Raw genomic sequence first — 72,089 nt, 5'->3', positions numbered from 1 at the left:
AGCACTGGTTACTTTACAGTAAAACACCTTTCGAAAGGTTTTTTAGGGACTAGTTTAAATTGTGGGTGAGCCTCAGTGCTCTATGGGCTTCTATAGTATGTTATGTTGCTGGGTCAGGGTCTTTTCACAATGGAGACCTCTGGTAGTCAGGTATAAAAAGAAAGGCTTCCATCAGGTAGGTAGTCAGTCCACCAACAGCAGCAGCAGCAGCTCACCAGCCAACATGACCTCCACCGACATGAACATGATGAATAAGGTCACCTTCTACGAGGAACAGAACTTCCAGGGCCGCTCCTATGAGTGCATGAGCGACTGCCCCGACATGTCCTCCTACCTGAGCAGGTGCCAGTCCTGCAGGGTGGAGAGGGGCTGTTTCATGGTCTACGACCGCACCAGCTTCATGGGAAACCAGTACTTCATGAAGAGGGGCGAGTACTCCGACTTCATGAGCATGATGAGCATGATGGGCATGAGTGGCAACATCAAGTCTTGCCGTATGATCCCTAATCACCGTGGCAACTACAGGATGAGGATCTATGAGAAGGAGAACTTCGGAGGTCAGATGATGGAGCTGATGGATGACTGTGACTCCATCATGGATCGTCACCGCATGTCCAACTGCATGTCCTGCAACGTGATGGACGGCCACTGGCTGATGTACGAGCAGCCCCAGTACAGAGGCAAGATGATGTACATGAGGCCTGGAGAGTACAGGAACTTCATGAACATGGGCATGAGCGGCATGAGGTTCATGAGCATGAAGCGCATCAATGATTCCTGCTACTAGATGGCTGTGGACTCAACAAACCAGTCAAATTCATGAATAAAACATAATTTTTCATTTAAACAACTAAACAAAACAAGGTTTCATGGCATTGTCATTATTAAGCAACACGTGTGCAACATTACAACAGTGCATGTATTTAAAATTGAACGTAGCCTCTGTTATGGGTCATTTAGGAATGTATCATTTTAACTGTGAAAAGATCCTCTGGGTTGATGGTGGGGTAATACATTTGATTTGAAGTTAATGTGATTACGGTACTTCAATGCAAGCAGTTGAACAGTAACTACAAAATGATGTCTATTAACAAGGACTATGTTGGAGCTAATAGACAAAATGCAGTGTTCCACAGTCAACCTTCACTCATACTGTAGAATCTATTATAATTATAACACAAAGAATAATAATTACTTAATAATTACTACCCTTTCCTGCCTGGATTGTTTCCATTTTTGAACATACCTGTACATCATTGAACTGAACTTTTGTGGAATTGAAGAAGATTTTTGGAATAAGTGGACTTTTTCCCGTGGAGACAATTTACATTGATTTAGCTCTAATTCCTTGTTTCATGATTATTGAAGGTGGGCTTCTATGAACATTGACTTCCCTTCCCTTCTTTATTGCTATTTCCGGTGTTTTTAAAATTGGTTGTCCCTACACGTACCCTTTAGTTTTAGTTCACTTGGACAAGAGTGAACTAGATCTGAGACACAAGAGCTAGGGATGGACTTCATGGCAGGTCCTTTTGTCACACGTAGAAATGCAATTGTTGATATTGTGGATTGTCTCAGGTCCCTGCATCTTGAAGATGTTCCAGAAACAAAACAATTCCTAATACTAATGTCACACATGAAACAGCAACAACAGAAAATAAAATGTATACTCTTACCCTTTGTTTACTTTGGACCCCAGCTGACCTTTTTTCTCCTCAACCAAATCCACTGACTGCCTTTCAATGTTTCTTCGAACATCTCATTTGCCAATATTCGCAAACTCCACCCACCGGACAAACCATAGCTTTCCATCCGCACTGTTCAGTTTCTGCTGCCAAGTCTGCATATCTAAGCTTTTTCCTTTCATAAGCCTCCTCCACTGAATCCTCCCAAGACACGGTCAATTCTATAAAATAAACAAACTGCTGACTAACGGACCATAATACTATGTCAGGCCTCAAGTTAGTGTCATGGGGTGGACTCTTGATAAATTGTGTGAATCACGTATTTTGATTGCTGTTACCTTGCTGTGACTTATTCTGTTTGTAGTGTATTTTGCTGTGATTGTGTAGTGTATTTGCTGTGACTTTGCTTTAACCTCACACTATTAATTTAATCGATTGAAAACACCTGTGCGACTACCTCCAGACAATTTCACAACTTGCTTGGAGAGCAACACGGCTGGTAGCCAATAGGAAGCAGGATCCTTGATCGGGGCAGCCTGTAAACAGGAACTGGGGACGGGCCTACGGGTGACCGCCGGGTATGAATGGGTTCAGCTGGCAGACTACGCCACCAACCTTTTAGAGTAGAGTAGACACTGGTATATATAAATATAAAAACAGGTATAGGTTCTTGTGGGAGGGAGGAGCAGTACAGCGGCAAAGGACAGAGGACTACTGAATTCAAATTGATACTTTATTATTAAAACTAAACACACATGTAAAACAACCACTCTCTTTGTACAGCCTGGAGTACCGGTCGTAACAGCCTGGAGTACCTGTTCGATACGTGTCATAGCAGCCTGGAGTACACGTTGTGACAGTGGATTGGAGAGACAGCGATCCACACGGAGCACACTCGCCGATGAACCAACACACGTCCTGGCCGGTAGATGAGCCTACCCCAGGGCGGATTGTGAGTAGCGGGTGTTCTTTGTGCGAATGCAACCTACACACTTCCTGAGCTGTGGATACGTCCACACTCGGGCTAAGGGTGAGTCGCTTCCAGGGTGTGTGTGCGGGTGTAGGCCTGTGAGAAGCAAAGCCATACTTTGTGTGCCCAGTGACTGACGCTCCTCTCTCGTTCATATTTTAACGACTCAGTCTGGAATTTAGTTGCTATATTTGAATCCTTTTACATTTTTAGCGGAATGGACATTGGTTGTTTTACATGTGTGTTTAGTTTTAATAATAAAGTATCATATTTGAATTCAGTAGTCCTTTGTCCTTTGACGCTGTACTGCTCCTCCCTCCCACTAGAACCTATACCTGTTTTTATATTTATATACCAGTGTCTTCCAGAGTTTTCGACTACTCTAAAAGGTTGGTGGCGTAGTCGCTACTTGGCCGGCCGCCTCACATTAGTGCTAACTATCTCTCGAGTTTTCCTCCCTGACTCATGCCTGCCCAAAAACCTACCTCCTCTACATTTATCTCCCTCATGGACAAATTGAATGGCTCCATCCGATTCTACTTTCAATTCCTGCCACTGTGTCCTGCTGAACACAGTAGACACACCAGGTCCCCATCTACCCACTGTTTTAGGTTCTGTGGTGATGGCAGCACATCATAAGTAGCTCCTATTAGGAATTGTATACGATTTTCCTCCATATAGGCCGTAAGGTGAAGGCTGTATCATTTCATCCCGTTCCCACCTCAGTGGACTACACAATTTTCACTCTGGGTGAAAGATATATTGGTGTAGATTTACGAACAAAAAGTTCTCCATTGACAAACTAGCCCGTTTTGCGCAATCATAATTTTAAAGTCTGGACTACAGTAGATCTTTCCTCGCGAACGGATACTTGGTCACCACAACGTTTTATTTGACGTAATTGGTGCGAGTTCTGTCACGTATCTTGCGCTCGACCAATAGCAGCTCTCTTTGTTGCCAAGTTACAGACCACAAGACATTGTGTAAACAGTAACATGATGTTATCATGTCATCTCGACGAAAATGGACAAAAAACACATTCTAACGTTCGCGAAATAGGCTTCTAAACAATGTTATATGCATATACGCTACTTGCTATAGGCAATTACGGGCCATAATGTACGTAAGTGTAATGAAAACAAAACTAAATTTATGGTATTTGGTGGTGTTCCTACCGACTGTGAAATTAAGCTGAATTTAAATGGGACCGAAATTGAAAGAGTATATGAAACAAAATTTTTAGGTGTGATTATAGATCACAAACTCTGTTGGAAGCCACATATACAATATATCAAAGGTAAATTAGCCAAATCTGTTGCTCATTCTGTACAAAACAAGGGAGCTGTTAAATCAGAAATGTTTGCATATATTGTATTTTTCACTTGTTGTGCCATACATGTCATATTGTGTTGAGGTCTGGGGGAATGTTTATAAAACAAATATAGATCCTATTATTAACACATTTGGGGCCAACCACGGACATGTCCGTGTTTCGGATCCAACGGTTGAGGGCCAACCACAGATATGTCCGTGGCAAGGTTGTTTTGGCTTTTATTCCATTGTAATATCCTACTCAATGTCACCCTGCGGCACTGCAGATTTACCCTACTCTTGGAATTCGGAAAAGTGCATTACCGGCCAGATCCTCATAGGGGCGCTGTCTCGATAATGCAGTGTTCCCTGTTAGAGACAGTTTTTTATTTATAATTTTTTTTAATCTTGAATGGGTTTTTCTGTTAGGCTAAAGCTATGCGTGTAGCCGATCGCCTGAAATAGTCTTTGGGACGCTGAATTCAGTGTGCAGTAAAGGAATATATCATCAGCCAATGGACATATGTATCTACCAGATGGCGATCGATAACTGGGAAATCCTTTTGGGGATCCAACCGGCCACAGGTAAGAGCTTTTTCACGTAAATTACATGATGATCAGGCCTTGTTATCATACTCAACCAGCCAGACCAGGCTGCAGAAACAAATTAGTGGGGCGGCATAAAATGTTCTCGGGGGGGCACAATGGTTTTTCAACACAGGTTTCCTTTTATACGTTTCAGCTGGGACAACGGCGCTGTGGCTTGCTTGGCGCTTCCCACGGTGCTGAACTAAACAGCAGAGAGGCAATTGAAAAATCAAATTTCTCTCTATCTTAACACATTGGGCCATGGGTTATACCCATCAATATACCCAGTCTGCCACCACTGTAAGCCTATGGAGATGTTTACCTTCTTTGCAGGGCTATAACTTTTTACATTTTATTGCTATATTGACATTACTATGGCCCATTCAACATCGATTATCTATCGTTCAGGATGTGGGAACGTTATATTTTTTCATTCATACATTGTTGTGTTAATACCGTCTAGAATATAAGTATGTTTTTAAACTTTTCTGCTGTAATTCCAAAAACAAGGGTTATAGGCCCTGACGCATATGATAGATTATCGATTGGCATTTCTTTCCTATACACGCTATATTAAAAAATTCAAATGTATATGATCGGTATACATTATGCTTCATCATGCGTGAAGGAAAGGGGGGGGGGTCGTTTATAATTCCTTGATCGTCAGTAACGGCTTTATTTAGTATGGGTTGATATATTGATCAGATGGTTTGAAGTGAAATGAATAAACAATCGGGCTGAAAATAACGTTACTGTCCTCTTACCGTTCGCCGATGAGACTGGAGGAAAAAGATCCCAATTATTTGACGCCGATCTCCTAGATCAATTTCCGGTTTGTATGGCGCAATAAACGCCGAAATCATATTGATTATTAAGTTTAGAAAGCGATCCAAATGCACTATAGTGTTTGTCTGGAGCCACGTAACAAGATATGACTGCTTGAGGGATTTCCTCGACGCACCGATCACCACTTCCGGTTTTGGCGAGAGTGTAACTCGCCCGACCATCCACCAGGCGGCGGTATTGAGGCGTTGCAATCTCATACAGGGTCCCGCTGCAGTCCGGAGGTTGGCTGGATGAATTATGAATGCCATGGCGAAAAAAAAATTATTGATCCCAAAAACGGCGTAAGTCGTTCTTGGCGTTCAACGCATGGCGGGCAAAAACGGCATAACTCGTTCTTGGCGACCAATGTGTTAAGAACATTCACTTATACAAAAACAGACTGAACGGATATATATATATATAACAGACCTGCTGGGGCAGCGGACTGAGAGCAGGGGACACAAACAGGCTGGATAAGATGGTCAGGAAGGCCAGTAGCGTGGTTGAGGTGGAGCTGGATTCTAGCGAGGGTGGCGGAGAGGAGGAACCTTGCTTAGCTCCAGGCCATCAGGGAAAACCCCTCCCACCCACTATACACAGACTTGGCTGACAGGAGGAGCATGTTATAGGCTCACACTACCTAAATGCAGCACTGAACGGCACAGGAAGTCCTTCATTCCGACAGCCATCAGACTATACAATGCATCACTGTGCCTCACTGCATCACTGAGCACAGAGTGACAGTTACCATCTTCCTGGACTCTTACTTTTTAAACAGCACTGTGCAATATTACACCTACTGTAGACTTCAGTATATTTTTACTGTATTTATTTACTGTATCTTTTATTCTATTTGTATTCTATTTCATTTTATTCTATTCTTAGGACATTTGTTTTGTTATTCTTATTCGTGACTTGTTCTGTCTAAATGTTTAATGTTGAGTGATTTGCAGTGTCAAATTTCCCTCAGGATAATACATTTCTATTCTATTCTATTCTATATCTTTGAAAAGTCTCCATTTATTCAACACTTCTGAATTCACTGACAAACTGAACTGAACTGACAAAAATAAGGTGCATAAAAAAGCAAACAAAATTCCTCCACAGGCTACTCACCATCATTAGTAGAGCGGCAAGTGGCGTTGGGGACAGAGTGAAATCTTCTTAAAACACTGTCCCTCCACTCATTCCTGAACTTTTTTGTTAAGTCCTTCTCAAATGCCAACTGAATTAAATTGGCCTTGCGTCGATGAAGCATATAGGCGATGTTCTGTAAAGACGTTCTTGAGGGTAGAAAACGAATTCTCACAGAGTGCCGTGCTAGCTTCAGTAGTGTTGTTGTTGACATCAGTGCCCACTAGGGCTGTCCCCGACTAAGGATTTGGATAGTCAATTTTTATTTATTTTTTTACCAGGGTGGGCACATCTGACTCAGTGGGCGGGCCCGGCCCCCTAATGCCCGCCCATGGCGCCGGGTCTGCAACCAGCTGATCAGCGAATAAGGCTACTGAGGCTAATGCCGTTATTGGTAATCAATAATCAGAAACGAAGTTCCCCCCCTTTCATGCATTCATGGTGGACCATGATACCGACAATATGCATTTTGAGTTTTAGCTCTAGCTGGTCTATAGCCAAAACCGATTTAACGTTATTAGCTTAGCGCCCTATAACTTCCGTTCCAGGAAATATACCAGAACATTCCGGTATATAGTTCATATTCACGACGCTATAAAATGGGAACGTATTGATGATTTTTTTTTGTATAAGACATATTGAAGGGACGGTTTATAGTGTCAATTGACAATGAGAATGGACAGATAGAAATAATATAAAGTATAGATTTAGCTCTACAAACAGTCTCACGCACAATGAACGTTTATTATGAAATGCTGGCCGTATAGAGTGGGATTAGACTGATCCCTATGGCCCCGAAAGTGTTAAACTACAGAAAAGAGCTATTAGAATAATAAACAAAGTTAGTTACCTTGAATCGACAAATCCATTATTCATAAAGTCCTGCACATTACAATTTGTAGATATGGTATATATAAAAACCTTGGAGATAATCATTTGTGCTAAGAGTAAGAACCTACCAGCTTGTATTCAATGTCTCTTTCAACCAAGAGAAGGAAAGTATAATTTAAGAGGGTTGTGTATTCTTAAAACATGTAAAAAGGTAAGAACTAATGTAAAAGCTAGATGTGTTTAAATGTTGGGAGTTAAATGGAATAGCCTTAGTGACGGGTTGATGTTGTGTACTTCTCAGGGGAGATTTAAAAAGGCCCTAAAGGATAAAATAATTCAGGAGTACAGTTTTGAGTAAAACATCAAACATAAAAAAAAAGAATTATATCTTGCAGCATAAGTTTTTCTTTCTTATATTAAAGTATATTTAATTTTTAAGAATTGTAAAGGATAGGCAAAAATAAGCATGTGTTTCAGCCTATTCCTTTTCTCGGTCATTGAGTTTGGATTTTGTGTGTGAGCTTACTTTGAATATGTACATTTGTGATTTTTCTTTATTTTCTTTCTTTATTTAATTTTTTTATTATTGCAAAACAAAATTGTTAAAAGTCAGTACTCAACACACAATGCATAATGAAACTAACAATTAAGATGGCTAAAATGACATGCAAGCACAGAAACAGAAAGCAAAAAAAGTATATAATAATACTTTACGGTATACAGTGTATATCCAACGAAATTACCAATTATACCAATGTCTTATACAGGATATACCCTGTATATTTTTTTCTTTTGAATGTCCACACAAGTGTCTTTTTGATTGATCTGTAAACAAAGACCGAAAATAAACGATTCATCATCATCATCATCATCATCATCATCATCATCATCATCATCATCATCATCATCATCATCATCATCATCATGTTATTAACCATACTGTACATTTAAATCATATCGCCTTCTATCTACACCAACAACACAGCATTGCACACACCGATGCATGACATCCTGTCGGGGAAATTATTCTATAAACCTCCATAAACACACAATCCGTGATGCATGCAGCACATTTGTATCAAAAACACTTTACCTTGTGATTCCCAACCTGCAATATTAAAGATGCTGGTACAATTTTCTAAAGATTGAGGTCATACACAAAACAGTTCAGTGGATAGTATAATGACAAAAATAATAGACCCACACACTTTTGATCAAGATAGTTAATCAATCAAAACACTACACCATCCCCTTAATTTGGAATAATGTCAAACAATTTACAAATCAATAAGTTACTCATTAACCGTTTTATTTTCAATTTAAAGACTAAATAGAATGCAGATACAAAAATAGATTCAAGAGGTTTATTCGTCACATACATACACAAGTTTCAAGTTTGTTAATTATTTATCACAATAAAATACAGGTTGTTTACGATGAAATGCTTGTTTCTGTATGAGCCCCTGAGAGTGTGCCTCATACAGTAAAAAAAAAAGTAAGTAAGTAAGTAAAAAGTAAAGTAAAGAGGAATATTCAATATACATATATACAATATACACTACAGAGTAAAATGAGTAAACAGTGAGGTGTGTGTAGAGATCCGTGTCGAACTGATCTCAACAAATACAAACAAATCACACTACTACTGTATAACCCTAATCCCCTCGCCAGGGCCGCCTCAGGGGGTGTGCGAGCAGTGCGGTCGCACAGGGCCTCGCGGGAAGGGGGGCCTCGCAAAAAAAAATATATATATATATTTTTAATTATTACTTTCTTTATAATTTTTTTTAATTTAAATTTTTTTTTTGCTAGGCCCCCCTTCCCGCAAGGCCCTTTTTCATCACAGACCTAAAATCTAGTTTTGCTTATATGCTTATATATTTCACATTAGACACGTTTGTAGAATGTGTCTGTCCTGGCTCTGCGGCTCTGCAGATACACTATTGGAGGCAGCTCTGAGGCTCTGCAGCAGAATTGGTTTCAATGAGGGGAGGGGTTACAGGTAAGGTAACGTCTGACTATTTCGCGTGTGCAGCAAAAAAAAATAGTCAACCAACGAACTCGATTCTTGTACCGGATCTCCTCTCTGGTAAACAAGAATACCCTGAAGACTCTGGCAGGAGCACTCATTCAGGGGTACTACGACTATGCTTGCACCTCATGGTACCAAAGCACCTCAAAGGCGCTAAAAACAAAATTACAAACATCTCAAAACAAACTGGTCAGACTACTGCTTGACCTTACTCCTAGAACCCACCTCACCCCTGCCCACTTTGACAACCTAGGATGGCTTAGAGTAGACGACAGAGTACAGCAACTTGCAATGGGCCTGGTCTACAAGATACACTACACGACCAAGGTACCCATGTACATGTCAAAATACTTCCCAAAGGTCAGTGAATACCACGATCACAACACCAGAGGGAGCTCCACCAAATCATGTTAAACCCAGATTCGGCTCAAATAAGGGACTAAACACGTTTCGCAATTATGCCACATCAATGTGGAACGCCCTACCCAAAGCTGTAAAGGAATGTGGATCACTACCCACTTTCAAAACCTCTCTCAAGGGACACCTACGGGAGACTGCAATTCAAAACTGGCCCCTGTAAATATCCTAACCCAACCCCCTCCAATGTACAGTCATTTACCTAGTATGGTTTTGTCAATAGTCCAATGTACAATTTTGTTTGTTTGTACAGTGTCTCCTCCCCCCCCCCCCTCAATGTACAGTTTTGCTTGTTTATACAGTGTGTCTCCCCCCCCCCCCCCCAACCACCTCCAATGTAAATTACCCAGTATGGTTGTCAATATCCCAATGTACCCAACCCCCCCCACCCAACCTCCTCCAATGTACAGTTTCTACGTCAAATGTATATACTCCCTTTTCTTGACTCCTTCTGTATCACAAACAGTACTGTATTTGCAAATCTGGTATGTCATAAATGTATAGATGTAGCAGTACTGACTATCTGTATGTCATGTATGTCATATATGTCCTGATGAATTGAAAATGGGGGACCCTGATGTAAACAAGACGAAAGTCTTTCTCTGGTCTGCATCCCCTTAACAATTGTGTGTATTGAGCTGTACTGTATTGTACCCATTCTGCAATCTGTTAAATAAAGTTTTCATTCATTCATTCAACATTAGCAGGACCAGTGGCACGCCAAACAGCCTGCAAACTACCTGCCGTTCTATCGCCATGCTCTAAGACAAACTCTAACCTTAACCAACTTAGAAAGAGTGCCTAAGCTTAAAGGGGAGATGAAGCATATAGCGATATAAACATAGTCATAGCATCAAATTAGTATTTAGATAAGCCACAGAAAAAAATCACGTTATAAAAATAAGCAGTTTCTAAGAAAAAACGATTTGTTATGTGAAGCGCTTTATCAACATGGGCGCCGCCATTTTGTTTGGTGACATCACCGTCGCGGTGCATTTAGCTAGCTGGCTACCTAGCCGCAGCCGGGATTCAAAGCCAACTAGCCGGCTAACCCAGCTCGCTAAATACTGCATGTAGCTAGCAGAACTGTAAAATTTGTTTGAACAGCCAGGAGCAATACAAAAAGAAACACGCGGTCCCGTTGTCTGGTAGGCAACGTTGCATTTACGGATCCACGTGTTTACTAGGCCAGCTAGCGCGTGCTTCCTTGACTACTTCCTGTTCACCCAATAAGCATGCTTTTGATTGGCTGAGTCGCACAACGTCATTCAGACAGGGACAACTTAAAAGTGGACACAGTCGTTATGATCATAGACCAGTCACTACCTCGAGCTGCGTGGCCGGCCGGCCGCGTAAGCAAAGTGATCACTGGTGCCGACGGAAAGGTCAGAGCGGCAGAAGTTATTGTCCAGGGGCGGACCTATACCCGACCCGTGGCGAGGCTGATAGAGTTGCCGAGGCTCCCTGACTCCCCTGATGACGATCATGACCCACTGACTTTGTAGATTGCCCTACTCCCCACAACAGACATTGAGTAGTTGACAGGACTATTAATCTGTCTTCGCTTTAACTAATTAGGTGCGGACTAATTAGGAGGCGGCTGTTACAAAGGGTCAGATTAAACCGAATATATATATTTATTGTTTGATATCCCTTGTATAATATTTGTATATCGCTTGATATCCCTGGTATATTATTTGTATATATACACGGAATATCCCTTTACCTGCGTACAAACCAGAGTAATATTCGCTCTCCTATTGGACAGCGCCCCCAGGCTCCAGGCAGTCTCGTACTCAGACAGGTGCAGTGGGCGAGTTTGGGGCATGTTAGAACATGCCTTTGGCAAGGTAGGGATTCAGGACCAAAGTGACCAGGTTGGGACTAGATATTCACCTTACGTATAAATACGGCGCAGGTGGAAACGGCAGCACTTCGTTCAAGTTCAGTGTCCAAGCCTTCACCACGCATACAACGTGCAGTGAAGTGAGCAACCTTGCGTCTAAATAGAGCACTTAGAACATGTGCGAATAGTATAGTAAAAGTGTCAGAGTTTAGTGAAGTAACGTCAAGTTCAACCTAGTTTAATGTGAAGTATAGTACACAGGAGAACCTACACCGGCGACTGCAGAACCATTTCTGGTTGGATTATATTGCTTTGGGACCGTGACCGTTGGAGAAGAGAACCGTCGATCCCACTGTCGTTTGGGATTTACCCCTGTGAGGATCATCACTCGGGCCCGCCTCTAGGAAGAGGCTGGCTAGCTGTCGTCAATGCTATTCGAGCATCTTGGATTACAACTGCTGCTTTGTCTGCTTATCAAGGGAGTACATGCACCGGCTCCTGTATCTGGAGCCTCGTTATTCCTCGTTGACCCAGACTTTGTACCCGAACATTCCTCTACCCCTACCGGCCTTACACCCGGAGGGAACCCCCCAGTGTCTCCAGCTGGTACCAGTGTGCCCTATGTAATTGCTATACCACAGGTGGCGTCAGCTTAGACCCATCCTAGTATTCATACTATTCTCATTGACTTATGCTCTTGACTGACTTTACGTGTGTTCTTCGCCATACAAGCGCAAGCCTAATTCTCAATCTGTAACCTAACGTTGCTTAATAATAATAAATACCCTCAAAATAGAACTTTATGTGTCAATGCCGTATTCTTGTGTGGGTGTTCACCATATATATTCATGTACTGTATGGCCAGTAATTAAAGTACATAACTAGTAGTGGTTTAATATATCACAATCTTTAATACAGTCAGGGAATTGTACCCCTCAGTTACAATAGTCGTAGTACCCTTGAATGAGTGCTCCTGCCAGAGTGAACTGGTAAGAGAGTATTTGGATTCACGCTGGATTTTGGATTTTGTTGGTTTTTCAAAATAGTGTTTGTTTTGGTGGACTTTTGCTTTGAGGATTCATTTTTGGAATAAGAAGAGAATTATATGGAATAAATGGAATTCCTGTCGACACAATTTACGTTGATTTGGCTCAAATTTCTTGTTTAATGATTATGGAGAGCCTTGTGGGGTGGAGCGACAGCAACCACCTCCAACTCAACACCAGTAAAACCAAGGAGCTGGTGGTGGACTTTCGGAGAGGCAAGACAATCCTAGAAGCATGAGCTTGGGACACTCCTCTACTATTGAGGGTAAAACATGAAAATGGACAAGCGTCCGAACACAGTCAACCAAAAAGGTAAAGGCACTACACAACTGACACCAATCAGGTGGCAATCAAGCCCACACACCTGCCATGTTAACTGCAGAGGCCAGTGATTGACAGCTGTCCCTCACAGAAAGACGAAATAAAGCCAAAGCACATTAGAATAAACAAAATAAAACCCACATAAACCGTGATCCATCACAACCAACAAACTGAATAAGCTAGTGAGGAAGGCTAGCTCCGTTGTCGGAGTTGAGCTGGTCAGACTAGAGGTGGTGGCAGAGAGGGGGATGAGAAGGAAGCTGGCTGCTATCCTAGAGAATCCCTCCCACCCCCTCTACGATGAGCTAGTCGAGATGAGAAGCACGTTCAGCCACAGGCTCATATCCCCCCAACACTCAACTAACTGCCTCGGCCAGTCCTTCATACCAGCGGCCATTAGGCTCCACAACAGTGGGCAGGGACTGCTGCCAGACATCCAACTACTTGGAACCTCTATCACTGAGTGTGTCTGACTCCCACCTAAAAGGACAATATATAACGTATGATGTATATCACGGCATACTTACCTCATGCATACCGCACCTTATGTGTACTGTATACTTCATCAGAGCATATATTTAGCATTTTTAGATCATATATTAGATTAGATTTGGAGGATTATTAGATTATATATGTTGTAACTATATTTATTGTAGGGCAAATATAACTGAGAGGGCATATATATGTACCCTCATCTTGCACCTTGTTGCCCATATGCTCATGTCCAGAGTTAATTATATTGTTATATTGTTTACACTGCCTTGTTTTATTCTATTTTTATTTTTACTTCTCCACTGCACTATAATTCTATGACTTGTACCATGTCTTCTACTACCTGTACCTTCCCTCCCCCCTGCTGCTATGATTACAAAATCCGGACATCTGTGCCCTAATTAGTTTGAAAAGAAATGAGGTTATAACTTTGAATATGGTGTATACAGACAGAGTATCACAAGGAAACAAACCATACCTTTTTATAGCATGCGTTTATCGTAATTTCCATGGACACAGTGAATAAACTGTGTCTAATCATTTCAATAATTAAATAAAATTATTAAAATGTTCAGTTCTTATTTATAAAAGAGACAAAACAACATGGGGGAGCAATAATATAATGTTTATTTTATATGTTAAGGGAAAACAATAGTATAGGTAGCACCAGTTTGTTTACAGTATGTACAGTATGAAAAAAAGATTCCTCTAAAGGTTTTTTGGCCTCAGTGCTCTATGGGCTTCTACAGTATGTTATATTGCTGGGTCAGGGTCTTTTCACAATGGGGATCTCTGGTAGTCAGGTATAAAAAGGAAGGCTTCCACCAGGTAGGTAGTCATTCCACCACCAGGAGCAGCTCACCAGCCAACATGACCACCCCCACCAACATGAACATGATGAATAAGGTCACCTTCTACGAGGAACAGAACTTCCAGGGCCGCTCCTATGAGTGCATGAGCGACTGCCCCGACATGTCCTCCTACCTGAGCAGGTGCCAGTCCTGCAGGGTGGAGAGGGGCTGCTTCATGGTCTACGACCGCACCAACTTCATGGGAAACCAGTACTTCATGAAGAGGGGCGAGTACTCCGACTTCATGAGCATGATGAGCATGATGGGCATGAGTGACAACATCAAGTCTTGCCGTATGATCCCTAATCACCGTGGCAACTACAGGATGAGGATCTATGAGAAGGAGAACTTCGGAGGTCAGATGATGGAGCTGATGGACGACTGTGACTCCATCATGGATCGTCACCGCATGTCCAACTGCATGTCCTGCAATGTGATGGACGGCCACTGGCTGATGTACGAGCAGCCCCAGTACAGAGGCAAGATGATGTACATGAGGCCTGGAGAGTACAGGAACTTCATGAACATGGGCATGAGCGGCATGAGGTTCATGAGCATGAAGCGCATCAATGATTCCTGCTACTAGATGGCTGTGGACTCAACAAACCAGTCAAATTCATGAATAAAACATAATTTTTCATTTAAACAACAAAGGTTTTCATGGCATTGTCTTTATTAAACAACACATGTGCAACACTATAACAGTGCATGCATTTAGATTGAACGTAGCATATGTTATAGGTAATTTAAGAATGTATCATTTTAACTGTGAAAAGATGCTCTGGGTTGATGGAGGGGTAATTATGAATTTGATAAGAGTTAGCATGATTACAGTACTTCAATACAAGCAGTCAAACAGTAACTACAAAATGAAGACTATATTTATTTGTTCATTGATTTATTTATGATGGAGCTAATTATGACACTAAGCAGTGCTCAGCAGTCACTTTTCCCTCATACTGTTGAATTTATTAGCAATAGGCTATAACTTTGTGAGTCGCTGAACCCCCCTGTGATGATAATTATAGCCATGAGTAATATAAATATGTAATTACAAAAATATGTGTACATATTACAAATAAGTACATATATTACATATTCAAAGATATTTTACCTTTTAACTTTTTCAAATAACAATTGAGTTACCCTCATGGGGAATGAACCCGGAGCGCTCACATGGGAGGCAAGCAGTGGTGAATATTCCTGGAAGCCAAGGGAAGCCAGGCTTCCCCAAAAATATGAACAGTAAAACATTTAAATTTAAATAAAAAATTTAAATTAAAATAATATTTTTTTTATATAGTTTACAATAATAATTTAACAAATCATTGTTTTTCATCTCTGTGTTATAATTTTTTTATTTTTTTTCTCCCTCTTCTTCTTCTCACTCTCTCTAACACTGTCAGACTCAGAGACAGGGCCTGGCAGTCACTGCAGCTCAGGCAGAATAGAGAACATTTGCAGAGGGGGGAGGTGTCTTTTTCTAGCGTCCACATTGTGGTTCATGGTTGTGGACTCCACAACCAATTATTAGCCAATAAGATTCAAGCTTAATAAAGGGGTTCCCACGCCTTAACACGGGGCCGCCTGACAGCCAAGTAGTCAAGCGTCTTCAAATTTGCCGCTCTGAACGTTTCCACCGATTTACCAATCAAATCACATTAAAAGCTAAACGTGACGACATCATCGCCTTTGCCTCGCGGCAGCGTAAACCGAACGCGGAAGTGAAACTGCGTTGGGGAAAATATACACGCCTCACGGCCACGTTCGAATCAAAACAACAATACGTTTAGTCTGGAGGGAACCCCGGAGATAGCTAGCTAACGTTATGTGAGTCTTAATGTCTAAACAAACAGCATTGTTTGACTGATTGAAATTCGGATTCCTCTCTCGGATTAATTAATTGAGGAGACCTGAAATTCGCTCAGCTGCAGAAAAGTTTAGGAGAATACCCACAGGACTTGGAGAACTTTGTGGACGAGTTGCTTTACTTTACTTAATTTAGACCAAGGCGCGTCAGCTGCAACAATGGTGAGTACCTAATAACCTAATAACTTTTCATAAGTGATGCCGCTGTGTGTGTGTGTGTGTGTGTGTGTGTGTGTGTGTGTGTGTGTGTGTGTGTGTGTGTGTGTGTGTGTGTGTGTGTGTGTGTGTGTGTGTGTGTGTGTGTGTGTGTGTGTGTGTGTGTGTGTGTGTGTGTGTGTGTGTGTGTGTGTGTGTGTGTGTGTGTGTGTGTGTGTGTGTGTGTGTGTGTGTGTGTGCGTGCGTGTGTGTGTGTGTGTGGAGCCATACTGTATAATTCTGCCATGACATATCATACTGTGTTATTGTTTGATGGGGCGGCGCCGACTCGCCGAGTCATACTGTACTGGTCTGCTTGTGTTTGATGGGCCGAGCCACAGGCTACTGTACATGTATGTTATGCCATGTCAGACATCAGGCCATTCATCAATTTCAACCTAGAACCTAAATGATCTCTCTCTCTCTCTCTCTCTCTCTCTCTCTCTCTCTCTCTCTCTCTCTCTCTCTCTCTCTCTCTCTCTCTCTCTCTCTCTCTCTCTCTCTCTCTCTCTCTCTGATTCATAATCAAACCAGACAACCACTGTGTGTGTGTGTGTGTGTATATATATTTGTGTTGTGTGTGTGTAATATTCAGAAAGAGAGGGAGAGAGAGAGCGAGGGAGGGAGAAATATATTATGTATATTATTTGGCTTAAATATGAAAAAAAAATATTAAAAAAAAATTACACTTTGGGTGCCGGGAACCGTCTTTAGACGTCATTCCCGGCCATGCTCAAGTTGCCGGAGGACGCTTTACGTCGTCCTTATATCAATTTTTCAAAAATCTGCGATCGGATTCATATGTCCCCTCCGCTGGCCTGAGATCCACCAGCAGGACCCACTGAGCTCTCTGGCGGTTCAGGAGCGCCATCTGGTGGCCGATCGGCGCAATCGCTTAAACAGGATGTGCCATAGAGGTTGTGCTAGACGTCCGTATTGCTTCCGGCCACTCGGTACATGTCCCGGGACTCTGGCTTGTCACGCTACATAGCGATCGATTGCCAATAACTCGATAAACAACATGATTTGGACGTATATACCATTATACAAGCTGGAGATGGACCGGATAAATCGCCATCCCATAATGATAGAATTTCTACTCTACGATGATCGCCCAACGGCGCGCGGAGACTGGGGTGAGTTTGAGCGTGTACCGTTACCGTCTTCGATACTAACTGCTATTATCAACATTTGACCCACATTAGATGATTGGTATAACGCTGTCCACGGAATTATAAACGCCCCCTCGCCCATCCGGTCAACATCAGATGACGTGTAGTAACTTCTAGAAGTACGTCTAGTTGGAATTTTTTATATTGCGCTGATTGCCATCAAACTGTATTTCATCATCAATATAATGCATTTGGGGCTATATATCACGTTCTGGAGAAAGCTGCAGAAAGAGATGAAAACATACTTATACATTAGACCATACTTTACTATGAATATGTGAATGAAAAAGTTTAACGTTGTTACACAATGAACAATACATATAGGACTTTGAATGGGCCCTAATAATGGCAATGTAGCAATAGAATTTAAAAAGTTATAGCCCTGCAAAGAAGGGGACTTTCTCCATAGACAAATAGCGCTGGCAATCTATGGTATATCATGAATTTAACCTTAGGCAGCCAAAATGTAAAGAAAATTTTCTAATTATTTTTTTGGCATCCTCTGTTTTTTTACCCACGCGACGCCACTGGAGGCAAGTGCCTTTACCTCAAGACTACTGTCTGAGACACTTTTCTGATGGCCTCGTCCAAACCATAACCATTCACCAAGGACTTACGACAAAAAGGGCTTTCTCTCAGGGCCATTTGAGACCTTTTCGGGCAGATTTTGGGATTCACCAACCGTCCCAATAAAACATATATAATTAATATTATATTATAATATATTGTCTATATTCATGTCTTGCCCGAGATGATCTAAAGCCAAACACCATTTTTAAAAGCCACAACCACCACGTTACCTATTTGTATATAATTTAAATCATATAACGTTAATTCGCTGCAGATTATATCATTGTAAATACTAATGTAAATCATTGTTTTGTTGTACATATTGTGTATATAGTTTATAACGTTATTGTTTTTTACGCAACGTTAGTAGCTAGCTAGCTTGCTAGCCGGCATGGTACAGTGCTTTGCCCCAGAATGTAACCACAGGTCTGAGAAGAGGACCTGCACATTTGACTCCTTCCCGAAACGTCATATGGAGCGACAGACAGTGCTGGGCCAAACTGATATGGTGAGCTAATCCCAAGCAGGCTATGATTGTCCTGATTGTCATTTCCCTGTATGAATCTTGATACAACTAACGTTAGGCTATAGTCTAATAATAATAAAAAATTTAAAAAACAGTTGTGCATTTTGTATTTCTTTCCTATTGAAATCCGGTCTAAATAGATCCTACCATTTACATTGATATAAACATATGCAAAACACAGCAAATCCTATTCTATATATATGGTTCATTATTCTATGGTTCAGTATTCTATATATGATTCATTATTCTATGGTTCAGTATTCTATATATATGATTCATTATTCTATATCTATGGTTCATTATTCTATATCTATGGTTCATTATTCTATATGTGGTTCAGTATTCTATATATATGAATCATTATTCTATATCTATGGTTCAGTATTCTATATATATGATTCATTATTCTATATCTGTGGTTCAGTATTCTATATATATGATTCAGTATTCTATATATGATTCATTATTCTATATCTATGGTTCAGTATTCTATATGTAACGGAGGTACCGCGTGTCTATCCACAGTCACGATGGACAATGTAGTTAAGTGGCTGTGGACGTTAAGCGGTACTGCAAGTAAACTCACTCCCCAGAGGCGTCCAGACACATTACCAAGAGGTATAGTGGTCTGCAATGCCGCCCGCGGCGTGGGAGACCAGGGTTCAACTCCCACTCAGGGCATGTCAAATAAGACCGGTTACATATATATGATTCATTATTCTATAGCATTTGTGAATTCCTATAATATTACATTAATACACCAGTTGACCCCGTTTGCCATGCATAAACAGTCCCAGCTCAACCGATTAACCCGTTAACGTTAACAAAAATAAACGGTACCCCATTTCAGATGAGCTGACAAAGCGCTGAGTGATCACTCGCGGATCTGCACCTGCCACTTTCCCGAAGGAAAAGTGAAGGGACCCATCCTCTTTAAGTGGAACGAGGCAGAGTACTCCAGGCGATGTGTTGGTCTTCTAACCCCTTCCAGAGACAGGTTCCCTTCCGGGACACCGAGCACACAGAACGAACCCAGCACATCCCGGGAAAACGGGATATGAAAGGCAACTTCGGAAGCATGTGTATCGGATTTATATAGTGCTTTTCCGAATGCTCAAAGACACTTTACAAACAAACAATACAATACAGTTTTAATAGAGATCAAATAAAAAAGGTGACTTATTGTACAATAAGTACATATATTACTTATTACTATAACATAACATACATAATGTACCTTTTGTCCTATAGTTGATTAGTACTTTATTTATGTTTTCTGATGAAACCGTGTTAACTCTGGACATCACAATCCAATGTACAGGCTGCCTCTACGCCTGTACATCACAGCCTGCAAAACACCTCTGCCAAAAGTGCCTTATAACTAACTGTACCAAATCCAGACATCTGCGACCAAATTAGTTTGAAAGAAAATGCGGTTAAAACTTTGAATTGGGTGTATAAATAATATCACAAATAATTGTACATTTATGAGTGATGATGTAGTTATAAAAAAAAGTATTTTCTGCATAAGAAAACAAACCATACATTTATAGCTGTGTTCATCATCGTTTCCATGGACACAGTGATTAAACAAGGCTACAGACACCATACAATTAAATGATTTAACTTTTTTCAACTGGTTCTAATTTATAAAAGAGACAAAATAATATGGAGGGAACAATAATGTAATATTATTTAATCAATATGTTACGGGTAAATAATATGAGTATAGGTAGCTCTGGTTAGTTTACAGTATGTACAGTATAACAGTAAAACACCTCTCTAAAGGTTTTTTAGTGGACTAGTTTAAATTGTGGATGAGCCTCAGTGCTCTATGGGTTTCTACAGTATGTTATGTTGCTGGGTCAGGGTCTTTTCACAATGGAGACCTCTGGTAGTCAGGTATAAAAAGGAAGGCTTCCATCAGATAGGTAGTCAGTCCACCAAAAGCAACAGCAGCAGCTCACCAGCCAACATGACCTCCACCGACATGAACATGATGAGTAAGGTCACCTTCTACGAGGAAAAGAACTTCCAGGGCCGCTCCTATGAGTGCATGAGCGACTGCCCCGACATGTCCTCCTACCTGAACAGGTGCCAGTCCTGCAGGGTGGAGAGGGGCTGCTTCATGGTCTACGACCGCACCAACTTCATGGGAAACCAGTACTTCACGAAGAGGGGCGAGTACTCTGACTACATGAGCATGATGGGCATGAGTGGCAACATCAAGTCTTGCCGTATGATCCCCTGTCACCGTGGCAACAACATGATGAGGATCTATGAGAAGGAGAACTTCGAAGGTCAGATGATGGAGCTGATGGACGACTGTGACTCTATCATGGATCGTTACCGCATGTCCAACTGCATGTCTTGCAACGTGATGGACGGCCACTGGCTGATGTACGAGCAGCCCAACTACAGAGGCAAGATGATGTACATGAGGCCTGGAGAGTACAGGAACTTCATGAACATGGGCATGAGCGGAATGAGGTTCATGAGCATGAAGCGCATCATGGATTCCTGCTACTAGATGGTGGTGGACTCAACAAACCAGTGAAATTCATGAATAAAACATACTTTTTCATTTAAACAACATAACAGAAAAGGTTTTCATGGCATTGTCATTATTAAGCAACACATGTGTAACACTATAACAGTGGCTGGATTTAAAGATTTTGTCTATGTTATGAGTTATTTAAGAATGTATCATTTTAACTGAAAAGATGCTCTGGGTTGATGGTGGGGTAATTATACATTTGATAACTGTTAACATGGTTAAGTTACTTCAATGCAAGCAGTCTAACAGTAACTACAAAATGAAGTCTACTTTTATTGGAGCTAATTACGACACTTCATTCATACCGTAGAATCGTTTAGCAATATAACACAAACAAACATTACTTTGTGAGTCACTGATCCCCCCCCCCCCCCCCCCCCCTTTCGAAATCACTATCCACACTCCTAAGCAGAACCTCTTCTAAGCCTGCTGTACATCATGTGTACAATGTTTTGTGTGTACTATGTTTTACAATAGGTTTGATACAGCGGCCCCGGCTAGTCTGTCCCCCCCCCCCCCCCGCGGCTCGAGGACCCGCTCCTCCCCCCAACACCTGAGACCCCCACAGTGTGGCTCTCTGCAGACCAGGTGAGTACACAGCTGAGCAAGTTACACGCAGGCAAGGCTGCGGGTCCTGATGGGGTGAGCCCAAAAGTACTCAAAACCTGCCTCTCAGCTGTGTGATGTGCTCCAGCTCATATTCAATATGAGCCTGAGGCTGCAGAGAGTCCCGACACTGTGGAAAACCTCCTGTGTGGTCCCTGTCGCTAAGTGCCCGCGTCCCAGCATGTCCAATGACTACAGGCCAGTGGCTCTAACCTCTCATATAATGAAGACCATGGAGAGGTTAGTCCTGGAGCAACTCCGCCCAGTGATCAAACCCCACCTAGACCCACTCCAGTTCGCCTACCAGCCCCGACTGGGGGTAGAGGATGCTGTCATCTACCTGCTGAACCGAGCCTACACTCACCTAGACAAGCCGGGGAGCACTGTGAGAGTCATGTTTTTTGACTTCTCCAGTGCTTTTGATACCATAAGGCCTGGGCTGCTGGGTGAGAAGTTGGAGGCGATGCAGGGAGAGGCCCCCCTGGTGTCCTGGGTTGTTGACTATCTGACGGGCAGACCACAGTACGTGCGCCTACGGAGCTGCGTGTCAGACAGACTGGTCAGCAACACCGGGGCCCCGCAGGGGACAGTCCTCTCTCCCTTCCTCTTCACCGTCTACATCTACACCAACGACTTCCACTATCGGTCAGAGTCCTGCCACCTTCATTTACATTTACATTTACATTTAGTCATTTAGCTGACGCTTTTATCCAAAACGACTTACAAGTTCTGTACGACAGGTCATCAGGAAGGATACAACTCTATCAGCTGAGTAACAATATTCATCAACGTGTTGCGTGTTACAGTGTAGGTTAGTTTATTAGGGCAAGTGCATGACAGTAAGGTTAGTTAGGGTTAGATTTTTATTTTTAATTTTTTTTAATTTTATTTCAGATAATGGTTGAAGAAGTGCGTCTTTAGTCGACGGCGAAAGATTGGATGGGATTCGGCTGTCCTAACTGGGGTGGGTAGTTTTCTGATGACTCTGCGATAGTGGGATGTATAAAGGACGGTGACGAGAGGGAATACCGGGAACTGGTAGTGGACTTCGTCACATGGTGTGATAAAAACCACCTGCAGCTAAATGTGGCGAAGACCAGGGAACTGGTGGTGGAGCTGGGGAGGAGGAGTGCACTTGTGACCCCCGTTTCCATCAGGGGAGTCGATGTGGACATGGTTGAGGAGTACAAATACCTCGGTGTGCACATCAACAACAAACTGAACGGGTCAAAACATGCAGAGGCACTGTACAAGAAGGGCCAGAGCCGACTCTACTTCCTCAGAAGGCTGAGATCCTTCAATGTCTGTACAAGGATGTTGAGGATGTTCTATGAGTCGGTGGTGGCGGGCGCCTTCTTGTACGCTGTGACCTGCTGGGGCAGCGGACTGAGAGCAGGGGACACAAACAGGCTGGATAAGCTGGTCAGGAAGGCCAGTAGCGTGGTTGGGGTGGAGCTGGACTCCCTAGCGAGGGTGGCAGAGAGGAGGAGCCTTGCTAAGCTCCAGGCCATCAGGGAAAACCCCTCCCACCCACTATACACAGACTTGGCTTACAGGAGGAGCATGTTCAGTGCTAGGCTCACACTTCCTAAATGCAGCACTGAACGGCACAGGAAGTCCTTCATTCCAACAGCCATCAGACTATACAATGCATCACTGTGCCTCACTGCATCACTGAGCACAGAGTGACAGTTACCATCTTCCTGGGCCCTCATTTATCAACAATGCGTAGAAAGTGTTCTACTTTCGTTCTTAACACATCAACCGCCGGAAACGGCTTACGACGTGTTTCAAGGTCATGCGAATTCCGCCATTCCACGGCGTACAACGTTATTGAGATCATATTTCATTTTTTCGCCATGGTATAATAAATAAATAATTCCCTCACCGAGCCTGGTCTGATACAGTGGGAGCCTGCACAACAGTGCAATGCTTCAATACCGCCTCCTGGTGGATGATCGGGCGAGTTACCAAACCGGAAATGGATCGAGTCGATCTCCGTGAATCTGGGAAATGCGTCCGGCAGTCACATATTGTTGCGGGACTCTAGACACACATCCGTGTATATGGATCGCTGCCATAACTCAATAATCGCTATGATTTGGGCATTTATTTCACCATACAAACCGGAAATGGATCTAGTCGATCCACATCAAATAAGTGGGATCTTTTTCCTCCAGTCTCATCGGCGAACGGTAAGAGGACAGTAACGTTACTTCCAGCGTGATTTTTTATTATTATTAATGCAAACTGCTCTGATCAATATATCACCCATACTACATAAAGCATTTACTGACGATCACGGAATTATAAATGACCCCCCCCCCCCCCCGTTCATCCGCGCATGATGAGTCATAACGTTTAGGATCATGTACAGTTGACATTTTTTATATAGCGTGTAGGGCTGACCCCTATTAATCGATTAGTCGACTAATCGGTCGAAAGGGGCCGTAGTCGACTGGCCAACCTCTTAGTCGAATATAATAAAAAAATAAAAAATAAAAAAGAATATTAATATTTTATTATTATTTATTTTTTATAATTTTTTTCAAAAGAAAAGAGGCATAGAAGCGTGGCTAACGCTAATGGCACGCATACCAGAGGCTAACTGCCTACGAAAACAGGCACAGAGGCACTGAAAGAGGATTTCACCCATCTAATGAACACACTATAGGCTACTAGACAAATATCAAGATGTATCCATCAGTGGACCAATTGCATGCTTTTGCAGAGGACAAGAAGCCTTCAGTCGACTCCTTCAGACATTAAGCACCCCCCACAGCCCAAATGGAATGATAAAAAAAATTTATTAAAAAAAATAAAAAAAATATATATATATATTTTTTTTACCAATAGTCGACTAACGGCAAATTTTGGCCAATCCTAGTCGACCATCCAAATCCTTAGTCGGGGACAGCCCTAATAGCGTGTATCGGCAACAAATGGCAGTTGATAATCTATATGCGTTATGCCTATAACTCACGTTCTAGGAATTACTGCAGAAAATGATAAAAACATATTTATATTCTAGACGGTATTTTTGTATGAATCTATGAATGAAAAAGTATAACGTTCCTACATCCTGAACGATAGATAATCGATGTTGAATGGGCCATAGTAATGTCAATTTAGCAATACAATTAAAAAAGTTATAGCCCTGCAAAGAAGGTGAACATCTCCATAGGTTTAGAGTGGTGGCAGAGAGTGGTATGAGACGGGCAAACTGCCCGGCGGGCAATGTGTAAAGCACAGAATTTAGAATGTGTGTACGCACAGACAAATCTGGATTTATCAAACGTGCGTACACAGGTTCTACGCACACTTGATAAATACCATTTGTTCTACGCTCCGCGCTCGTGCATGATTTTAAGTATTTGCATATAGAACCGCCCGTAATTAACCATATACGGTCATGAAACACCCCCATGAAATGTGGAAAAGTGGACTAAGCCGAGCGAAGCGTGTTATGGGAGAAATACGCGACAGGCTGACAGAGACGTGTACACGTACGGTGATGTCGGATATGATATCTATTAACCATTGCTGCCTGGGCAGCGCAAACACTAATAAAGACCGTGCTGGAATATGACTGCCTTTTCCCGTTTCGTTCGAATAATACCCAGGGATTAAAGTTCTCCTCAATTTTATTCCAAATCGCGATGGATTTTCCGTCAATTTTCTACCTGCATATGATTTGTAGAGGCATACAAGATATTTTGATGGCGGTATTAGGTAGCCTCTATAAACAATAATACGAGAGCATATACAAGAACAATGAATCTCACTGCCATGTATGATGTAGCCTACGCCATGTGTAGCCTGCCTATATGTGATCAATACAAACTTGAACTTGAATTCCATCATCATGTGTGTCTGTCCACTATGTTTGTTACTTAGTTATTCCCCCCCCCCCCCCTATCTATGTAAAGTGACCTTGGGTCTCTTGAAAGGCGCTATATAAAATTAAGCTATTATTATTATTATTATTATTATTATTATTATTATTATTATTATTATTATTATTATTATTATTATTATTATTATTATTATTATTATTATTATTATTATTATTATTATTATTATTATTATTATTATTATTATTATTATCACGTCTGTGCGGGAGCTCACAAATAGACTGTTAGTCTCAGTGAAGTTTCAACGGAGGTCATCTATTCTAACCAACAAATTGAAGTAGAAAGCATTTCGTTGTGACCAAGCTTATTTGGAAACATGACACACAAAATAATAGTATTTCGCTTTTTATTTGAAACAATATTTAATCGCGTTTGGAGGTGGGTGTGTGGAGCGTCTGCCCCCCCGTGCCAAACAAGCAGGCCAACCTCTTGTTCACGCGTGAGCATGTTATAATTACACTACTGTTGCTATTTTACAATGAACTATAATGAATTACGGTTCATACAGAACACGCGCCAGTGTTGAAACTAATGCATGGAAGCTTATTTCCGCGTTGCAATAATAATATTCTACCGCCGGGCGCCAGGTACGCATGGTCAGAGCTGTGCGTATATATACACACAAAGTCAAGCACACGTTCAAATTGTCACAGACTTTGCTTAGAAATTATCGTACTCACGGGTTACGCACATATCTGTGCGTACGCACCATTGATAAATGAGGGCCCTGGACTCTTACTTTGAAACAACACTGTGCAATATTACACGTACTGCAGACCTCAGTACTGTATATTTTTACTGTATTTATTTACTGTATATTTTATTCCATTTTTATTCTATTCTTATCTTAGGCAATTTGATTTGTTTTGTTATTCTTATTTGTGGCCTGTTCTGTCTTAATGTTTAATGTTGAGCGATTTGCAGTGTCAAATTTCCCTTGGGATAATAAAAGTATTTCTATTATATTTCTATCTATTCTATTCTATTCACAGCCTGCAAAATGGCTCTGCCCAAAGTGCCTTATAACTTTACCAAATCCAGACATCCGCAACCAAATATTTCTTTGAGAAAATGTGATTATAACATTGAATTGGGTGTATACAGAGTATCACAAATAACCAAACATTAAACTTATCTGAACATTTACAAGTTCTACGATCAGACGGGGTGAAATTAAATGATTACACTTTTTTCAACCCCTTTTTGTTTTTTTATTTATAAAAGAGACAAACCAATATGATGGGAACTGTCAGGATGGAGGTAGGTGAGTTCCAATTGTTGTAGGCAATCACAGAGACGGAGAAGGTATACTCTTGAACAGGTTCGACTTTAATAGTAAAGAACACAAAGAGTAATACTAGGATACTATGCCAAAGGCAAGGGAATGAGAGAATAGATAATGGAGCTTAGTCGTGGTCCAGAACTGGAACCGGCCGCATTATCTCCGAACGCCTATAGTGAAGACCTGACGAATGACAAGCAGAGGAAAGGAATGTTAAATAGCCACCAAATACCAACATTCCACACACACCCCCGTGACAGCCAATCAGAAGCCAACCCCTAAGTGACAGCACTAAATGACAGGGAAAAACAAGTGACAGCAATCAAGTGACAGATGACAGAGAAGGTGGGTGGTGCCCGACCGTAGTCAAGAACCAGAATCGTAACAGTATCGTAATTTAATCAATATGTTAAGGGAAAACAATACGAGTATATGTACATTCTACATTTACATTTTGTCATTTAGCTGATGCTTTTATCCAAAGCAACTTACAAAGTTTTGTATGACAAGTCAGTAGGAAGGGTACAACTCTACCAGCTGAGTATCAATGTTCATTCAACAGTGTTAAGACTTGAGTGCCATAGTGTTGAGTGTATGTTAGTATTTATTTTATTTCAGATAGTTCAAGTTCAACTGGTCGTCAAGGACAACACCAAGGTTCTTCGCGGTCGGTGACATGGCCACAGCTACATTCTCCACTGTGATGGAAAGGTCGCTCAGGGGGGAGGATTTGGCTAGCAGGTGAAGCAATTCTGTTTTGCTTAGGTTCAGTTTGAGGTGGTTGGTCGTCATCCAGGCGGAGATGTCGGACAGGCAGGCAGAGATCCGCTCAGAGATGTGGATATATGAGGGAGGAAAGGAGAGAAAGAGTTGAGTATCATCGGCATAGCAATGATATGAGAAGGCATGAGACATGAAAATGTTACCCAGAGATTTAGTGTAGAGGGAGAAGAGAAGGGGTCCAAGGACCAAGCCCTGGGGGACACCCATCCGCAGGGGGCGGGGGGCTGACAGGGTCCCTCTCTATAACACTTGGTAGGAGCGGTCATTGAGGTATGATGTCAGCCATGTTAGCACAGAGCCAGCCACTCCCATTCCTGCGAGGGACGCGAGAAGGATCTGATGGTTGACTATGTCAAAGGCTGCAGACAGGTCTAGGAGAATCAGGACAGAGGAGAGGCCTTTCGCTTTTGCTAAGTGAAGTGCCACTGTGACAGCAATGAGGGCCATCTCTGTGGAGTGACCAGTCCTGAAGCCTGACTGATTAGGGTCTAGGAGGTCATTATGTAAGAGATAATCAGTAAGTTGGTTGGATACAGCACGTTCAAGTGTTTTAGAAAGGAAGGAGAGAAGAGAGACAGGACGATAGTTGTCTATGACGGTGGGGTTCATGGTTGGTTTCTTTATGAGTGGTGTGACTCTGGCTTGTTTTAGGGAGGTGGGGACCACCCCCGAGTTGAGGGAGGAGTTGATGGTTGCAGTTAGGAATGGGAGAATGTCTGGTGCTATGGTCTGGAGGAGTGGGAAGGGTAACTGGTCCAGCTTGCATGTAGTGGGACGGTTCGGCGTTACCAGTGTCAGGGTCTCCGCGTCTGTAATGGGAGAGAAAGATGACGAGTGAAGGATGAGGTTCTCGATTCAGTATTTGGAATGGGTGAGGTTTGGGAGAAGAAGCTGCGGATGTTCTCCACTTTTTCTTCAAAGAAGATCGCAAAGTCTTCGGCAGAGAGAAATGGGGGGGGGGGGGGGAGTGAGGAGGGAGGACATGGTAGCATGCAGTTTGGAAAGGTTCTTGGCAGAGGCCTCGATCCTATGGTGAAAGAAAGAAGCTTTGGCAGTAGTAATGGTTGTGGAGAATGCTAACCAGAGGTTGTGTTATGTGGCGATGTCAGCAGTGAGGCATGACTTTCTATACTTCCTCTTGGCCGCTCTCAGGACCTGTCTTTCTTCTCTCACTGCATCCGTCAGCCATGACATGCATGCCAGGTTTCTCAGAGAGGGGACAGAGCTTGTCGAAGAAGGTTGAGATGGCTGAGAGGAGGGTGGAGGTTGCCGTCTCTGGGGGGAGAGCAGAGAAGGTGTCACTCAAAGGTAGAGCGGATAGTTTTTATTTTATCTTATTTTCTAAAGATTTTTTTTGTTTTTTTTAAAGATTTTTCACGTACAGTTACTTACATTACAAAAACACACATTGGGACAGGGGGGGGGGGGGGGGGGTTCCTCCAGTTCATCTATGCCATCATCCACACCATAAGCAAGCAAAAACAAAACAAAAAGAAAAACAAGCAAAAAGGAAAGCAAACCAAGACAGGCACTGTACAGTATTGCACTTGCCTCAAGCCCATTCACATGTAGATAATATACATATATAAAAAAAATTCTATCCTAGGTCTGTCCATACAATGCGGCATTGGGCCTTTAGCAGGATCCGAGAAATGTCAGCAGGAAAATAGTCTAATAGTGGGGCCCACACCTCCTGAAAGGAAGCGTTGTTGCCTCTATGCATTGCATTGTCTTTCATGGGGTAGCACACCGAAGATCTCTCTATACCACATTTGTATAGATGGAGGCTTATCCTTAATCTAGTTTATCAGAATTCATTTCCGGGCTGAAAGTAGAAGTTTATCAAATAGTTTGAATTGTAAGGGTGTCAAATGAATTTCCTTTGATGGGAGTCCCAGTAAGAAAGCTCCCGGATCCTTCTTTATTTTCACCTTGAAAATGTCGCTTAACTCACGTGCCACTTGGCCCCAGAACCTGGATAAACACTTACATTCCCAAAAGTAGTGATAGTAGGTACCCAGATCTGTTTGACATTTCGAACATAAAGGAGATATTGAACGGCCCATTTTGTTTAGTAACACAGGTGTGATGTGTAATCTGTGAAGAATTGTATATTGTGTTTCTCTTAGTCTGTTACAAGTATAAACCTTTTTAACTGAGTCAATGGCCTCTTGCCAGTCATCTTCAATATATTCACTGTTAAAATCTCTTTCCCATTTGCGGAGGGATGGTAACTCCTGGGAGTCCAGTGAGTACAGCAGTGAGTAAAACGATGAAATGAAATGTGATACCTTACTACAGTTGCATAAGAAAGTCTCTGTTTTACTGTAAAGGGAGCCCAGTGGCGTTGGCAGCTGTAGTGAGTTAATAAAATGTCGTATTTGCAGGAAACCAAAAAAGATTTCTCTTGGTAGGTTAAACTGTGTTTGCAATTGCTGAAACGACATCAACACACCATCCCTACACAGATCCCCCAATACACGAAGCCCTAGTGAGTGTCAGGTCTTAAAGATGGCCGAACTGCGCCCAGGTCCAAATTCATGGTTGCTAGAGATTGGTATTAGCAATGACCTTAGGTCTCCTCTCCCTGTGTAGATGGTAATCTGTCGCCACACTCTGATATAGTTATAGATAATTGGATTGCCTCGTATCTCCCTATGAATCTTATCTTTATTACCGGTTACCAGTGCCCATAGTAAATCTGGTGAGCAGCCCCACGAGTCCACACAGTTCTGATTGTGTAGATAGGCTTGTAGCCATTCCCAGATGTAATGAGCGTGACAAGTCCAGTTATAGAAGAGTATAGTTGGCATGGCAAGGCCCGCTTTACTAGTTGGTAGCTGCAAGTGACAGTAAAACACCTTGTAATAACACCGGATAATGTAATGACACCGGATAATGTAAGGACTTTTCCAAATGTAATGACTTTTTACTTTAGAAGGACTTTAAAATGTAAAAAAACTGATAATGTAATAACTTGACAGATAATGTAATAAGTATGCAGAATGGATAACGTAACAACATTTGCCAGATAATGTAACAACATTTGCCAGATAATGTAATGCAATTTTCCAGATAATGTAACACAATCTTCCAGATAATGTAACACAAACTTCCAGATAATGTAACAAAAATTTCCAGATAATGTAATAAATTCCTACATTATCCGGTGATTAAAACCTTTTGTATGTGTAATGTAATAACTTTACCGGATAATGTAATGACATATCAACATTTATTGAGAATAGTTGAGAAAAAAGTGTCACACTTTGCAACACATTTTGCACAGTACATGTACATGCACACATGAATGTATATTATGCACATGCACATGCTCCCTCTCTCTCTCTCTCTTATTCAGTTCAGTTCAATTCATTAATGCTTTATTGACATAACTGCATTTTCTTTACAATGTTGCCAAAGAAAAACATTTGATTAAAACATTATCAATGTCAATAATAATCAAGTTATATACTCGTACTGGCATCGCGTCCCGCTCTTAAGCCATACCGAGATATACCTCATCTCATGTACCTAGTGTACTCCATCAACGAATAAAAACCAATACACCCATCACCTGCCAGGCCCCGCCCTAGTGGCGTACTATATAGTACTAGGCGTGGTCACCACTCACTCTTCCTCTATTTTCGTTTCCATCATAGCGGATGCATGACACCCTATGCAACTAGTTGATATGAAAAGTTTAGAGAAATTGCGTAATATTGAATGCTTACTGGAGATTTGCTTACCCCTGGAATCTTCGGGGCATGTTCCAACGACACGTCGGGTCTATTCTGATGTTTCCTCATCTTGTGGCAGCAGATCGAGGGACAGCGTGCAAGGTTTGACTATCGAGCCGGCTCGCACACAGGTAGGCCCTGTGTCATCAGGCATTGATGCTAGTGTTAGTAATGCTGGTTGTTTTCTTACACAACCGAGTTGTGTGTCGGCGCCAGGGGCGGGATGGTTTGGTAAACGTTCCCCTGAAGTGGACGGTTTCCAGGCGATCCTGGAGCGTGCTGCTAACACTAATGCTAACGCTAATGCTAACGCTAATGCTGAAATGCTGGGTCACTGTTCTAATGTTCCCCGCCGTGGGATGTTGCCGCTTTTCCCTCCTCTTAACCGGTTCATTGATGAAGGTCAGTCGGTAGCTAATGTGGGGGGTTTTGCTGAGTCCTATTTACCCTTTTTACGGGGGTAAATGGGTTGACAACAGGGTGCAGGGCGGGTGTGCCGTGGCTAAGTAGCCAGGTAGCATCAATCCTGTGCCCCGGCGGGGTTGGACGGTGTCCCACCTGGAAGCCGATGCTTGAGAGCGAGTCGGCCCGGCGGGTGGCAGTATGGACGGATGAGAGCTATACTGCTGCAGGATGGAATTTAGCGGCGGCCAGTGTTGTGGCTCAGCTGACTGTTTTCCTGTCCACATTAGCGTCGGGTAGTGGGGCTACAGGACCAGCCGACGCTGAAAACATTTTGCATGTTTGTGGTGTTATAGAGATCTTGACTCAGTCGCAAGCTATAACTGCGGGGAGGATTAGGATGCTATCAACGCTTGTTAATAGGCATTTCTGGTTGGAGCAATCTCCTCTTGGGGAAGAAGAAAGGTTTTCTTTCCTCACGGCTCCTTTTTCCACAGAGGGACTCTTTGGTCGTTCTGCGGAGGCGCAGGCAGTTGTTGATCTGGATCCCACACCGCCTCACGCTATGCAGCCAGAGGTTGGAGCACGGCCTCGTCAGCGACTGTGGCGAGGCCCTCGACAGGCGGCCATGTTTCCCCCGCCAGTGGTACCCTGGGCGGAGAGTCAACAGGTGTCCACAAGGCCGACAGCCTTGGCGGCAGAGGGATCGGCCATGTTGGGTGTACTCGGCTTGGGAAATACAAGCCGTCGTCATTCTGCCGCAAACAGCCCGTTCCCCGATCACTCCTCTCTCCGTTACCAACGGATGAGGGGCTCTGATCGTTTTCCTTTGGCTGCGGGCCGCGAACCTTCTTTGAAGCGCATGCGGCCCCACTTTTCGCTTCTCATGGGGACAGGGGCTGACACGTTGTGTGATGGGTGAGCCTGGTGTTACGGCTGCCACTATTTACAGTGGTCAGCAGGGGGACTCGAGGCCTCTTCGTTTGAATGCTCAGCACGGGTTACCCCGGCCTCGCCTTCGCCCGTGAGAGCAGCAGTGGTCTGCAAAGAAGAAGCGCGCGTGATTTGGGTGGTAGCAATATCACTGCAGGGCTACGGCGTGTAGAAACCCATGGGGTCCTCACGCCTTGCATGTCTAACTGTAGAACAACTCCTCAGCATGCGCTAGAGGGGTGTTCAGGGGGAGAGCGTGTGTCAACCAGTTTGATGGCAGCTTCTCCCGTATCAAACCAGCCCTTTCTGTCGGGGTCCCCCCTTGGGTGCGACCGCCCTGTCCGCTTTGGCGGGTTCAGAGGCTACGCACAGCGGGAGGGACCGGGCCACCTATCTACTGTTCCTTGCGGCCCAGCGTCAGTTGACGGCGGGTGCGCTTTGGGATTATTATCACATATGGAGACAAGAATGCCGTTTGGAGGAGTGGATGGAGAGAACGTTGAGGGGGGGGCTTGTCTTGCATTTTGCACAATCCTACCCTCCGTTCTCAGGTTTGGTGCAGACCCTATTATCAGGGTCAGCAGCAGTGACAGCTCTGGCCGACGAGATCCGATCTCTGTTGGCGAAGCGGGCCATAGTCGTGGTCCCGAGAGAGGACGCGATGTCAGGCATCTACTCCCGTTATTTTCTGGTGCCCAAAAAAACAGGAGGGGTCAGACCTATACTGGATCTGTCCACCTTCAATCGTCTGATTGTGGCGAGACCATTCAGGATGTTGACCGTCAAACACTTGCTACTTGCTGTCAGAGAGGGAGACTGGTTCACCTCCATAGACCTGAAGGATGCGTATTTTCACATCCCGATTTTCCCTCCTCACAGGAAGCTCCTACGGTTCCTTTTTCAGGGCATAGCGTACGAATACCAGAGGTTGCCGTTCGGCTATTCTCTGGCTCCCCGCACATTCACCAAGTGCGTAGAGACTGCGCTGGAGCCTCTACGTCGTCAGGGAATACGAATTCTATTCTATCTCGACAACATTCTGCTCCTCAGCCGGTCGGAGGAGGTCGCCAGGTCTCATACCAGGCTGGTGGTGGAATTCCTCACCAAGCTGGGTTTTGCTGTGAACTGGAAGAAGAGTACGCCTCTTCCCAGTCAACAGGTGGAGTACTTGGGCTTGACGTTGAGGTCAAGGCCCATGATTGTAACCCTCTCGGAGCAACGGCGGGTGTCTATCCTCCACGTGCTCGGTCACGGCGCTGCAAGTGATGCGCCTGCTCGGTATAATGGCATCTGCTCACGCGGTGGTTCCTCTTGGCCTCCTCTTCATGAGGAGGATACAGAGGTGGTTCTCCAGTATGAGAATAGACTCGGTGAGGGACAAATGGAAACGGTTGACGGTTCCTTTGTCGATATGGGGGGATCTCGCCCATTGGAGGAGGCCTGGTATCCTCACCAATGGGGTCCCCATGGGCAGCAGGCGCTCACACGTCACGGTCTTCACCGACGCTTCCCTCACGGGTTGGGGAGGGACGTGTCATACCAACGCAGTGGGGGGCAGCTGGACGATCCATGCTGCCCGGTCTACCCTGCACATCAATGTGTTGGAATTGAGGGCGGTCCTCCTGGTCCTCAGACGGTTCGCCCACCTGGTGGTAGGCGAGCACGTTCTGATCAGAACGGAAAGTATGACGGCAGCGGCGTATATCAACAGGCAGGGTGGAACTCGATCCATCCGCCTGCACCGGGTGGCGGTCGAACTCTGGCTATGGGCAGCTCTAAACAGGCTGCGCAGTCTGAGGGCGCTCCACGTCCCTGGGAAGGAGAATGTGGGCGCAGATATGATGTCTCGGGGCGGTCCTCGTGCCGGCGAGTGGGAACTGCGCCACGATATAGTCAGGCAGATCTGAGATCGCTTCGGGGAGGCTTCATTGGATCTGTTTGCGAGCAGACAATGTCACAAGTGCCCCTTGTGGTTCTCGGTCAGTTGGGCAGATCATCCCCCCTTGGGGGTGGATGCCTTCTCGATGTTTCCATGGCCGCCCGGCCTTCTGTACGCCTTTCCCCCTATACATCTGTTGAATCAGTTGTTGGAGCGGATACGGAGGGAGCGCAGGACCGTGATCCTGGTCGCGCCGGACCGGGGCACAGCGGTGTGGTTCCCGGTCCTGATCCAGCTACTAGTAGCCCCGCCGTGGCCTATTCCTTGGTCGGCGAGGGCCCTCTCTCAAGCACACGGGTCGCTGTTTCAGCCCCCGGTGTTCCGCCGACCTCTGATGGTTTGGCTGGTGAGAGGGTAAGTCAGGAGGGGATGGACCCTTCTGTGGTTGACACCATCCGGAATGCGCATGCTCCCTCCACTGTCGCGCTTTACGCGGGCAGGTGGCGTATGTTCCAAGAGTGGTGTAAGGCGGGGGGCAGGGACCCGGTGTCCTGCCCCCTGGATGCTGTCCTTATTTACCTTCAGTCTCTCCTTGAAAGACTGTCGGCTTCGACGGTGAGGGTATATGCAGCAGCTATATCCTCTTATCATGAGGGATTTGAGGGTGCTGTTTTGTTCAGCCACCCTCTTGTGAGGCGTTTCCTGCTTGGCGCTCGACACGTTAAGCCGGTAAAACGCTCTTTGGCTCCGAGCTGGGATCTTCAATTGGTCCTCGTCGGTTGTCCTTGGCCCCGTTTGAGCCTCTTGAGCAAGCGCCGTTGGAACAGCTGTCGTTCAAGACCGCGTTCTTGCTAGCCGTCACTTCCGCTAAACGCGTGGGTGAGCTTTGTGCTCTCTCGGTACGGCCAGAGTGCCTGTCTTTTCATTCCGATTGCGGTGCCACTCTCCGGCCTAATCCTGCTTTCGTGCCTAAAAATATCCGGAGTTCTTTCCGCTCCAGGGATATTATGGTTCAGGCGTTTCATCCGCCTCGTCACGCTAGTGAGTTGGAGGCGGGCCTTCACCTGTCATGTCCGGTCCGGGCTTTGGGGGTTTACCTCAGCCGTACTCAGGGCCTCAGGGCTACCGATCAGCTCTTTGTTACGGTGGCTCTCGGGCTGGTAAGGCACTGTCGAAACAGCGCCTGTCCCATTGGTTGTGCGAGGGCATTGCCCTTTGCTACATGTTGGCCGGGCTGGCTCCCCCTGGGGGCGTCAGGGCGCACTCCACTTGTGGGGTGGCAGCCTCTGCCGCTCTGCTGGGTGGGGCCTCGGTGGAGGACATCTGTGCTGCAGCTTCATGGTCCTCCCCGGGTCCCTTCGTAAGGTTTTACCTCATGGACATGACCGGGGGTTCTGTCTCCCAGGCGGTTCTGAGGTCTGTGGCCTCTCCTGCTTCCCGTCCTTTGGTGGGGTAGCAGGAGTGTGTGGGTGTGGGCCACAATGTGTTGTGTCACACGTGGTTCCGCCTGTGCTGTGTGTTCAAGAGGTTCTAGTTCCCTCTTGTTCGCACTCGGGTGGAGTTGACTGCCGCCCCCTCTTCATTAGGAAGAATGGGGTGACGGGACTCCCCTCCCCCCTGATGTGGGCTTACGGGTCCTCAGGGGGTACATTTGTCGGGCCTCGCGTCCGCTCTACCCCATATCTCGGTATGGCTTAAGAGCGGGATGCGATGCCAGTACGAGTATATAACGACAGGTTATGTATATAACCTAGTTATATGAGTACTGGCTAAGCGTCCCGCTCTTAGCGTGCCCTGAGTTCCCTTGGGGAAACTTTTCTTTGGAAACGATTTTCCGAGGAAGAGTGAGTGGTGACCACGCCTAGTACTATATAGTACGCCACTAGGGCGGGGCCTGGCAGGTGATGGGTGTATTGGTTTTTATTCGTTGATGGAGTACACTAGGTACATGAGATGAGGTATATCTCGGTATGGCTTAAGAGCGGGACGCTTAGCCAGTACTCATATAACTAGGTTATATACATATACGTCGTTAACCCTTGAACTGGACATGTCTATGATTGGAACATTCAATAGGGTTCACATCTTTTCAGAAAACTGTCTAAGCCATAACTACACTGGATTTGTGAGAGATTCTTTAGCGGGATGTCTTGGATTTGATCATGTCAGTGACAGTTCGGCTAGTATTATGAATCTGTACAAAGCTGCCAGTTGTGGTAGGGGTCTTGCAAAATGAATCAGGGAACTTTTTTCTAAAGGTAGTTGATGGATGATTGTGGATTGTGTTTAGGATACGGGATAGGTCAAAGACATCTTACAAATATTAGGATATTAGGTCAAAGATGTCTTTTGGAAATAGAGTATCGTATATAATTTTTATTTTTATGAAAATGAGCAGCAACCGTTTTGTAAGACAGTCCACTTGATGTTAATTTACCTTTTCAGTAAGCTGCACTCTTTTTATGTTTGGTGGTTAGAGACAATATGGAGTCAAATATAACCATTGACAATAAACTAGTGTGGGTGTAAATGGTAAATGGTGCATTGCATTTTAGTGCTTTTATCCAAAGCACTTTACAATTTTGTTCCTCACATTCACCCATTCACTCACACATTCGCGGCACGGTGGTGTAGTGGTTAACACTGTCGCCTCACAGCAAGAAGGTCCAGGGTTCGATTCCCGCTTGAGGACCAGGTTTCCATGATGCCAGGTACCCAGGTGGGGTATCTCCCAGGCCTTTCTGTGTGGAGTTTGCATGTTCTCCCCATGCTCGCAAGGGTTTCCCCCCCGATAAGATAAACCCAGCTAACGCTGTGGCGTCCTTGACGAAGACGGACAGGAGCACTTGGATTGGTCCCCGGGGCGCGGCTCACGTTGACGCCCTATCTGCTCCCGGCTGCCCATGGGGGGAAGGACGACGGGATGGGTTAGGCGCAGAGACTCTATCGCATCGGCGACTGAGGAAAAACAATGCATGTGTGTGTGTGTGTGTATCCCGGTGTGTGTGTGTGCCGCTCCAATTGCATGTCCAGTTTGTTGCATGCCGATTGAAGACCCCCTAAAGAGGTCCTGCATTATTATTAAAATACCGATGGTGGAGGCGACCATGCAAGGTGCCTACCTGCTCATCGGGAGCAATTAGGGGTTAAGTGTCTTGCTCAAGGACACTTTGACACGCTACCCGGGAAAAGTGGGAATAGAACCGGGAACCTTCTGATTACCAGACAACCACTCTACCTCCTGAGCCACTGTCGCCCCGGGTGTGCGGTAGTCCAGCAAGCTAAAGCAATCTGGGAATCTTTAAATTTTTACTGCAACCACTACTTTATATTGCTATGTTTTTTTTCTTTTTTTATATAACAAGTTCATGTCCTCTGCAATCTGTGGTCTAGAGAGACAAAAAAGGTAATTTGTTGCAAAGAGAGAATTTGGTAAATCTTAAAAAAATATCTTCAAATACAAATATTCAATAATGTAAAGTTACAGTTTGTTCATGGAGCTGAAGCATTTAGGAATAAAATGGTATTCATCTAAAACTAGGCTAAGAGTGTGTGTATGTGTTTTAAATGTATCTCTGCATGTAAACTGTAAAGTGATACAGTTGATAGGAATGACATAAAACCTAATTATTTTTAAAAAGGATTATACAGACTGTAGCTACATTAGTTTTTGCCAAATTATCTTTGGTTATCTTTGAAATATTAACTGACTAAAATGTTATTCTTTCTTTTTTATACATAAAATGTATGACATTATCTGGGGAAATGAATACGTTATACATTTAAAAGGTTTTACCGGATAATATAATAAGATATACATGTTACATTAGAAGTCCGTTACATGTTATTACATGTACATGAGGCCTGGAGAGTACAGGAACTTCATGAACATGGGCATGAGCGGCATTAGGTTCATGAGCATGAGTTCAAGTCCTTCTAAAGGAAAAGTTATTACATTTTGATTACCTTATTACCTTATCTGGTGTTATTACATTATCCAGTGTTATTACACACATTTTTGGGGGACTAGTTTAAATTGTGGATGAGCCTCAGTGCTCTATGGGCTTCTACAGTATGTTGTGCTGCTGTGTCAGGGTCTTTTCACAATGGAGACCTCTGGTAGTCAGGTATAAAAAGGAAGGCTTCCAGCAGGTAGGTAGTCAGTCCACCAACAGCAGCAGCAGCAGCTCACCAGCCAACATGACCTCCACCGACATGAACATGATGAGTAAGGTCACCTTCTACGAGGACAGGAACTTCCAGGGCCGCTCCTATGAGTGCATGAGCGACTGCCCCGACATGTCCTCCTACCTGAACAAGTGCCAGTCCTGCAGGGTGGAGAGGGGCTGCTTCATGGTCTACGACCGCACCAACTTCATGGGAAACCAGTACTTCATGAAGAGGGGCGAGTACTCCGACTACATGAGCATGATGGGCATGAGTGGCAACATCAAGTCCTGCCGTATGATCCCCCATCACCGTGGTAACTACAGGATGAGGATCTATGAGAAGGAGAACTTCGGAGGTCAGATGATGGAGCTGATGGACGACTGTGACTCCATCATGGATCGTCACCGCATGTCCAACTGCATGTCTTGCAACGTGATGGACGGCCACTGGCTGATGTACGAGCAGCCCCAGTACAGAGGCAAGATGATGTACATGAGGCCTGGAGAGTACAGGAACTTCATGAACATGGGCATGAGCGGCATGAGGTTCATGAGCATGAAGCGCATCAATGATTCCTGCTACTAGATGGTGGTGGACTCAACAAACCAGTCAAATCCATGAATAAAACATAATTTTTCATTTAAAACAACAAAACAAAACAAGGTTTCATGGTATTGTCGTTATTAAACACATGTGCAACACTAGAACAGTGGCTGGGTTTAAAGAGTAAAAGTAGCTATATCATTTTAACTGAAAAGATGCTACGGGTTGATGGTGGGGTAATTATACTGCCCTGTCAAGGCTAACCGCAGTAACTTGAAAAAAGTCAAAATTTAGTTATGAGTTAAATTGAACTTGTCAATAAATGTTTTATCTTGTGACTAAGTTTCTAAGATGTTAATGTCGCTCAGGAGATATGGGGTTTTAAAAACTGCAGTAACTACAAAAACACACTAAAAACCCAGGCAGACCGCAGTAACTTCCAAACAGTGAAACTGAGAAAAATGGGTTTAAATTTTTTGACTTGCCATCCAAAATGTGTTATAGGTAGATAGATGATAGTACCCAGATTTAACATGTATTAATGAAGTAATCTTTAGGCATACAAAAATATGACGTAATTATTTTAATTAACCCCAAAAAAGCAGATACTGCACTCTGCTGCACGATTTCCTTAAATAATTATACAGGTAATGTACAGGCAAAGTGCAATAACTTCAAATGCAATGTTGTTTTCCCTCCAGCTTTCATAACTTAACCTAGCCATTTTGAAAATGAAATTTAACACCCGAATATATTGGAATGATGATGATCCAAATAAAATGGCTAGGTTGTGTTATTGTAATAATGCTTTTGTGTCTAGTTGTAAAAACATCATATTTTCACCTCCGCAACATTGCCAAAATCCGTCACTGCCTCTCCCCCCCTGCTGCTGAATCCCTCATATACACCTTCATCTCCTCCCGCCTGGACTATTGTAACTCCCTCCTCACTGGCATCACCTCCCGCTCCCTCCATAAACTGCAGATAGTCCAGAATTCAGCCGCCTGCATCCTCACTAACACCCGGTCCCGTGAACACATCACTCCTGTCCTCCACTCCCTCCACTGGCTCCCCATCAAGGAACTGTACCCTGACTCTGGAACTCCCTCCCTCAGACCATCAGAGACTCTCCCTCACTCTCCACTTTCAAATCCAGACTCAAAACCTACCTGTTCTCCCTAGCATTCAACCTTCCTTACCCATAACCACCCTCCTCCAACCTACCACCCCCTTTTCCCCTGCCCTACGTTCTCTCCTCTCCTGCGTTCCCCCACCCCCCTCGGTTTCCCTTACTCACTTCCCGACTGTCTCCCCTACTGACTCCTGTATTTGTTATCCGTTACTCGTGGTTTTATGTTCTTGTGTATTCATATTGTTCTCCGTTTCCCTGTAGTTCTATGTTTTCTTTGTTTTTTTTGCCTATTGTCAGCGACTTTCGGTCGTTGAAAAGCGATATACAAAATAAATAAATTATTATTATTATTATTATTATTAGTTTGGTTGTTTCTCTGTTTTGGACTGGCTTGCCAGCTGTTGTCAATTAGAATTAGTCTGGTATTTAAGTGTGGGTCTGTCCTCACTTCCTTTGTGGCATCATACCTCTGTGTTCCCTTACCTGTCGTGTCACTGCTGTCGTCTTCCTTGCCTTGCTGTTTTGTATTGAGTCTTAGTAAGTAATATTAGTATTCCGTTTTTGTGCATCTTTGTTTTTCGTGTAACAGTTCATGTTTTTCTCTAGCACCAGCTCGGCTGTGCCTTTTGCTTTTTGTTTTGTACTGTAAAATACCCTTGCTCTCTTGGTTTTAAAATAAATAGAACGCTACATTTTGAGAAGAGCAACCACCGTCTCCGTTCATCTGTCAGTCCGCACATTGGGTTATTTTCTCCCCCAAATCCTAACACACTCTGTGATGGATCATAGTTTGTGTGGGTTTTATTTTAGTTTATTACATGGCGTTTTAACATTCGCCGAAATGCTTGATTGTGATTGGTCAATAGCCCCCGACAGCGGTGAATTATTTTTCGATAACCACTGGTGATTATTGTTTTTTGCAGCTGGAGTAATCAAGCCCACTGACACACACTGTTTCAGCTGCTCAGCATATGCACACAGCTGCATTCAGTCATCAGTGCAAGCTGCCGGCGATGACAGCGGGAGCGACAGAACAGAACTGCGTCTGCATTTGATCTCGTAAAATGAATTAGGTATATTGTTAGTAAGTTAGCCATGTAATAAGCGGGATAATGTATAGCCTATACTCGGTCATTGTAGCAAAATAATTGACCTTCACTGACGTTTAAAACACCTCGGCGAGGCGCCTCGGTATTTTAAACTCTGTGTCGGTCAATTATTTTGCGACAATGACCTCGTAGCTATACATTATCCCTTACTTATTCTATGGTGCTTTGGCTTTATTTCGTCTTTCTGTGAGGGACAGCTGTCTATTTTGTCTTTCTGTGAGGGATAGCTGTCAATCACTGGCCTCTGCAGTTAATTGCCATGCGGCATGGCAGGTGTGTGGGCTTGATTGCCACCTGATTGGTGTCAGGTGTGCAGTGCCTTTAAATAGTTTTGGTTGACTGTGTTCGGATGCTTGTCCATTTCATGTTTTTCCCTCAATAGTAGAGGAGTGTCCCAAGCTCATGCTTCTAGGGTTTTCTCTGTTTCTAGTGCTATTGTTTTTCTTGTTGTTTTCAACTGCTAGGCAGTGGTGGTTATTTGGGGATTTTTACCCAGTTATTTTATACTGGTGTTTTTTGTTTCCTACAGTTTTTATTAAAATTTATTTTATTCTTGTGTTTTCCTCCACCCTCTCTCATCGCTCAGCGATTCCAGTGGTTAACTTTAAGATTCCCCTTTTGTGTGTGTCTGCGTGTGTGTCCGACCGACCGTCCTTTTTATTTGTCCACTTTTATGGAAATTTGTCTTTGGCTCCACCATGGTTGCAATCAACAAGACAACACAGTACAAACACCACACAGGTACAAAAGGGCATTGGCCCAAACCAGCCCAATACATGGGCAAAAGAGAAAGGACAACAACAACAACAACAACAACAACAACAACAACAACAACAACAACAACAACACAGATAGCGCTTCAGGAACTTAAAGGGGAACTATCTTATTAATGGCCTTTTCCAGTGGTTTGCATTGTTTTCTAGCAATGTGGGGTTGTACCAACACTGACTAGATGTGAAATTCTCATTCAGTCGCATTCCTCCAGTTCAGCTGAGACAAGATCCTCCCCCCCTCACTGCTGTGGACCCTGACAAAAGGGTCTGTACCAAACCCAAAAACGGAGGGTGGGGTTGTGTAAACTGTAACACAAGCCCCTCCCTCAGCGTTCTCTCCATCCACCTCGACATATGGCACTCCTGTAACCATTTGTGATGATAATCCCAAAGCGCACACGCACCGAACTGGCACTAGTCCGCCAGGAACCGTAGATAGGAGGCCCGGTACCTCCAGCTGTGTGTAGCCAACCCTGGACTCGCCAACCGCGCAAGCAGGGTGTCTCGCGGAGCCGGGATATTGCACCCTGACTCTACCAACGAGGCAATCGAACCCAAGGGGGGACCCTGACAGAAAGGGCCGGCCTGATACGGGGAGAGCGGCCATCACCCCTGGTGACATAGGCTCCCCCGCTGAGCATCTTCTTGGCATAGACTGCTGAGGACAGCCTGCTCTGCAGCTGGACATGCAAGGTGTGTGGTCCCCACGCTGCCCGATAGGGTGAGTCCCTACACACCGTAGCCCTGTAGTGATATTACTACCACCCAAATCACGCATGCCTGACTGACCACCGCCGGTCTTCCGGTCGTAGGCTGTAGGCACTCCTACAGCTGGGTGTCAGCCCCTGTCTCCATGAGAAGCGAAATGTGGGGCCGCTTGCGCTTCACTGGAAGAACGTGGCCCACAGCCAAAGGGGACAAATCAGAGCCCTGTGTCCCGTAGTGTAGCTGGGGGGAGTAACCGGAGAGCGTGCTAGACACAGCTAGATGGCGACGTTTTTTTAGGGCGTGCCCATCTAATGTAGCCGATCCCTCTGCCGCCGAGGCTGTCGGCCTTGTGATCACCTGTTTTCCTTGTGCCCAGGGTATCTCAGGTGGGGGAAACATGGCCGCTGGCCGGGGGCCTCGCCGCAGCCGCTGGCGAGGCCGTGCTCTCACCTCTGGCTGTGTGGTGTGGGGCGGTTTGGAGCCCAGGTCAAATACCGCCTGCGCCCCTGCGGACAGACCAAAAAGTCCATCTGCGGAGATGGGTGCCCTGCTCTCTCTTGAGTCAAACCTCACTTCTGTGCTCTTATTGCTTGATCTCAGTGCAGCCTTTGACACTATCGATCACTCGATTCTTCTAGGTCGGCTTGAGAATCATGTTGGCATTCAGGGTCACGCACTAGCTTGGTTTAAATCTTATTTAACTGATAGAACACACTGCGTGGTCTATAATGATTTAACATCTGAGACCCTCCCAGTGCAATGTGGTGTCCCACAAGGCTCTGTCCTGGGCCCTTTGCTATTTTCGATTTACATGCTACCCCTCGGCAATATCATACGCAAATTTGGCATAAACTTTCATTTTTACGCTGATGACACCCAATTATATTTACCTATTAAGCCAAATGATTCCTCCCAATTACAAAACCTTGAGGCCTGCTTGCTTGCCGTCAAAAAGTGGATGTCGCAAAACTTTCTACTCCTTAATGCAGATACAACTGAGATGTTAATTGTTGGCCCCCCAAACCACAGAGGCCTGTTTCAGGACATCTCCCTCAACTTTGATACTTGTCATGTATCCCAGAGCTCCACCATAAAAAACCTCAGAGTCATTTTTGATTCCTCCCTCTCATTTAATGCACATATAAAAAATTTCACCAAAATTGCCTTCTTCCATCTTTGTAATATCGCAAAAATTCGCCCCATTTTAACTCTGGCTGATGCTGAAACCCTGATTCATGCGTTTGTCTCATCACGTCTGGACTACTGTAATGCCCTTTTTTCAGGCCTACCTAATTCAAGCATCAAAAATCTTCAACTCGTGCAAAATGCGGCTGCACGGATACTAACTAGAACTAGAAAATTTGATCACATCACATCAGTTTTGTCCGCCCTACACTGGCTTCCTATTCAAGCCCGATCTGACTTTAAAGTGCTACTCCTCACCTACAAAATTTTAAATGGGCTTGCACCGCTCTATCTATCCGATCTCATCTCCCGATACTGGGATGCAGGGCTTCTATCGATTCCTAGGGTTAAAAAGATATCCGCCGGCCACAGAGCCTTTGTCTACCGCGCTCCCTACCTGTGGAACAAATTACCTGCCATCGTCAGGGGCGCCTGCTCTGTCGAAGCTTTTAAATCCCTGCTTAAGACCCATCTTTTCTCTCTCTCCTTCAACCTACCCTGATCTCACCTGGTTGGGGACTGACCTTTAGATTAATCTGTCTAGTTTAGTTAGGATGTCTATTTTCTCCCATCTCTGCTCCCTGAACGTCAGCAAAACAAAAGAGATGATTGTGGACTTCAGGAGGTCGGGGGTCAAGGACTACAGCCCCCTCAGCATCGACGGGGCACCGGTTGAGAGAGTGAACAGTTTCAAGTACCAGGGAGCCCACATATCCGAGGACTTGACATGGACCACACACATTGACAGTGTTGTGAAGAAGGCACGACAACGCCTCTACTTCCTCAGGCGCCTAAGGAAGTTCCAAGTCAGTCAGAAGATCCTTAGGAACTTCTACTCATGTACAATAGAGAGCATCCTGACTGGCAACATCACCTCCTGGTTTGGGAATAGCACTGCACAAGACCGTAGCAGACTACAAAGAGTGACACGTTCAGCCGAACGCACAATTGGAGGGGGGCTTCCCACCCTCCAGAACATTTACAACAAGCGGTGCAGGGGGAAGGCTAAGAGAATCATCAAGGACTCCAGCCACCCGAACAACTGCCTCTTTGAACTGCTGCGGTCAGGCAAGCGATACCGGAGTCTTAAGGCGAGCACAGAAAGACTCAGAAGAAGCTTCTATCCCCAGGCCATCAGGCTGCTAAACGAACAATAAACACTATGCAACAACCATCAAATGCACACAGCACACACACCCACACGCACACACTCACTTAAACAAACAACACACTGCAGCACCCACTCTCCACACTTTAGATCACACAAACACACTTTATATTTATTGATAAAGGATTTGCACTACAACTCGTACACCTACTGTAAATTGTACCTAAATTGCACCTCATCCCATTTCTGCCTTGCATTATATAGTATTGTATATTAGTACACTGTATAGTTTATTGTATATTATATGGTAACTCAGTTACGTCTATTCTGCATCGAACATTGTACATATGTCTAATACTGAACACTGTGACCTCATTTTTTTACTTCTAATTTACATGCTATACTATGTTATTTTATTTCATACTTATCTTGTCTTGCACAGTCTCTGGAGCGTAACAGTAAGAAGCATTTTGTATAAAAGTATTCTGTACTTCTGTATGACAACTATTAAAGAAACTTGAAACTTGAACTTGAAACTTGAGCTGATCTCCTGAGCTGAGGTCTGAGCTTGTGCCACAAGATGACTCAACTACATACTCGTCCATCCTTTTTTGCTTCCTCCTTTGGCTGGTAGTATGTTCCTCAATCCCAAGGCCATTACATATGGCCTTTGTCCTGTCATACATGTCCACTGCCATCTCTGAGGTGCGATAACCTTTGAGTGTGTCCTGCACTGTGCTTTTAAATAGTACAGATAGGTATTGAAGATGTGCACTTTAAGCAGCAGCACCTGGAGCCATCCATACCCATGTCCAGTGTCCACTGACAAAGACATGCTCATGATACTGTGATAAACTATAATAAGCTTTAATCGAACCCTGGTTAATTTCCTCGGATAGTCCGGTTGGTTTGGGGTGGGGTGAAAGCTCATTCACTCTTGCAAGTGAACCCTGCTGCGGTTCATTTGAGATGTGAATGCAAAGCGGACCAAAGGCAGGAAAATACCCCAAAATCTAATTAATTTTTTTATAAGACTGAAACATATGTATATAATGAAACACAGTTTTTGAACCAGTTACACACTGCTGTGCTTAACCTAAAACACATTTAGCAATTCTACTTCTCAGTGATTAGAGTACTGTAAGTGAAGTACACAGAGAATGTGCAAATATACAATATGTAACTGAGGGGTACAATTCCCTGACTGTATTACTAGATATGATACTTACTACCACTACCTTTGTACTTAATATTCGGCCACCCAGTACACGGCATAAATATATTATGATGAACACTGTCACGTAGATGAAACGGATCCAACACAAATGTACGAATTAGAAACAGGTCTTTATTTCTACACAGCGATGGTGTGTAGAACAAGCACTTAATCAAATCAATCACATTTATGAATGGAATTAGTATGCACTTTTATGGCAAGAGTATTCGTCGGTATATCAATAGAGAATGTCCAATCTCTGAAGGCGCAGGTGGTACATATACGACCTGGAATAGTTTAAGGAATAACAGCAATGATACTTTAATGATTATATACTGGATACACTAGAGGGGGTTAATCCGTGGCGGCACGGTGGTGTAGTGGTTAACACTATCGCCTCACAGCAAGAAGGTCCAGGGTTCGATTCCCGCTTGGGGACCAGGTTTCCATGATGCCAGGTACCCAGGTGGGGTATCTCCCAGGCCTTTCTGTGTGGAGTTTGCATGTTCTCCCCGTGCTCGCAAGGGTTTCCCCCCGATAAGATAAACCCAATGGAAAAACATGCACAACAACAGATCGCTAACGCTGTGGCGTCCTTGACGAAGACGGACAGGAGCACTTGGATTGGTCCCCTGGCGCGGCTCACGTTGACGCCTGTCTGCTCCCGGCTGCCCTTGGGGGGGAAGGACGACGGGATGGGTTAATCGCAGAGACAAATCGCATCTGCGATCCTAAAGAGACAATGCATGCGTGTGTGTTCCGGTGTGTGTGCTAAACTAACCGCTGTGTGTACCACTAAAACATTGAGTGTCGTTGCATGCCGAATAAAGACCTCTGCTACAGGTCCTGCATTATTATTATTATGTAAGCCGACAGGAGTAGGAAGGGGGGGGGGGTAGAATCCGGCTGCCTCATCCGGCCAAGGGTATCCCAGGTGAACCCACTGTAGTGCCGTTCAATGCGCCGGCGATCCTTGGACCACAGATGAAAGCAGGTGGACTCTTTGTGGGCCGGCTCTCTCCGGTCCACGGGGGAGAGACGTGAAGCGACCTCGTCTTGCAGAGCGTCTCCTCACCTTGCGTCCTCTCCAGGGGGGGGGGTTCCAACACACGGCAGTGTCGGGGGTCTTTATCCATGGAATAATCAATGTATACAAAGCATAATCCGTGCCTGGGAAGGCGGGATGTCGTCGGTAGAATAATCCGGTATACAGGTCCACTCGCTCGTCGGCTCTGGGGCTCCTCGGGTGCAGCTTCACGTGGGGTCAACCACCCTGGGTAAGCAGCCAGTTCTCTGCCCGAAACGATGGGGTACTGACTACGGTAGTATTCTCACCGCACGAAGCACTATATATTAACAGACTATTATTAGCTTAATAGACTACGTCCAACTCGACGATATAGTGCCAAATATGACTATTCAAATATTAATATACACGATGTCTCAATACCGATGGTAGGCGAACTTGGCCTTACTCCCACACGTGGCGTCGCGGGGAGGCTTTACGTCTGTGACTCTATTGGAGGGTAAGAAACTGGACTGAAAAGGAAGTCCTACTTTAGTAGCGCAGTATATATACGCACTATGAACAAATAGTCCCATTAGTGGTGCGGTAGCCAGATTCCTACGCGGAACTAGGACTTGTTCGTACATGTGGAGCGGTACGTTTGAACTGGGTCTGAGGGGTATGGCAGCCTGGCACCAAGGTCTCGACCAATAGTAGAATGGAGACTATTATGGGATGTTCAGTAGGCTAGAATGGATATTCAATGCATATTGTACAAGGAATATACAAGGGATATCAGGGAATATTAGAGAATATACAAATACAATTAAATATATATATATAAATAAATATATATATTCGGTTTAATCTGGCCCTTCACAACAGCCACCCCCTGATTGGTCCCAGACCTAATCAGTTAAACAGAGACAGATTAATCGCGTTGTCTATTTACACATAAGGGTTTGCTGTAGGGGTCAGTCAACTTCACAAAGTCATAGGGTTGTAGGGTCATGGTCATCATCGATTGTGTCTGGGAGTCGAGGCAGTTCTATGAGCCTCGCCACGGGACGGGTGTAAGTGCGACCCTGGACGAGCACTTCAGCTGCTCGGACCTTGCCGTCGGCACCGGTGATCACTTTGCTTACGCGGCCGGCCGGCCACATAGCTCTGGGCAGTGATTGATCAATAATCATGACGACTGTTCCTTCTGTCAAATTGTCTCTCTCCTTTACCCACTTCTGTCGGGTCTGTAGAGACGGTAGGTAGTGCAGTAGGAAACTGTTCCAAAACTTGTCGGCTAATACTTGGCTGTACCTCCACATTCGTCGGCCGTTCGCTTCTTCAGGCCGGTACATTGTCTGGGGTAATGCAGGATCTAGCCGCCCCATCAGGAGTGTGTTGGGGGTAACTGGGTCGATATCCGCCACATCACTGGAGACATATCCGAGGGGCTTCGAGTTAAGTACTCCCTCAATCTCCGTGAGGACTCTTTCTGCTCCTGCGTGATGTACATCCTCATCGTATTTCTTTATAATCAGCTCTGTGACCTTGTGTCGGCTGTTCAATACGATCGGGTATTTAATGTCATCCGGTAGATTGGGGGCTCTGCGTAGGCGACCACCCACTCTGATGAGGGTATGAGCGTCGCTCTCGGGGGCCAGATGAATTAATCTGCTGTCGGATGGGACGGGCTTTCCTCCCTGTAGACAGGCCAATTCATCGGGGAACGAGTCTCTCTGGGCTCGCTGCAGTAGAAGCAATTCTGCTTCCTCGTAGTTAGCTGCTGACATATCAGCGGGGGACTTGCACTCCGGGTGGTACCGCAGGAATGTTCTTTGTTGTGCACTCTCTATGGACGTGCAATCGTCTATGTTAGGGTCGGTGGAGGCTACGGTGCTCAATCCACAGAACACAGACTTCTTATTTTCCACCTCCTCTGGACTTGCTTCCCTCGGGATAGGCATGGGCCACTGTCCTTCCGGGAGTCTTAGGAATGCGGGGCCGTCACTGTAGACATTGCGACGGGTGAGGTCATCCAGGGGCATCCCCCGGGTGATGACGTCAGCTGGGTTCTGTTTTGTATCAACGTAGCGCCACTCTGTTTCTCCGGTTAACCCTTCGGTTAAGTCTTGAATCTCGGTGACTCTGACTCCCACAAAGACTTTGTACTTGCATGAGTCCGATTTGATCCAGGCGAGTACCGTCGTGGAATCTGACCACAGGATTGTTCTAGACACCGTTATGGTGAGCTCACGTTGGATGAGCGTGGCTAGGTGCGCTCCGGCTAGGGCTGCGCAGAGCTCTAGACGTGGGATAGATTGTTGCTTGCGTGGGGCTATTCTCGAGCGGGCGAGGACAAATGCTGTGTAGATCTCTCCCCCCTGGTCTTGGGCCCGCAAGTAGGCTACTGATCCGTATGCGACCTCTGAGGCGTCACTGAAGACGTGTAAGTCCATTTTACATGTCTCTGGCCTCACCGTGGGTGGGAAGTAGCTTCGGCGCATATTAACGCCTGGGAGTGAGTGGAGCTCCATCTCCCACTCTCTCCAGGTGGATGCAAGGTGTGCGGGAATGGGGTCGTCCCAGCCCTGGTCCTTGTCCCACAATGCTCGTACAATCATTTTTGCCCTGGTGGTGTACGGTAGAATACATCCTAGCGGGTCATATTGTCGGGCGAGTGTTGTGTACACACTCCGTCTGGTGGTCGGCGCCGCCGCCGGCCTTCCCTGCTCCGTAGTCAGGGGCTTGTGTCTGTAGTGAAGCGAATCTGTTTTGAATCGCCACACCAATCCCAGGGTCATCTCCTGGGCTTCTCCCGGGATTGTAGCCATCCAGGTCTCGCTGCTGGCTGCCTTGTCCTCGGAGGAGAGGCTGCGCAGTACTTGCGGATCGCTGCTGGCCCACTGCCTGAGATCAAAGCCGCCTTTGATCAATGAGGCGCGGAGTTTAATCAGGAGAGCCTCGGCTTCTTCTTGGGTTGAAAGGCTTTGTAGACAGTTGTCTACGTAGAAGCTGTTCTTTACGCTGTGTCGGACCTCTTCGTCCGCTGCTGGGTCCTCTGCTACATGTTTCTGTAGTGCAAATGTAGCACAGCAGGGGCTGCACGTCGTTCCGAAGGGGAGGACTTCCCATTGGTAGATGGCTGGGTGCTCATCTCCTGGCTTCTCTCTCCATAGGAACCGTAACAGGGGCTTGTCCGCCTCTACTAATCTCGCCTGCAGGAACATTCCTTTAATGTCCCCGCTGATGGCCACCTTTTCCTGGCGGAAGCGGAGTAGAACGCCGAGTAGGGAGGGGCCGAGTGTGGGACCGGGCAGTAACTCTTTATTCAGATTTTGGGATCCGATCTGGTAGCTGCAGTTAAATACTATGCGGTCTTTACCGTTGTGATGGACCTTGTGGTGAGGCACGTACCACGATTCAGTGGTCTGGTCAGCCTCTTTAATGTCCATCTTTGTGACGTGTCCCGCTGTGATGAGCTTCTCAATCTCAGCGCGGTATACACTCTCTTGGGCGGGGTTCTTGGCTAAGCGCCGCTCCGTGTTCAGCAGGTACCGTTCTGTGGCGTCTGTCTTGGCGTGGAAAGTAGGCATTCCTTCTCGCCGCAGGAGTGGCGTGGCGTATCTCAACACGCCGTTGACCGGGACTCTCTTGGTCCCTGTCTCGAGGAGGTGAATGGCGTAAATGTCATCTTTAGAGCGAATGTCTTTCTTTCCGTTCTTAAAGGGCATTTGTTCCAAGGTCCATAGCCGCTCTACGTGTTGCAGGAGTGCGGTTTCTCCCTCTGTGACTCGGGAGTGGAGACATCTAGTGGCTGTACTTCGGTTGAGAGATTTGGCGAGCAGGCCTTGGAGAGTCCATCCCAAACGGGTCTCGACTGCTGCAGGACAGCCTCGAGGTCCGGTATGAACCCGGTCTATCGGGACAATGAGGTCTGCATGGTCGGAGCCTATCAACAGGGTCGGCATAGCATTGTCTATGAGCGGGATCGGTAACTTGCGCAGATGTGCATATTTCTCCATCAGCTTGGCGACGGGGTATGTGTACCGCGACAGTCCTATTTCTTGGCTGGTAAAAGCGTCTGCAATCTGGTACCGTCGCTCAGGCTGGCCGCTTGCTGCGATAGAGAATGAGATATTCTCGCCCTTTATCGTCTTCAAATCTCGTCTTATTGTCCGAATTGTCATTTGGGTTTCGCTTCCCCGCAGCCCTAGCTGGGCCGCAGCGGAGGCGAGCAGCAGGGTCTTCTCTGACCCGTCATCGAGGACGGCGTAAGTGTCCAGGACTTTATTCTGGTAGCTTAGTGTCACACGCACTACTTTTAGGAGTACTCGGGCTCCACTGCTGCTGGCGGGATCGATGTACATGACGCTCGCTTTGCGGCTGGATGGTGCGGGTGAAGGGCGCCGTCTGTTACTGTCGTGAAGTATGTCCAGATGGGCTCCATCGCACTTGGTGCACCTTTTCTTTAAGCGGCATTCGGCTGCCATGTGTGAGCGCGCACAGCGAAAACAGCGCTTGTTGGACTTTATCCATTGACTTGCTTCCTCCGCGTTCAGCTTGGGGAAGGAGTCACATTGCGCTAGCCAGTGTTCTTTCTCACAGTAGGGGCACACTATCTTCCACTTCTCCGTTCTGGAGGGGGTACTGTGGCTCCTGCTGCTCGGTACTGACTCCGATTGGTGCATCACAGTCACCGATCTTCTTCCATCATTTAGTCGTCTGGTTCCTTCTCTGGAGCCAGGGGTGCTCCGTCCGAATGTATCTAGCCGTAGGCTGCTGACTTCTCTCGCCAGGAAGTCCGCTAGATCGAGGAGGTTCGGTTCGGGGCCATTCGGGTCTCTGTGGTCCCTCTGCCGCCTAAAGCGCTCCTGACGAGCGGGCGGCAGCTTCTCCAGAATCCTTTCCACATTTGAGTTGGCGTAAAGTTCATGCCTCCCCTTCTCTCTTTGCGCTCCCAACATCCCTACCAGGGACTGCACTCTGATGGACAGGTCGTCCAGTGCTCGATTGTCTATTGCTGGGGGTAAGCGGTCGATGTGTCGGATCTCCTGGATCACGTAATCCCATATGCGCCCATACCTCTGGTCCAATGCTACCAGCGCTGCTGTGTATGGGGTGGTGGAAGTCGCGTAGGCGAGCGCTATATTATGTGCGCGGGGCACCTTTAAGTGCTTCAGTAGGATGGCGTATTTGTGGCGTTCATCCAATACATCCACCAACATGGTCTCCAGACACATGCGGAGTTCTGTATACTGGGCCCGGTTCTCTTGGGTGAAGTCGGGTACCATAGGCGTGCCAATGTATGACGCTGACTGTGGATACATCGGCGAGCGTTGGGGGAGAGGCCTCCTAGGCGAGTCTCCTCCCGCTCCTTGGTATGGGCTGGTACCGGCAGTGTACCATGGCCCGCTTGTCCAGGTGCTGTTCCTCGGTGCGGGTCGTGCGTCGTGCTCACCCGTGTATAGAGTCGGGGGTCTGTAGCGCAGCTCCGCGGGAGTATAGCCTGGGCTGTACCGGACCTCCTGGTCCGGTAGGGTACTTTGCTGTCGTCGGGCGTGGTTCTCCTCCTCTTCCTCTTCGTCTTCAGTTAGGTCATCCAGTGCTTGTAGTCTCTGGTTTAGCCTCTCCACAGGATATGCTGCTCCTTCCCGGTTGCTAGGTCTCGCTTGGACCGGTGGGGGGAGGTGGTCTGTGGGGGGTATAGACCTCGTCTGTTGGTCAAGTTCAGGGTTGTTTACTCGGCTAGGGGATGCCGCCCTGGAGGTGTGTCTAGAAGAGTTCCTGGAGCCTCTGGCGGAGGGAGAGGGTGTTGTCCGTCTGATCAGCTGTTCTATTAGTTGCGACTGCTGTCTGTCGCGCGCTGCGTCCCGTTGAGCACCGGCTCGTTCTCGGGCCACATTCTCTTCCATCTGAATGCGTCTTATTTCTAGACGTATCTGCTCGTGTTCGCTTCGCTGCTGGATCTGCAGTCGGTCGCGTTCAGCAGCGGCGTTCAGGCTGATGAGGAAGGCCTGCTGTAGGGTCCTCTCTGCCTCGCTGGGAGAAGGCGGTTGTATAGGGGAGCCTTCCCTCGGGGTACTCCTTGCGGAGCCTTGGAGCTCTATCTCCCCGGTGCTCTCCCCGTCTTCTTCCGTGCCGAGTTCTCTCTCGGTAGCGTTGTATTCCTCCCGGGACTCATCGGGGACTACTTCTTCAGTACTGGCGGGGTGTGAAGTCATGTCTGGTTCCCACTGGTCCCCACCGTGAACTTGGTCAGTTACATTAGAGCCCGTAGGGGCCTCTATGGTCGGGGTAGTCTGGGCGTTGGGGTTAGACATACTTTTACTTTCTAGTTTTACCGCGTTTACTGTTAGTAGAAGACTAGGTTGTTGACTGACAGCGTAAGCCTCTAAGTACTGAGGGAGCCGTCGTTCGCGCTGCGGGCGTTGGTTAGGAGGATAGTTTCGTGGAGTGTTCATCATAGGCCATTTCAATATTAATAACACTATATTAATATTACACTGATTACCATCCGGCTCGAAGGACCAATTGTAACTGAGGGGTACAATTCCCTGACTGTATTACTAGATATGATACTTACTACCACTACCTTTGTACTTAATATTCGGCCACCCAGTACACGGCATAAATATATTATGATGAACACTGTCACGTAGATGAAACGGATCCAACACAAATGTACGAATTAGAAACAGGTCTTTATTTCTACACAGCGATGGTGTGTAGAACAAGCACTTAATCAAATCAATCACATTTATGAATGGAATTAGTATGCACTTTTATGGCAAGAGTATTCGTCGGTATATCAATAGAGAATGTCCAATCTCTGAAGGCGCAGGTGGTACATATACGACCTGGAATAGTTTAAGGAATAACAGCAATGATACTTTAATGATTATATACTGGATACACTAGAGGGGGTTAATCCGGTCGCTTGTAAGCCGACAGGAGTAGGAAGGGGGGGGGGGTAGAATCCGGCTGCCTCATCCGGCCAAGGGTATCCCAGGTGAACCCACTGTAGTGCCGTTCAATGCGCCGGCGATCCTTGGACCACAGATGAAAGCAGGTGGACTCTTTGTGGGCCGGCTCTCTCCGGTCCACGGGGGAGAGACGTGAAGCGACCTCGTCTTGCAGAGCGTCTCCTCACCTTGCGTCCTCTCCAGGGGGGGGGGTTCCAACACACGGCAGTGTCGGGGGTCTTTATCCATGGAATAATCAATGTATACAAAGCATAATCCGTGCCTGGGAAGGCGGGCTGTCGTCGGTAGAATAATCCGGTATACAGGTCCACACGCTCGTCGGCTCTGGGGCTCCTCGGGTGCAGCTTCACGTGGGGTCAACCACCCTGGGTAAGCAGCCAGTTCTCTGCCCGAAACGATGGGGTACTGACTACGGTAGTATTCTCACCGCACGAAGCACTATATATTAACAGACTATTATTAGCTTAATAGACTACGTCCAACTCGACGATATAGTGCCAAATATGACTATTCAAATATTAATATACACGATGTCTCAATACCGATGGTAGGCGAACTTGGCCTTACTCCCACACGTGGCGTCGCGGGGAGGCTTTACGTCTGTGACTCTATTGGAGGGTAAGAAACTGGACTGAAAAGGAAGTCCTACTTTAGTAGCGCAGTATATATACGCACTATGAACAAATAGTCCCATTAGTGGTGCGGTAGCCAGATTCCTACGCGGAACTAGGACTTGTTCGTACATGTGGAGCGGTACGTTTGAACTGGGTCTGAGGGGTATGGCAGCCTGGCACCAAGGTCTCGACCAATATTAGAATGGAGACTATTATGGGATGTTCAGTAGGCTAGAATGGATATTCAATGCATATTGTACAAGGAATATACAAGGGATATCAGGGAATATTAGAGAATATACAAATACAATTAAATATATATATATAAATAAATATATATATTCGGTTTAATCTGGCCCTTCACAACACAATAGATTCACCAAACACTACACAAGACCAATGCTGTATGAAAATATTATTAATTTATCTCCATATACCCAAATCAATGATGCAGACTGATGAAAAAAAACATTTTCTCTCCATTTACCCAAATCAATGATGCAGACTGATGCAAATCAGTCAACATGGAGAATCACAACAAAACATGTCCCAGTTTTCATGCTACTACAGTGTGCATAACACTGTAAGCTCAGCAAATATCAGACAAACATCACTGTGTATTGTTTTGCAAAAAGTGTGAGGCTGACTTTGTGCTTATAGGGGTGCAAATATGGGCCTATGTTTTGCTCCTTGAGTGTAAGGTTTTGATAATTGTGTAATACTTTTTATTTGAGTGTTTATGCAATCGAAGAAAACTGTAAAGACTAGAGATTAACTGTTTATTTCTTTTGTACATAGGCTGTGCATATGTTTGTTTGTTTATTTGCTTATGTGTATGATTCTTAACTGTGTTTTTATTTTGTTATCGGTGTATATGTGTGTATGTATGTATATATATATATGTATATATGTATGTATGTATATGTGTATATATGTATATTTGTACTCCTCTTGGACAAGATCAATGTTTTATCTGGCTAAATAAAGGTTAAATAAATAAATAAGAAACTGATGATTTGGTCCTGTTAACTTTGAATTTTCTATTGGGACTGCCCAGATCCCTCTCATGGACATGGACCTCACTTTAAAAACCTCTAATCTAGTTCTTCAGTATTCGTCTCTAATTACTAAAAAATTTAGTATTTCTGTGTGTAAAAAAAAACTGGCTGAAGCCCCCAATGTTTTCTAACCCTAAAAACGCCCCTGGTCCAGACAGTTGCCTATGGCTGCTGTCAGGTGGTGGACTATGACCCGCTCCATACACTTGCTCAGAATACTGGTCAGTGGTCAGAGCAACTGCATGGTCTGAAATAATTTAGTAAGGAGGCCACAGCCTTTTTAGGTACAGGGATGATTGTAGACAATTTCCCTGACCGAGGTACAACATGTTCATCAAGTAAATACTGAAACAGTTTAGTAAGGACAGATTTAAGTTGGAAAATGCAGCTCTTAAGTACCCTCCCCTGAGTCCCCTCAGACCACCAGGGCCTGGGGTCTTACTGGGCCTGACTCTAGCCAGGCAGGCAGCAACATCATTCTCATTGAGCTTGATACAATTATACATTTACATAATCAGTAATGGCACTCTATACATTGTCACACGCTGTATCATGTCCAGGATCAAATCTACTGTATTGTTGTTGATTCAAATCATTGGCAAAAGAGTATGAGGCGCACCATGGATTCCTTCTACCAGACGGCAGTGGACTTGACAAGCCGGTCAAATTCATTGATCAAATATATTTTTTCATTTAAACAACAAAACAAAAAAGATTTCATGGCATTGTCATTATTAACATGTGTGCAACATTATAACAGGCGCTGGATTTAAAGATTTAAAGTAACCTATGTTATGGGTAATTTAGGAATGTCTAATTTTATGATTGATGGTGGGGTAATGATATTGATAACAATTAACATGATTACGTTACTTCAATGCACACAGTCGAACAGTAAATACAAAATGAAGTCTATTTCATTAATTTATTCATTTATATAATCATTAATATGGTCTATGTGGGAACTAATAGACACAAGACAGTGCGTCTTGTTGAATGGGTGTAAGTTATAGAACACAAATACCCAAATATTAAACTTGTCTGAACATTTACGAGTTATGCAACAATGTAGTTAACAGATAAAAAAAAAAAATCTGTGAGACAAAACAACCCGTGAATAAACAAGGTGAAATTAAATGATTAAACTTTTTAAAACTAATTTTCAGTTCTTATTCATAATAGACACAATTATGTTGGGGGAACAATAATATAATATTATTTATTTAATAAGTTAAGGGAAACAATGTGAGTATAGGTAGCACTGGTTAGTTTACAGTATGTACAGTATGACAATAAAACACCTCTCTAATAGTTTTTTGGGGGACTAGTTTAAATCGTAGATGAGCCCCAGTGCTCTATGGGCTTCTACAGTATATTGTGTTGCTGGGTCAGGGTCTTTTCACAATGGAGACCTCTGGGTAATCAGGTATAAAAAGAAAGGCTTGCACCAGGTATAGTCAGTCCACCACCAGCAGCAGCAGCAGCTCACCAGCCAACATGACCTCCTCCACCAACATGAACATGATGAGTAAGGTCACCTTCTACGAGGAAAAGAACTTCCAGGGCCGCTCCTATGAGTGCATGAGCGACTGCCCCGACATGTCCTCCTACCTGAACAAGTGCCAGTCCTGCAGGGTGGAGAAGGGCTGCTTCATGGTCTACGACCGCACCAACTTCATGGGAAACCAGTACTTCATGAAGAGGGGCGAGTACTCCGACTACATGAGCATGATGGGCATGAGTGGCAACATCAAGTCCTGCCGTATGATCCCCTATCACCATGGCAACTACAGGATGAGGATCTATGAGAAGGAGAACTTCGGAGGTCAGATGATGGAGCTGATGGACGACTGTGACTCCATCATGGATCGTCACCGCATGTCCAACTGCATGTCCTGCAACGTGATGGACGGCCACTGGCTGATGTACGAGCAGCCCAACTACAGAGGCAAGATGATGTACATGAGGCCTGGAGAGTACAGGAACTTCATGAACATGGGCATGAGCGGCATGAGGTTCATGAGCATGAAGCGCATCATGGATTCCTGCTACTAGATGGTGGTGGACTCACCAAACCAGTCAAATCCATTAATAAAACATAATTTTTCATTTAAACAACAAAACAAAACAAGGTTTCATGGCATTGTCATTTAAGCAACACGTGTGCAACACTATAACAGTGGCTGGGTTTAAATATTTAAAGTAGCCTAGATTAAGATTAAGATTGGTTTATTAAGGACAATGCAAATTAATGAACATCATTTACATGAGTGTATGCATAACATCACAGCATGATACAACGAACAATAATGTAACAACCATCAAATGCACTCACAGCACACACATCCACACGCACACACTCACTTAAACAAACAACTCACTGCAGCACTCACTTTACACACTTTAGAACACCTAAACACACTTTAAATGTATTGGTAAAGAATTTGCACTACAACCCATACCTCATTACACCTTACTGTAAATTGTACCTAAATTGTACCTCATCCCATCTGCTTTGCACTATATAGTATATTGTATATTAGTATATTGTATAGTATATTGTATGGTAACTCAGTTACTTCTACTCTGCATTGAACATTGTACATTATGTACATACTGAACACTTGTGTCCACGTACATGACTTCTATTTTTTACTTGCTATACTTATTTTATTTTATACTTATCTATTTTTGTCTAGCACAGTCTCTGGAGTGTAACAGAAAGAAGCATTTTGTATAAAAGTATTCTGTACTTCTGTATGACAACTAATAAAGAAACTTGAAACTTGAAACTTGATAAGGACGTAAATATGCCGGGAATAGCACAGGGCTAATTTCCACCCGTAGTTCACTGACATGACCACACTAACATGACATTCAGTCAGTACAACATCACTAACATCCCTAATGAGTGCATATTTGGCTGTCTAACAGCCATTTCCTGAGTTGGCCCCTAAAGGTGGACAGGGTGGTACATTCCCAAGGGGACCGGAAGGCTGTTCCATGTTCCACTTCCCTTTATCGATAGAACATTTTTGCTGAAGGCGGTCTTTCTAAAATGGACCTCACAATCCCAGTGGCGTCGCGTGGGTAAAATAACAGGGGAAGCCAAAAAAAAATTATAAAAAAAAAAATTATTAAATATTTTTATTAATATTATTATTTTTTTTAAGTCAAGCAGTCACCATGTACACTACAGTATGGCTCGGCGGCCAGTCAAACTTTCTTTTTATTTATTTAACAGATTGCAGAATGGGTACAATACAGTACGGCTCAATACACACAATTGTATAAGGGGATGCAGACCAGAGAAAGACTTTTGTCTTGTTTACATCAGGGTCATTAATACTGCTGGAGCATTGGTTCATTTACGATTTTGCGCGCCGCGTGGGAGCAAATTCGAGACACATATTCGGTTGCAAAAAGGTGTCCCACGGTCTCCTCTATGGCCGTGAATATTTTCACGCGGATCGGAATCACGGCGCGCCCGTGGGACACTTTTCCGTTTCGGCGAGTTTATTCCACGCTTTCTGTTTTCCTTTTCTAAGCATTTTAGGGGCTACATGTGAATGAGTAAAAGTTGCGGGACGCCCAGATGTTTCCACGATAGAAAGCTCGCGTGGATCCCATAATAGGCTCACTTAATACAGCGTTTTTATTCAGGGTCGCGAGCCGACCTTTTCCCCTCGTTTTCGATGATGGAAGTGATTTAGGAAAAGCTTCGGCACGCCGAGAGGTCCCCGTGGATTTAATCTCGCGAGGATCGGGGCAATATTCGGCCCGTGGGAACAGTTACGGGTTAATACAATGTTCAGAGTGCAGAGGGGAAAATATGCTGAGTGTTTTCCTCTCAGCCCCGTTTTAAACTTTTAGGGTGTGGCAGTCAGCTCGAATCTGATTGGCTAGGATCGGATTTGGACTCTATAATGCTGGAAGCCTGGAGAAAGAGACCTACCCACTGCATCTCTCCTATACTAGCTGCAGTGAGCACAGTGAGTCTGACAGTGTGTTAGAGGGAGTGAGAAGGAGAAGAGGGAGACATTAAAAAAAAATAAAAAAATTATAACACAGATGCACAGATGAAAAAGAATGTAAACTATATTAAAAAAAAATTATATATATATATATTTTTTTTTTATATTTCATATTTGATATTAATTCATATTTTAATATTAGGGAGGCATGGCTTCCGTTGGCTTCCATAAGGATTCGCCACTGCACAATCCCCTCTGGTGTTTGACCTAGTGGCTAATCCAGTGTTCCTTTTCTCGTGGATAAACTCCTTGAGAGGGGGAGGGGCTAATCTGTGCAGGCATTTATATACAAAGCAGGAACTTTTATAACGTCTGAGGTTTTCAAAATTTTTAATTTGATGCTCATCCAGGATTTTACAGTGGTGGTATGAGTACTGTTTCCTGTCATATACCTTCAATGCTCTGTTGTAAAGTTGTTCTATCGGTTTGTTATATGACCTATGTTATAGGTCATGAATATATAATTTTTACTGAAAAGATGCTATGGGTCGATGGTGGGGTAATTATACATTTGATAACAGTCAATGGGATTACAGTACTGCAATGCAAGCAGTCAAACAGTAACTACAAAATTAAGTTTACTTCATTCATTTGTTAATTTATTAAAAAAGTACTATGTTGAAGCTAATTATGACAATGCAGAGTTCCATAGTCACTCTTCATTCATACTGTAGAATCGTTTAGCAATATATAACACAAACAAACATTACTTTGTGAGTCACTGACCCACCACTGACCCCCCTCCTCCCCCACTCTGGAAATCACTATCCACACTCCTTATAACGTAAGGTTATGTATATAACCAAGTTTTATGAATTATGGCGACGCTCAGCATCATCTGCACTGTACTTCACTTCGTGCACGTGCACTGAATAAAAAATTCCACCATGTACCTTTACATCCCAACATTCGTCTGGCCACACCCCCATCTGCTTACCTTCATAAGCAGGTGTGTGGTCACCTACTCGCCTCCTTCCCAAATGTTCACCACAAGGCGAGATCAAGGGCCGCAGCGGCGTCTGATGCTGAGCGTCGCCATAATTCATAGAACTTGGTTATATACATAACCTTACGTTCTATTTCATTATGGCTTTCGCTCAGCATCATCTGCACAAGAGAGGCTGAGCGGGAGCCATAGCCCGACAAATGTACCCCGCTGAGGCCCCCCACAACCATCAGACCGGGGAGGACCGAGCCCCCCGACCCTCCCTAATGGAGGATACCCCCCCTATTGGAGGCTTACGGGAGGGAGACGGATCCGACCGTGCGAAGAGGAACTCAAGCAACTCAACGCACAGGGTGAGCAGACCGTGGCTTGACCCCAATGACTACACACACGCACAACCCGCATGCCACCAGGGAACGAACAGAAGGACCAACCTCGTTACTGCCCCCAAAACCACGGGGTCAAGAGCAAACCCAACCCCGTGGCAAGGCTGTAGCAGCGGAGCGCGAAGGAAGACCCAGACCCACTGAAGGGACTGGATCCCCTGGAAAAAGGGGGCCCGGAGAGGTCAATGACGCCAGGCATCAGGACCCCACCAGGCGGTCACTTAGTGACACTGCCCCCCACATCGCCAGCGTATTCGGATAAGGCCCCTCCAAGAGCGGGCCCTTTCCCCCCAATAGCACACCGCCTGGCACACTGACCCTGCAGAACAGGCAGTCAGCATGGCCGTAAGCACACAAAAAGGTTAACCAACGGAAGCAGGCAGCACACCGGGGAAACCAGGCAGCAGGCTGTAACCTGAGCCTGGAGCACTGCGGACAAGACAGGCGCCAAAGGAGTCAGCTGAAAAACAGCCCCCCCCGGCGGAAGGGGCATATGCTGGCGTTGTTGATCACCATGACAAAGCCTCCATTAAAAAAAATCACCCAGAGGGGTCGAGGCAGAGAAGGCTGACATGATTGGCAGACGTCATGAACGTGCAGGGGCACACTCAACCGGGTAACCCGGGAGTTGACTCTGCTCCAACACACCAGGGAATCAACCACCCTCTCGGTACACAGACGGTGGTTGTTCCTATAACCCCTCAAGAAAAAACTCCAGAACACATCTGCGGGTATACACTGGCTATACCGCAGTACAAGTGTTTCAGTTTTCAAAAAAGGGTTCTTCCAGGCCTACGGGTTGACGAAACATTACTTCGGACCGGGCCCCGCGGCTCGCGAAGCACAGGGTTACCAGAGGCGGTCCAAGACCACCCCAACAGCCCCCTCTTCGCCACGCGTGAGAGAGGAGCGAAAATAATGGAGAACCAGCCCTAAGCACACCGCACTTGGTATTCCCAGGCGGTCTCCCAACCAAGTACTAACCAGGATCGAACCTGCTTAGCTTCCGAGATCGGACGTGATCGGGCGTGTACAGGTTGGTATGGCCGTAAGCCATTACGATAGTGCAGAGTACAACATGTACCCAACAAAGGGTCTCCATAACGCCTAACCCTGTGACACCCGGGCCGACCCGGCATTATTCCCCCCGAAAAAAGCACAAGTCCCTCAGGGTACCAGAACAGCAGATCTGCATCCCCGGCGGACAACGGGTTAACTGACCTGGACCAGCGCGACCAGACCAATCCCGTGCCCTAACCACGCCGACATGCCCACTCCAGAAGAGGGGGTAGGTATGCGTGTCGATCTAAAACATGAAAAGAGGGCGCCACCCAGACGGTCCCATTTGTACCGCGCTCAGTAGCCCACCCCAAGGGCGTGAGACCCCTCTACCTATGTTCTGATCTATTCCGTTAACATCCCCCAGATATGAACGAGAATTCATCGAGACAACCTAGTAAACTGGCGCTCGGAAGAGACAAAACTCCATCCCAGTTGCCCTATAAAAACGCTGTTTTAATAACAAGCAACCAAGGCGCACTTAGCCCCTGCGTGATTCTTAACAGAAACACCCCGAGCCAGCACTATGTACGCGTCGAGACCCAAACACATAAATGGATAGTCTAGCAAGACACCAAACATTGTTCCTCCAAGTCGCCTGGGAGAATGACACGGAGCCGTCGTGCTTCATGTTCCTTCCTCTTTTTATTTAAAAAAGAAAGAAACACGAACTGACATGAATCCCACGTGACGCAGCTGGGGGTAAAAATTGTTTACATTTTTACATCCCACCACCCTCGCCACAGGGAGGAGACGGAAATCCAGAGAGAGACTTCCCACGCGAGCTGTATAGATTGAAAAGAATATATTGCAACATTGAGCTATGTAACACTTGGGTTAGGGCTCTCCGAGGAGGAGGCACTGAACCAATACACACTCAATAATCGAATTGAATCGAATACACACACAATGGAGCAGAACTCCTTTTTGAAGTTCTACTCACCTTGACAATCTGAGGAGGAGGCTCTGAAACTCTGAGGAGGCTCCCTCACAGGGAAGGAGAGTCCGAACACACAGAAGGCACTTCTCCCCGAGGAGGAGCTTCGTGAGGAGGAGCTCTGACAACTCCCTGAAACAGATCCATAACATGGACCTGAACAACCCACAGAAGTCTTACCAACAGAGACGCGCTCAGTGACGTACTCTATGGCGGGGGAATTTCCGCGGTGCACACGCCCAATCTTCCAGGGCGTGGGACCAGGAAACCCCCCCCCCCCCCCTCTTACCCTGTAACGTGCCGAACAGCAACGTGACAGGAACCTTGAAGGACAGGAGGTTTTAACCCCTGACCAATCAGAAAAGGGGAGGAAAGGATTACCAGTTCACCCCTTTACGACCCCACACCCATGATACGATGTAATGACAAGTAGAGCATGACACAGTCATAGCCTGCTACATGAAGCATCGAACAGCCTCACAGCGCATGTGCTGACCTGCTATCTGATTTTTACTAAGGAAAAAACACAGAACAGAGAGGGCCTCCTTTAAGAGCCCCGGTACCAAACTTACACATGTGCTTCTGTGTGCCAAACCTAACCCAGTTGTAGATCACAAGACACACACAACCCTTCATCACAACAAAAATGGCAAAAGTACACTCTTGCTACAGAGGAACGCCGTTTTTCATAACGAGAGAATACAGAATCCTCGATTATGTATTGGCCACAGGCCTTGCTAAGCACACATGATAAGTGACCAAACAATCTTTTCTTTAGGAAAAAATTGTTTCTCAAGCGAAAAGCACAACCCCAGCAATTAAGCTGAGGGTTACATCGTATCCCCACAAACACAGTGACACAATATATTGTAAACAACATGTCTGAGAGGAGGGTGGGGAAGCCCCAAGGAAACCGGGGGGATCACCCCTCCTTTCTTACCCTTGATACGACCAAGTTGAACAGGTAACCCTGTTAATATGTGAACACACTGTTCATTGTCATTACAGGCTGAGAAAGAATTCATTCCTCAATCACATGTCACTAAGCATAGCTTCATAGGTTAATTAACCCCCTTAGTTGTGAGTTCACGTTACATGAACTCACATGTTCTCAACACAACTAACCAGATAATTTTTACACATGTAAACAACAACCCGATTTCTATGGAGAGAGAAGCTATACCAGTGACAAGACAATTCACACACAACACGTGTCGTATCCTCAATGTATTGCAGCAACACACGTTTTGGAAAACATCGTTATTACAAAACATTTAGAAGGGAAGGAAAGAAGAAGTGTTTAAAGTCCGGTCGGGACTCCTACCCTGAGCGCAGGCCAAGAGAACTGCAATCTGGCTAACGGGACACCGAAGTTGAACACAGCATCTCCTGTGTTGGCGACGAGGGTAACGTCGCTGCGCCACACAGCCGCTACGTTTCTCCATGTTGACGCAGTCCTCGCTGGCAGGGCTCCCGGTGTAGGTTCAACTAACATCCTCTGTCAAAGATGACGTCATAGTCAGAGTGTTTAAGGCATGTTATAGTCATAGAAAACGTTCAACAGTGTAGCATTAAGCTAACAGCCGTCCGACTGATAGCAACAAGCTAACGTTTACTAGCCTGGTAACACAGCGAGCTAGCGCCGCAGCTAACAGCTGACTGGCTAACACAGTAGGCCACAACTAGCACGCCAGCTAAGCAGCTATCACCTGAACTGTACACAACGACATAACAAGCCACACTTCAGACAGGCCGCTGTCCAAGTCCCTCCCCTAAGAGGGAAAAGAAAAAGAATGTAAAACACAGTTTTCAACGGTGATCCAGACATACAGCGGGGCCAGCACAATTCCCATTTCGGGCTGCAGCCGACTTTGAGCATGGAACTCCCGATAAAGAAGATCCTATGCCCACATTTCCTCGTTAGGGTGTAGTTTCATTTTTATGTGAAAGGTGGGGCCTGCACGGGACAGAGAAGCATCCGCTCGAGAATCCTGGGTTCACCAGGACCTGGTCGCGGCCCACTAGATTGACCATCATGGGCGTCAGACCAAGATCTTCCGACCGCCGTTTAAGCTGAGCAGAGGAGCCCAGTCTGGAGTCGGCGTTTCGTAAAATTGTCAGCTAACCCCCACAGCATCAACAACAACCAGAGCTCGCAAGCAAAACAGTACGTACCCCACCCTGGAAACAACCGCTTCTCACAACAGTCGGTGCTTCCCACAGTCCAGCTGTATGGCCGGAGGGCAACCCCATCCAGCCGCAGCAAGGAGGACTGTAGCTGGGGAGCATGTCAGCGGCGTGAGCTCCTAATACGAAAAAGCCGTTGAAGGTCAGAATGATCATCATTTTCCAGACACTCCAGTAACGAAGACAATATCGCCGTATTTTCTCGAAATAGTGAGAGAGAAAATAAAGATATGATGTCAACGTATCTTCCCGTTCTTTTGTTTTCCAACTTTCTTCTACTAACAACCTCGTCAAGTGGGGATCTACCGAAGGCACTTCCTTGTGGTGAAAGTGAAGAAGGAGGCGAGTAGGTGACCACACACCTGCTTATGAAGGTAAGCGGATGGGGGTGTGGCCAGACAAATGTTGGGATGTAAAGGTACATGGTGGAATTTTTTATTCAGTGCACGTGCACGAAGTGAAGTACAGTGCAGATGATGCTGAGCGAAAGCCATAATGAAATAGAACTGTACAAAATCCGGCATCTGCAACCAAATTAGTTTGAAAGAAAATGTTGTTATAACTTTGAATTGGGTGTATACAGAGTATCACAAATAACCAAACATTAAGCTTGTCTTAACACTTATGTAATGATGTATTTATCAGAAAAACAGGACTTTCTGTGTGAGGAAACTAACCATACCTTTATATCGTTGATGGTTGTTACATTATCCGCTGAGTAAAACTTTTTGGATGTATAATGTAATAGCTTTACCGGATAATGTACATATCAAAATGTATCTAGAAGAGAATGGTTGAGATTTTGCACTTTGCAACACATTTTGCACAGACAAACTTGTACATGAACATTATGCACGTACACATGCTCCCTCTTTCTCTCTCATTCAGTTCAGTTCAGTTCAATTCAATAATGGTTTATTGGCATGACTGCATTTGTTACAATGTTGACAAAGCAACAAATATTATTAAAACATTATTGTAAATCAAGAATCAAGTTAACCCTTGAACTGGACATCTCTATGATTGGAACATTCAATAGGGTTTCAGATATTTTCAGAGAACTGTCTAATATATAACTACACTGGATTTGTGAGAGATTATTTAGCTAGTTTAGCAGTTCAGTTAGTATTAAGTAGCTGTACAAAGCTGCCAGATGTGATAGTGGTCTTGCTAAATGAATCAGGGAACCTTTTTCTTCTTTTTTTTGATCACATCTTTTATTTTATTTTCAACACGAAACAAAACAACACAATACAGTAACAATACTAATAAACAAGACATCACAGGACAATAACAGTAATAATAATAATAATAATAATAATAATAATAATAATAATAATAATAATAATAATAATAATAATAATAATAATAATAATAATAATAATAATAATAATAATAATAATAATAATAATAATAATAATAATAATAATAATAATAAGACCATCAGTTAAATCAGAATAATGAAAAATAAAATAGTCACGTATAAATTAAATATATAAATGAAAAATAATATATATATATATATATATATATATATATATATATATATATATATACCTATATATATGTACCATAAAGCGAGATTACCTGAGCACCCATCATCTCCAGTATCGACAACCAAGGTCCCCACCCCGTGAGGACCCCGAATCCGGCACCCCAGCGACCCAGAGCATCATGCCTCTTTAACACTCCGACTCACCGAGACCTCGAATAAGGGGCCCCCACCAGTCCGAGACAGCGACCACCAAACCCACCTCAAGGGGCCCAAACTGCCCCCCCCCCCCCCCCCACATGGACATAAATTAGAAATAAAAATTATAAAAAAAAAAAAAAAAAAAAAAGGATTTTACTACTAAAGACATTTACAAACCCCCCCCCCACCGCCCGCCCCCCAGAAGTAAATTTTTTGGCGGCTGTGAGGCCAGCTAGAATCAGTCTTTTCACATGTGTAGAGGTCAGTAATTGAGACACGTCATTCAGTAGCAATACAGAAGGAGATGGTATGGTCAGAGAGAAAATATCTGAGAGCTGAGAGGTAACATTTTCCCAAAAGAGCTCAATAGCAGGGCATTCCCAGTACATATGCATAAATGTTCCGGTGGCACCGTTTGGACATAAGGTACATCGAGAGTCAGGTCTGAGACCCATTAGATTCAATCATCTAGGGGTCAGATAAGTCCTGTGAACAACATTTAGATGAATCTGTTGGTGATCTGGATTGCGTGAGGATAGCCGGACATTCTCCCAGACTGTATCCCAATCAAAATCTACATCCAACTCCGGAACATCCCTTCTCCAAATCGTATCCAGGGGGAGGTCTTTATAAGAGGACATAAGTAAATGGCGATAAAAGTCAGAAACAAAGCCTCTCGATGTCTCTTTGTCATAAAAAAAAACCTTGAAATTGGTGATGTTCTAGTGGAACGTCCCATGGAACCCCATGAGCCTTCAAAGCTGTCCTAATTTGTAAATAAAAGAAAAGGGAAGTTCCGGGGAGATCATATCCGTTGGATAGATCCTGGAAAGAGCGGAGACCAGAGTTATCGAAGATATCCCCCAACATGTGAATGCCTTTCTTTTCCTACCTAGGGAATCTAATAGGCTGTTGTCCAATAAGGAGTAGATTGTTATTAAATAGAGGGGAACGCGTATGCCACCAATGGCGGTTAGTACACAATTTCTGGGTGTCCCGCCAAGTCTGGATCACATGTGTGATAAGAGGGCCAAATCGTAAATTGCATTGCATAATTGATATGTTGGTATACACAATATCCTGAAGTCTATATGGGATACTATCTTCTCCTCCAATGGTCACCAGGATACGGCTGCTTGAGAGTCAAACCAAGTGATCAATGGTCTCAATGAAAAAGCTTGAAAATAATATTTGAAGTCTGGAAACGCTAAACCCCTGTCAAGTTTACTCGTCTGAGCAGTGGATCTCTTTAACACATTGGGCGCTGGGCATTGTGCCCATCATTGTACCCAGTCTGCCAGCACTGTAACCCTATGGAGATGTTTACCTTCTTTGCAGGGCTATAACTTTTAAAATTGTATTGCTATTGACATTACTATGGCCCATTCAACATCGATTATCTATCGTTCCGGATGTGGGAATGTTATATTTTTTCATTCATACATTGTTGTGTTAATACCTTCGAAAATATAAGTATGTTTTAAGCTTTTCTGCTGTAATTCCAAAAAAAGCTAGTTATAGGCCGTGACGCATATGATAGATTATCGATTGGCGTTTCTTTCCTATACACGTTATATTTAAAAATTCAAATGTATATGATCGGTATACATTATGCTTCATCATGCGTGAAGGAAAGGGGGGGGGTCGTTTATAATTCCTTGATCGTCAGTAACGGCTTTATTTAGTATGGGTTGATATATTGATCAGACTGATTGCAAACAACAATTTTCGGGCTGAAAATAACGTTAGTTTTTTCTTACCGTTCGCCGATGAGACCATATCGATTATATCGACACTCAAGTGTTTGTCTGGAGTCCCGTAACAAGATATGACTGCCGGAGGGATTTCCTCGATGCACAGACCGTCACTTCCGGTTTGACGTGAGTGTAACTCACCCGACCATCCACCAGGCGGCGGTATTGAGGCGTTGCAATCTCAGACAGGGTGCCGCTGCAGTCCGGAGGGAGGCTGGATGAATTTAAATATTGATCCCAAAAACGATGTACGCCGTTGTTGGCATTCAACGCATGGCGGGCAATAACGACTTACGCCGTTTATGGCGCACAATGTGCTAAGCGCGGACGTTTGTTGTTCCAGACAAATTTATATGAAGCAGAGTGCAATTTCTGCCAGTAACAAACAGGAGTAGGTAAAGGGAGCATGGAGCTGACAAATTCTGGGTAAAATATTAATTAAAATTATTGACGCACAGGCTTGTAATGAATTTTTTTATTTTGACCACCTGTTGAAGTAATTCGTAATCTTGTCACCCAAGCTGGAGTAATTATACCTTACCGTCTGGCTAATAGTGGGGAATATTTCAATCCCAAGAAATGTAAAGTGCTCCACCATAAGTATGTTTGCAGGAAGGATGGTAGACTTTGCAGTCTCATTAAGTGGAAGAAAGGCAGATTTTGGCCAGTTGATCTTAAAGCCGGATAGATTGCCAAAATCATCTATTACACTGAGAAGATGAGGTAGAGAGATGGCGGGGTTCTGCATAAATAAGAGTACATCATCTGCGTATAAGCTGATATGGTGATGTGTGCCCTGAATTGAAACAGGAGATATAATCTGGGATTGTCTTATGTATTGAGCTAGAGGTTCGAGGGATAGGGCGAAAAGTCCGGGACTAAGAGGACAACCCTGTCTAGAAGAGCGCGAGACAGAGAAGAGTGGCAAGCAGAACTTCCCTGTTAAGATCATAGCTGATGGCCCTGTGTAGAGAACTTTGATCATATGAATGAACTCCTCACCTAACCCCATCCTTCTAAGAACTGCCCATAAATAAGACCACTCCAATCTGTCAAAGGCCTTCATTGCGTCCAAAGACATGACAGCTGTAGGGACTGCAACATCCTTGCTGGCATCAATTACGTGCAGTAACCGTCTGATGTTGTCAGTAGACAGGCGGCCTCTTATAAAGCCAGTTTGATCAGGGTGAACTAGAGATGTCATATGTCTTTGAAGTCGGATGGCTAGAACCTTGGCATATAGCTTGAGATCGGCTCCGAGGAGACTTAGGGGCCTATAGCTGCCACATTCAGTGGGGTCCTTATCTTTCTTGAGTAAAACAGATATAAGCACCATATTGACATCTCTGGAAAAATTGCCCTCTTCGATTGGGTGTAAAATCATTGAAAGTAATAAGGGACAGAGTACATCCCAGAAAGCAAGATAGAGTTCCGGTGGTATGCCGTCCCAACCGGGAGCCTTGCCCCGTTGCATATCAGCAATCGCCTCCCTAAGCTCATCTAATGTGATAGGTGCAGCTAATCGCTTAGCGTCATCTTCTGAGATCTGTGGTAAGTTGATTTGATTAAGAAAGTCCTCCAGCTTAGTGTGATCAAAGACCACCTCTGACTTGTACAGGTTGGAATAAAAAGAGCGAAATGTATCATTAATCTTTTTGGGGTTGGTGGTTACCTCCCCCTGTTGGTTCTTAATGGAAGGGATATCAGCAAATTGTTCACTGGCTCGTATCTTCATAGCTAGTAGGTGGCTAGGTCTGGAGCCGTGAAAGTAGTAGTGTTGTCTCGTTCTGTGCATTTGAAATTCAGATTGTTGTCTTAAAATCAGGGATGTGATTGCGCCTTAAGAAAAAAACCTGAACATTTTCAAAACTTTTTTCTTGGGACCAAGTAAGGTTTTGTCGATATTCCAATGTACAGTTTCCCCCACCCCGCCTACCCATCCCCCCCCCACCCCACCCACCCAACCACCTCCAATGTACAGTTCCCCCCCACCCCCCCTACCCCACCTACCCAACCTCCTCCAATGTAGTTTCTACGTCAAATGTTATACTCTCTTTTTTACACGCTTTTTGTATCACAAACAGTACTGTATTTGTAAATCTGGTATGTCATAAATGTATAGATGTAGCAGTACTGTCTATCTGTATGTCATGTATGTCATATAATGTTATGATGAATTGAAAATGGGGGACCCTGATGCAGGGCTGTACACAGTGCGACGAGGTTATCGCAAATTGCTCTTAAATATATAGAGCTTGCAAACTCAAATACTGTCTTGGTAAACCTCATAAAGAATTGTTTGGGGGAAAAAGGAAAAACATTGTGATGTGTATCGTGTATCGCCGAAAGGTCAGAAAATATTGTGATATCATTATTTAGGCCATATCGCCCAGCCCTAGACTGTGGTGTGTTTTGCTTTAAAAACCACATGAAAAGCCACAAGAGAGCGTTGTTTGAGTGTTTTTTGATAATCCATTCCACTTATTGCCATCAACAGCAGAGCAGCAGATACTGACTATGAACACTGTTATCAATGAAAGAAGAAATGTTTGCAGCTGTGGTAATACTTCAGTTGGTTCATTATAAAATATACAAACCTGAAAACAAAAGCACTTAAATGTTAAATAAAAGGACCACAGTAATGAGGCAGGAGGAACATATTTTTTTGCACTATAATGGTAAAATTGTTATTTAAAAAAGTGCCCCTAAAA

The 72,089-nt window shown here is 44.8% G+C and overlaps 4 protein-coding genes across 4 annotated transcripts; all 4 read left to right on the top strand.

Moving 5' to 3' along the window:
* Window positions 1-223: 223 nt before the first annotated feature.
* LOC311229177 (gamma-crystallin M3-like) lies at window positions 224-787 on the top strand (the record flags this gene model as incomplete). Its single annotated transcript, XM_084315235.1, has 1 exon — window positions 224-787. One exon carries the CDS (start codon window positions 224-226, stop codon window positions 785-787), a length of 564 nt encoding a protein of 187 aa, XP_084171361.1.
* A 13,599-nt stretch (window positions 788-14,386) lies between these two features.
* On the top strand, window positions 14,387-21,211 carry LOC311228334 (uncharacterized protein; the record flags this gene model as incomplete). Its single annotated transcript, XM_084314243.1, has 2 exons — window positions 14,387-14,927; window positions 20,580-21,211. 2 exons carry the CDS (start codon window positions 14,387-14,389, stop codon window positions 21,209-21,211), a joined length of 1,173 nt encoding a protein of 390 aa, XP_084170369.1.
* Window positions 21,212-38,977: 17,766 nt separating this feature from the next.
* LOC311228787 (gamma-crystallin M2-like) lies at window positions 38,978-39,532 on the top strand (the record flags this gene model as incomplete). The annotated part of the gene is made up of 1 exon (XM_084314727.1): window positions 38,978-39,532. One exon carries the CDS (start codon window positions 38,978-38,980, stop codon window positions 39,530-39,532), a length of 555 nt encoding a protein of 184 aa, XP_084170853.1.
* Window positions 39,533-57,879: 18,347 nt separating this feature from the next.
* On the top strand, window positions 57,880-58,437 carry LOC311229119 (gamma-crystallin M2-like; the record flags this gene model as incomplete). The annotated part of the gene is made up of 1 exon (XM_084315138.1): window positions 57,880-58,437. One exon carries the CDS (start codon window positions 57,880-57,882, stop codon window positions 58,435-58,437), a length of 558 nt encoding a protein of 185 aa, XP_084171264.1.
* Window positions 58,438-72,089: the final 13,652 nt, after the last annotated feature.

Source organism: Notolepis coatsorum, assembly GCF_963971535.1.
Source record: "Notolepis coatsorum genome assembly, chromosome: 5".
Classification (NCBI taxonomy): domain Eukaryota; kingdom Metazoa; phylum Chordata; class Actinopteri; order Aulopiformes; family Paralepididae; genus Notolepis; species Notolepis coatsorum.
Note: the sequence above shows the minus strand (reverse complement) of the source record. Positions and strands in the feature narration are given on the sequence as shown.